This window comes from Oryctolagus cuniculus, chromosome 6, assembly GCF_051225735.1.
Source record: "Oryctolagus cuniculus isolate XC-2025 breed Fujian yellow rabbit chromosome 6, ASM5122573v1, whole genome shotgun sequence".
In the NCBI taxonomy this organism is placed as follows: Eukaryota; Metazoa; Chordata; class Mammalia; order Lagomorpha; family Leporidae; genus Oryctolagus; species Oryctolagus cuniculus.
Genome location: NC_142872.1, coordinates 60,450,679 through 60,521,432, shown reverse-complemented (window position 1 = coordinate 60,521,432; position 70,754 = coordinate 60,450,679). Strand labels below are relative to the sequence as shown.

The 70,754-nt window shown below is 53.4% G+C and overlaps 2 long non-coding RNA genes across 2 annotated transcripts; both read right to left on the bottom strand.

Moving 5' to 3' along the window:
* Positions 1 to 11,148: 11,148 nt before the first annotated feature.
* On the bottom strand, positions 11,149 to 22,370 carry LOC149126152 (uncharacterized). Its single transcript, XR_016235520.1, has 2 exons — positions 14,375 to 22,370; positions 11,149 to 11,328 (listed from the first exon to the last, which is right to left on the bottom strand). It is a non-coding gene; the product is annotated as an uncharacterized LOC149126152 (long non-coding RNA).
* Positions 22,371 to 51,679: 29,309 nt separating this feature from the next.
* LOC127490552 (uncharacterized) lies at positions 51,680 to 53,844 on the bottom strand. Its single transcript, XR_011389434.2, has 3 exons — positions 53,499 to 53,844; positions 52,734 to 52,908; positions 51,680 to 51,930 (listed from the first exon to the last, which is right to left on the bottom strand). It is a non-coding gene; the product is annotated as an uncharacterized LOC127490552 (long non-coding RNA).
* Positions 53,845 to 70,754: the final 16,910 nt, after the last annotated feature.

Here is a 70,754-nt window from a genome sequence, read left to right as displayed (position 1 = left end):
GGGAGGCGGGCGAGGAGCCCCTGCGGAGGGCCCTAGCGTTAGGGAGGATGGAGCAATTGGAGCCGCAACCAGCAAGAAGACAGCAGCCAGGCCCCGATGAAGCAATTGGCTGGGCCACCGCCAGGCCCAAACCCGCCCTGTGGGAGAGGCCTGGGGTCCCTGAGGAAGCTACACACGCCCCCCTCCCCAGCCCGCTCAGCAAGAAGGCCCTGGTGAGGCCATGAGAATGGGTTGACGAAGGCCCAAGAGCTAACCTGGCTCACGTTCAAGGCAGAGGTCAGCAGTGACTTTGGAACCTGGCAGAACGTCCTTGGCTGGAGGACTCCGGGCAGTAGACCGCCTCTCTGAGCCTTGCCGCTCCCATCTGCAAAGTGGGGTGGCTCAGACCTCCTTCGAAGAGTTGCTACACACTACACGGGAGGTCCAAGGCTGCCACTATGCACACATTGTACCACGTGATCCGGGCTAGTAAGGATCCGAGTTGTCAGCTGCCCATGAAGAAACTGAGGCTCAGAACAGCAAGTCCACAGGCCAGAGTCATAAGCCGGTCGCTGCGGTCTGTCCAAGAGTGTGGCAGGACTCCGCCCCCTGGCCCACACACTATGCACTTTCCCTATACACTTCCACGCTGGCAGCTTCTGGTTGGATCCTGCATTTGTCCTGCAGGGCATCAGTTCTGCAAGTGTTGGCTGTGTTCGCTTCCTGGTATGCTGTGAAGTCTTGGGAATTCAAATATACTTGTGAAACCCAAACAGCTGCAGTTATTAACGGTCCACAATGGGGCAGAGCCTCTTAGCTGCACAAACAGACAATCCACGGCCTTCCTCAGGCCCAGAGGAGACAAAAGGCTCTGTCTAGCTTCCAGAGCCAGGCGGGTGGCAGCTCAGCCCTCGGGGGAGAAGGCAGACGTTGTTGGGGGGCAGCTGCAGCTCTCCATCTGTTCCAGACACGGGATCCGGATGCAGAAGTCAGCCTATCTTGCCCAGGTATAAGGGCTTCAGGGGGCCAGCAGGTGCAGCAGGTGCAGCAGCCTTAGAGTAAGCAAGGCCCGGAAAATGAAGGGACGAGGGGACAAAGAGGAGGGAGGCTGGGGCACTGACACCCTGTCCCAAAGGCAGTGTGGTCAGCTCCAAAGAGCAGAGCCCCTCACCTCCCGTGGGTAAGGGGCTGTGCACCTGCTCCTAGAAGGGTCGGCAGAAATGGAGCTGACTTGGGCTCGGCTCAGTTTCCTCACAGTGATCACTTTTTAGGGCGCCTATAGCAAAAGGTTCAGTGATATCAGGCCTTGAGCAAGTTCAAGGCTCCCTGGCCACACAACTTCTATTCCCCCACCTGGTGGTTCCTAGCAAATGCTCCCAGCCTGGCTCCCTTTGGAAGGGGCATTGTGCCCCTTCAAAAGCAATGGCACCCACCTTCCCAGGCCACAGGCGATGGGGAGGGGTGGGATTTAGCTGGCCAGGTTCCAGCTTAAGCCTTTAAACTGCCCTGGTGCCCCTGCAGACCTGGGCTCAAATCCCAGGCCCTCCTTCCTGTGATCTTGGACAGCTCACTTCCTCTGCGATCCCTGACCTCTAGAATGGGGACGAGGGTTGGGCATTAGGCATGATACTAAGACTTGCTGCCTGGACACTGCATGCCATATGGGAGTGCCTGGTTCAAGTCCCAGCTCCTCCACCCCTGCTCCAGTTTCCTGCTAATGCTCAAGTACTTGGGTCTCTACCACCCATGTAGGAGATCCAGATTGAGGTTTGGACTCCTGGCTTCAACCTGGCTCACAAGAACACTAGGCACGGAGCAGTGTCCTTCAGGCCGCGTTAAAGGACACCCTTTTCCCAGGCGGGCAGCCAGGACGTGGGGCGAAGACCTGCCCATTTCTATCACCAGTCGACCTCTCCCAGGAAGTGGGCTCACGTGTTCAGTGGTCTCCTGGATGTCCCCACTTGGTCATTTAATAAGCAATGCATGCTTGATACATACAAGGCTGCATTCTTGATTTCTCCCCCACCCCCTCCAAACCTGCTTCTCCTGCACCCATCCCCATCTCCGCAAATGGATCCTGCACTCGGCCCATCCCTCTGGCCACAGATGTTGAAGGCCATCTTTGATTTTCTGTCTTGCCCTTATCTGATGCACCTTGGCTCTACCTTGAGAACATACCCAGAATCCAACCAGTTATCTCCACTTTTCACATCCACCTCCCTAAGTCTTTCGGGGTTGGGGAGGGGCTCCTGGACTGAATGAGCCTCCTGATGCCTTTCTGCCTCCTCCTGAGACCCCCGTGTCACTTATTCTCTGCAAAGGCACTGGAGGGTTCTGTGTGAGTTTGCTGTGGCTGCTGTAACAAGTCACCATGAACTTGATGTCCTATTAAAGGAATAAAAATTCGTTGGGTTGCAGCACTGGAGACCTGAAGGTGGGAATCGGTTTCCAGAACTAAAGGTAAGACGCCCAGGGGACCAGCTCCTCTGAGGCTCCCCAGGGTCCCATCCTAGCCTCTCCTAGCTCCTGGGGCCACCTGCATTCCTTGCTCACCCCCTCCAGCCTCTACTTTTGTTGACGCGTCTCCTCCTCCCTGTCCCAGCCTCTTCTGCTCCCCTCATACAAGGCAGCTGTGATGACATCAGTGAGCCCACCTGAATAATCTGGGACACTCTCCCATCTCAAAGATCTTGCCCTTAATCACAATCTGCAAAGCTTTCCCATCATTCAAAGCGACTTAGGAGAGTACTTTATAAAGGTCATAGAAAAGAGAATTGAAAGATAAATTTATTTGGATACAAAAGCAATTGAAATCCATGTACAGTGTCCTCAGAATACACATTTTTATTAATTCTGGAGATGCGATGTGAACGTATTTGGAGACCGTTTTTCAGCCTACCCCGGGGACCTTCAAGATCCAAATCGAGAGGGTAGGCATTTGGCCTGGTGGCAAAGAGGCCGGTTACAACACCCACATCCGGTGCCTGGATTCAGTTCCCGGCTCCAGCGCCTCACTCCAGCTTCCTGTCAGTGCAGACCCTGGGAGGCAGTGCCGATGGCTCAAGTAGTTGAATCCCTGCCCACCCATGTGAGAGACTTAGACTGAGCTCCCAGTTCCAGCCCCAGAAGTCCCAGCTGTTGTGGGCTCTTGGGGTGTGAACTAGCAGAAGGAAACTCTCTCCCTCTCTCTCTCTCTCTCTCTCTCTCTCTGCCTCGTGAATAAACCAATAAATAGGACAATCTTAGACTGCGAGTTGCATCAGATCTCTCCTCTCCCACTCCACACACTCTCCATCTCAGAGTTCAAGCTATGCCCTCACAGCAGCCCCCGCGGTCCTGCAATCCGGATCCCACACCTCTCTGACTTCAAGTCTGCTCTCCTCCCCCTCTCTCACTCTTGGGTCATATTGGTCTCCTTGTACCTCCTGAACCCCCCATCCTCTCTGCCCCTTCACTCTGCTTCATTTTTGTTCTTCGCCCTCATCGCCATCTGAGATTGCTATCTGTTTCCCTGACGTTTTTTAAAAGCAGGAATTTCGCTCACTGCTGCATTCCCAGTGCTATAGTCAGTGCCTAGCACACAGTAGGTGTGTTCATGAATGCTTTTTTTTAAGCTTTATTTATTTGAAAGAAAGTTACAGAGAGAGGCAGAGACAGAGAGAGAAAGAGATCTTCTATCTGCTGGTTCACTCCCCAAATGCCTGCAACAGCCAGGGCTGAGCCAGGTGGAAGCCAGGAGCCAGGAATTCCATAACCAAGCCTCCCACATGGATGGCAGGGACCCAAGCACTTGGGCCATCCTCTGCTGCTTTCCCAGGCCATTAGCAGGGAGCTGGATCAGAAAGAGGACTCAAACCGGCACTCGGATGTGGGATGCTGGCATCACAAGTGGCTACACACAGCTTCCAGCCCTTGCCCATAAGTTCCTGTGAGAGGGCCACTCCCATCTGACCCAGTGCTTTCCGATTCAGATGAAAACACAGCAAGCAATGGCCCCGCTAGATCCACTGCTGGGTCCTGGATGGGCCCGGCCCTCTGCTCCTTGTGTGGCACTCGCCTCCTGCTTCTGCATCAGACAACGTGTGGAACTAAGCCCGTGGAGGGCCCCACATGCCAGGACTGTCTACACCCCATATACGGCTTAGCTCACGCACCCCCAGCACAGCTCTGGGAGGCAGGTGTGTGTGCAGTCATCCTATTTTATGGATAAAGAAACAGAGGCATGGGAAGTCCCATTGTGTGCTCGTGGTCTGTACGTGGTACTGCGCTTTCCCCGGGGCAGAGCCCAAGCCTGGTTCATCCCCAGATCCCCTCCAGGAAGCTTAGGAGTGGGCAGAGGGTGGCTGTTTCCAAGCTCAGAACAGGCCAGCCAAAACGCACGTAAGGGCCCATGGAGCCCATGGCCTACCCCGGGCTCAAGGCTGCACTGTGACCGCTCGGAGGTCCCAGAGTGGGGGTTGAGGGTGGGAGGCTGGGGGCCTGGGGTGCTGATCTCCTAGGAGATTGAGGAAGCCCTGTGGGTGTAATGAGACAGGGCACTCAGCCCACTGGGGCACTGCCTGGAAGGGCTGGAAGGGACTCTTTAAGGAGCTGGCCTAGTAGTTGGAGGTCACACTGGGCTCACCCCTCCCAAACCACAGCAGGGAAGCTGGGGTTACAGTCCAGGAGAGGAGGCTGCAGCAGCCCCACCGAGGGGCCTGGCCTTCTTCTTTGGTGCAAGGAGCACACACTGCTCAATGAATGAAGAATATATGTAAAGGGTTGGGGTCAAGGGCAGATCCTCCCCCACCCCGGCACACACCTGCTGGCCCTGCATTCATGGCGGGTGCAGTCACCCCATCTGGCCACTGGCATCCTCCTCTGAGCCTCCCCGTGCCAAGCAAGGGCTGTACTGCGGGAGCTGAGTGGGCTCCGTCCGCCTGCAGCCACGGGGCAGCCAGCTGCCCTCATCCAACTGCTCAGCCCCTGTCTGACCCCAGCCCTATCCCTGAGAACAGCTGTGTGACAAAACAGGTGAGCAAGGTCCTGGCTGACTTGGGTGGCTCTGGGGGCTGGGGGCCTAAATCTGAAAACTTCAGTGCAAGCATGAGGCATGGGTGAATGAAAGGCACCGGAGGAGAGCATCGCATATCAACCCCACAGCAGGCTGATCCTCCCGAATCACTCCTCTCCATGGCTAAGATCTTCCAACATCTGACCTCATGGATTAGCTTTTCTTAACTCGAAGCCTCCACATCCATGGGCAGTGAGCTCCCCGTTCACCGGTAATAACAACAAACAGCTCCGGTTTTCACGCCCCGCCTTCTCCCGCCTGTGACCAGAATCCTTCCGTGGGAGGGCCGGCTCCTCCCACTTCACAGACAAGATAGCAGAGGCAACAGCACTTGCCCAAGGACATACAGCTTGTAAGCGGCAGCCTCAGGATACGAGTGTCACAGCTCCAACTGGGAGCCGCTCCACTAGGCCACCATGCACTCCTGTGCTTGGTAACAGTCTGCACACATGTGCTCATGTACACGTGTGTGCGCACACACACACCACACATGCTGAGGAACACAGTCCCTGGTGGCAAGGGCTCAGCAAGGCTCACTCCCGTGATGCCACTCAAACAGGGGCTGGTTGTGGACGGAATGTCCGTGCCCCACCCCCAAATCCACATGTTGAAGCCCTGACCCCGCCCCAAGGTGCCAGATGTGGAGAAGGACCTTTGTGGCAGTAATGGAGGTGAAATGAGGCCAGAGGACGTGGTCCTCAGCCCGACCCACCAATGTCCTTACGAGAAGTGACAGCAGCTCGCAGGCTCCACGCACGCACAGAGCCTGAGTGAGGACGCAGGGAGAAGGCGGCTGTCACAGCCATAAGAGGGTCCTCACCAGAGACCCGCACTGCCGGGCTGGCCGGGACACCTCCAGCTATGTCATCATAAACGCCTGTGTTAAGCTACCTGGTTAATTTGCTGCAACAGGCGAGCTGACCACACAGCGCTCAGTCGGTTTTGTTTGTGGACTTCAAACCTGGTTCATGGCACTGGTCTTGAAAAGAGGATGTTTGATGTCCCCACGCCCCCTCCCCCACTCAGCCCCCCTCGTTTTCCTGCCCAGCCCCCAGGGGCCCTTATGTGTGGTTCTTCTCTGAGCAGGTCCCAAGGGTCACACGAGGCCCGAGGCTAGGTCGGATCCCGTTGCTTGGCTCCCAGAGCCCTCCCAGGTGGGAGCCCCGGGTGAGTGCCTGGGGGCCTTGCCTACCTTGCAGGCGCTCGCAGCTCCCAGCCTTCAGCTCACTCCTCAGCGACAGGGTCTCGCCACCCTCACGTGGCCTCTGCGGACAGGTCCTCTGCAAACCTGCCCTCTGCATGGTGGCCCTGGACGGGGCCCCCAGCTCCACGGGGAAGCCCTGTGCGCTCCTCACAGTTTCCTAAAGCCCACCCGGTGAGCAGCACGGCCAGCGATGAAATCTAAGAGGGTAACTGGAGTGGCTGCCAATGCCCAGGGGAGAGGCCGCCCCCCGCCCCCCGGCCCTCGGAGCCCAGCTGCCGCGCTCACTGTCCTGCCACAGAGCAGGCTGCCCAGGCGCCGGCAGCAGGGTGGCCTCTGAGGCTGTGGGGGCGGCTGGGGGATGGAGTCCTGTGCCTGGACCGTGGCCAGACACCTTCCCATCAGGGCACAGTTGCTTTGTCCCTCCCTAAAGCGGGGACAGCAGGCCCTTGGCACCTGATCCGAGTCCAGACAGACAACAAACGTGGCGGCAAGATGAGGGTGATGGAGGGACTGGGGTTGGGTGGGTTTGGGAGTGTTCCCTGTCCTGGAGGCTTGGGCCCCAGCATGGTGCTACTGAGCACCTGTGACGAGCCTTTAAGAGGCGGGACTTCCACCAGGTAAGCAGGTCCCTGGGAACCCCACTCACGTGAGTGGTTAGTGCCCGTCTCACCAGCTGAGTTGGGTTCTTGCAGGAGCGAGTTAGTGCCTGCAAGAACAGTTGTTACACAAGACTGAGCCTGTCCCCCCACCCCGTCCCCTTGCTCTGGCCTCCTGTCCCATCACATGATCTCTCTCACACATGCTGCCACCATCACAATGCCCTCACCACAGCCCAGAAGGTGCTGTGTGCTAAACAAATTGTCTTCTATACAAAGTCTCCAACACGGAACAGACTAAAACCAGCACCCACCATGCGCCGGTGTTTGCGCTCTCCCAGGCGGCACCAGCTGAGCACTTGCTGAGGGCCAGGATCCGTGGTGGATGCTGCATACATTATCAGTGTCTTCTATCACCTCACTGGACTCTCACCAAATATCTAGATATTTCCATCCTTGTCTGATGAACAAGGAAAATGAGACCCAGAGAAGTCATTTGACAGCCCCAAGGGCCCACAGCGGAGGAGACGCAGAGCTGGGATCCTCGGCCGGGTTCCCAAACACTGTTCCCCATTTCCTATTGCCCAGCAGACAGTAATAATAAAAGCTCAGGTTTATGGGATACATCCTGTGTGTCAGGCATGCTCAAGCAGTTGCATTTATGAGCCCATGTAGCTCTTCCAGACACATGTTTTGATTCTGCCCATTTTCACAGATGAGGAAAGTGAGGTTCAGAGAGATTACATGCTATGCCTGAGATGATCCAGCAGCCAGTACTCGGTACCAGCAGGTGAATAGCCAGGCAGTCTGACTTGGAACCCTCAACCAGAAGGCCACACTGGCTCACAGGGAGCCCCAGTGGGAAGCCTTGGGCCGGTGTTTCTTCACTATAACAAAATATCCAGGATAGGCTAACTTTATAAAGAAAAGGGGTGTGTTTTGCCCATGGTTTTGAAGGCTGGAAGTCCAAATTGGGTGGCTGCATCAATTTGACCTCTGGCAAGGGCCTTGTGACACCTAACATCATGGCAGGAGCAACCCCTCTACCACTGCAGGCACTGTGGGAGTGAGCCAGTGGATGAGAGGGGTCTCTCTCTACCCCTTCCTCCTCATCTCTCTGCCTCTGGAAGGAAGGAAGGAAGGAAGGAAGGAAGGAAGGGAGAGAGGGAAGGAGGGAGGGTAAGAAAGGGAGAGAGGGAGGGCTAAATAAGGGGATATACTATGTTCATGGATTAGAAGACCCAATATAGTTGAGGGATGCTATTTCTTTTTAAGTAAATCCATAGAGCCAATATAATATTCACTAAAACTCAAGCAGGATTTTTAGATAAATTGAGAAATTAAGATTTGTACAAAAGGCAAAGGAACTAGAATATCTCAAATAATTATGAAAAGAACAAAATTGGAGGACTTATGACACCTGATTCTGTGACATCTTATAAAGCTAAAGCAATTAAAACAGTATGGTGCTTGTGTAAGGACAGACTCACTGACCAGTGGAGCAGAGGGAGTCCAGAAGTGGATTTGTCACAGGTGTACGGCCAGCTGGTTTTTGGCAAAGGTATACAGAAATACCAGTCTTCTCAATAAATGTTGAAACAACAGGACTTCAAATGCAAAAAAGTAGAACAAGCCAGAAAACCTGTGCCCTGTCTCACATTATAAGTAAAAAAGTCACTTGAAACTGTTCATAGACCTTAACATATGACACCTAAAACTGTGAAACTACTAGGAGAGAACACTGGAAAACAATTTTTGCAGCTTTGGCTTAGGCAAAGATATTTTGGGACACAAAAAGCACAAACTACAAAGAGAAAAGAACTGAGAACATGGACTTTATCCAATTTTAAATTTCTGACCTTCAGAAGACATTATTAAGGGAATGAAAAGTCATAGACTGGAGAAAATATTCTCAAAACATAGATTTGAAAAAAGACTTGTTTCCCAAATATATAAACAACCCAATCTTAAAAGGGCTGAACACCCACTTCCCTGCAGGAGAGACACGAATAAGGACTTGGAAAACTACTCGGCATCATTAAGCCCCAGCTAACTGCACACTGGACTACAGGGATGGCAGCACGCATGTCAAGTGCTGCCGAGGACTGGGCCGACGGGAGCCCTCCCTGCTTTGGAAGACACTGTGGCAGTGCAGGGTCTCATGGTGGCCCGTATGCTACCATAGGACCCACTCATGCCGTGAACACACACCCAGCCAAAACCCACATGCGTATGCTCAAAGCAGTCTTATTCATAACAGTCAACAACTGAAAACAGCCCGGCATCCATTGAAACACAATGGACTGTGACTCGGCCATAATGGGGAAGCTTTGTGAATATCTTCGGCAAAATGCATGAGTCACGAGAGCATTGCGCAAGGGAAAGAGGGCAGACACAAGAGGCTACATTCCGAACGATGCCATTGATTCACTGTTCTGATAAAGGCAGAGCTATCGGGACAGAAATCAGTCAGCCACCGCCAGGGGCTGGGAATCAGGGTGGCGTGGAGGGGGCAACAAAAGGGCAGGGGGAACGTTTTGTGGAGGAAACACATGCTATCTTGGTGGTGGTGGCAATTAAAAAGCATGGATCCTACTTTTAGTAAAGGGCACATCAAATGCTACTTTACAAAAGGTGCACGAGGGCCACCAAACAAAGCATTCGCTTGACCACAAGAAGATATGCAGTGTTGGTTATGCACCGTCAACCACACGACCTGGGGTCTTGGTCCCATGGAGCGGTGTCCCTCCATGGTGCGTGTGCACCTGTGCGGCTCATGGGTGGAAGTCCCTCGAATCTGTGCTTCTGTTTGCTCGCTGACCTCTCTAGATGTTTGTTTACAAGTTTGGGGCAGAGTTTGCCATTGCTGCTGGTTGGAGGGTTCGTCGGATACAAGCCCCTCCAGCAAGAGCAGACCCAGGCCTGCAGCGAGACGAGAAGGCTGATGCTGAGAAAGCCATGACGATTTTGCAGATGCCACAAAAAGCTCCAGTGACGGGAATGCAGTCGTGGGCCATGGAAGGACGTCTTGGTTCATAATAGACTGCACGTGCTTGGCAGTTTCGTGAGAGGATGTGGAGCTGAAAAGCTCCCGTTGCCTCGTGATGTCAGCGCCATTGTTACGTCACAAGCAACACGACTCCAGTGTGTGTGGCGGTGCTGCTGCAAAGCAGCCATGGCCCTGCCAGCCGTGAAAGAGAGCAGCATGTACAGTCACGTACAGCACATGGTTCTAGATAACGGCAAGGAGCAACTGTGTCCCTGGTGTGCGCATTTACCATGCTATTGTTTGTCAGCATTTTAGGGTTAACTCCTTCTACTTAGAATTTTTAAAGTTTATTCCTGGGGTGGCACCGAGGCAAAGCAGGTAAAGCCGTGGCAACAGCACTGGCATCCCACATGGGCACCAGTTCAAGTCCTGGCTGCTCTGCTTCTGATCCAGCTCCCTGCTAATGCACCTGGGAGAGCAGCAGAAGAGGGTCCAAGTGCTTGGGCCCCTGCACGCATGTGGGAGACCCTGAGAAGCTCCTGGATCCTGGTTTCAGCTTGGTGCAGTCCTGGCCATTGTAGCCATTTGGGGAGTGAACCAGAAGATGGAATCTCTCTCTCTCTCTCTGTAACTCTGAATTTCAAATAAATAAATTTAAAAAAAAAAAAAGTTTACTGGGGCCAGCACCATGGCGCACTAAGTTAATCCTCTACCTGCAGTGCTGGCATCCCATATGGGCACCGGTTCTAGTCCTGGCTGCCCCTCTTCCAGTCCAGCTCTCTGCTATGGCCTGGGAAAGCAGTAGAAGATGGCCTGAGTCCTTGGACCCCTGTACCTGCGTGGGAGACCCGGAGGAAGCTCCTGGCTCCTGGCTTCAGATCAGCGCAGCTCTGGCCATCACAGCTATTTAGGGAGTGAACCAACAGAAGGAAGACCTTTCTCGCTCTCCCTCTCACTGTCTGTAACTCTACCTCTCAAATAAATAAATAAAATCTTTAAAAAAAAAAAAAAAAAGCTTACTGTCAGCCTCTATCTGTGTAGCCAACAGCAGGCTCACACATCTCACGTCTACCGCATCTTGGTGGCGCCAGGGGACCACAGGAGAGAGGGACCACAGGAGAGAGGGACCACAGGAGAGCATCTAGGTTTGCACAGTGCTGATGCCGTCTAAGGGAGCGTATCTCCCAGCATGTGCCTGTCGCTGAAGGATGCAGGACTGTGTATAATTCCAGAGTGCTTTTATTGTTCAGATATTCTGATATTTCATAACACGCCTGCAATCTTGATAGCATACCGGGTTGCCAGGAAATAAAAAATAATGATCGTGTTCCATATTTTAATAAAAATATTTATTCTTTCATTCAACAAACATCAGCTGGAGCAGCGCCAGTGGAAGATGCACATTGAGACTCCTCGTTCGACAAGCAGGAGAGCACTGCTCGAGGCCCACGGAAAGCTCTTCCTTCTGCAGCAGTACGACGCTTTTCCTTTGCTGTTGGAGGCCCTTCTGAGGCAAGACACATTTAAAATTGTCACTACCAGTATGAACCGACTGTTCATCTTCATGCCATTGCTGTTCTCAATGCAAATGCCAGAGCATTTATCTCAAAAGCAAAATCACTGACGCTAAACAATTCGTCTTCTGTGGCTCATTCCAGTGCCTCAAGTGACCCCAAGAGACAAATAAGCCATTGGAAGGTTGAAATGAGGCAGAGACACATGTACGCACTCACACGCAGAGTCAGCGGTTAGAGCGCTCCTGGACACAGGGATACACAGGCATGGCGGATATTAGGAGGAAGACACACAGGTTCCCAGGTGCCCAGGGGCCTCACCCTACAACATAGAACACAGAGCACACGTGCTGTTTTGCATCCGAGGGCTACCGGTTTGCTCCCTGCCAGTTACTGGACCGATACCACCCGCCCTGGACAGAGCTGGGTCTGGGCAGCTGAGTCAGGCCTGCTCCCCTTCCCACTGCCGCTGCCCAAATCCACAGTGGAGTGTGTGTGTGTGTTGGTGGGGGGGAATCCCTAAGGATCTTTCACCTCTGAGCCAACAAGTGCTGGGGAGCTGGACCTGGAGGTGTGAAAGCCTAGACCTTGTGGGGTAGGAGGAACACTGGGAGCTTCTCCCTGGCTGAAGACCATGGCCCCTGCCAGACACTTGGCCCTCCCACTGCCAGGGGCTGCTAGGCAGGGTGCGGGAGTGAGGTTCTGAGCATGCATCTTGGGAGGCAGGGTGTGGGCTGAGGCCCCACGTTCTCAGTGTGTGTGCCATGGTCCCGCCAGACCTCACTTACAAAACACAAATGCAAAGATAAAATTGATCCAAATTTCAAGGCACAGTGACTAAGCAGAAGACCGTTCCTCCTGAGTATATGGCCTTGACACAAGGCATTGGTCACAAGCCCAGGACACCAGCCTTAAGCCATGGATCAGACACAATCCCTGCCATCCCTTTGCTCTTGCATTCAGGCAACAAGCATGGGTCAGGCACAGTGGGAGGACTGGGGACAGAGGAGACCACCAGGGAAGGTGTCCCCACTGACATCTGCTAATTAGGTGGGAACTATCAGTGACCAAGGGCACGGACCAGGAGCCCAGCCTCGGGCATGCACCGTAGGGCAGCAAGGAAAGGCACACAGTACTGACGCTGAGTCCTGGGCAGCAAGGGGCTGGAGGAGAGCACACAAGGCAAAGACTGGGTGTGCCAAAGCCCGAGGCTGGAGTAAGCCTGGCATGGCGGACAGACCGAAAGAACACATCATCATTCAGAGCCATGGGCACTGTGCCACCCCACGGAACAGCCTAGACTGGATTTGTGCTGCAGGCGCGGGCTCCTATTACTGTGACAGTCGCCCAATGACCCACCTGGGACATTCTGCGTCTGTGAGCTTGTGGTGGGCGGTTATTAGCAAAAGTACAAGCAGTCCCTGATTCTCCCAGTTTCATTTAGATAGCCTGGCTCTCCCCCACAAATGGCTCTGCCTGCCAGCTTCATCAAGGGGCACTGCTAGCCACCAGAAGGCTAAGTCAGGGCCTGGGATCCCGCTCCACCCCTGTCCTCCACTCCCCCACACTTCCCATCAGATGATTTATTCCCCCACCCCACCCCCAGGTCTGCAGCTCCCACCTCTGTGGCCTGAGCCACTACTGTGCCCCATGCTCATCTCCTCCTCAGTGACAGGAGCCATGCAGGGCTACAAAGGCCTCTGTGCAGCACCATCTGCAGCCCTGAATGTAGGGGGTGAGTGGCCGTGTGGCTGGCCCAAAAGCCCAGGCTCTCCCTGGAACTCACGTCTTGTGTGCCATTTAGCTCTGACCTGGCACTGGAAAATGGATTCAGGTTTTGTGTGTGACAACTGTACAGTGCAAACAAAATAAAGCAAATGCATGCAAACCACAAAGAACAGAAGAGGAAAAGGAAAGTGCCAGAACTCATTCTGATGGCACTAGCTTGGGTCCCAGGACCATCTCTGAACCAATCACTACAACCAGCGGGTGTCGGTGTATCGCCGGGCAGGTGTGGAGGGGGGTCGGGTGGGTGCTCCTCAAAGTCAGGGGTGGGGAATGCTCCAAAAAAGGAGATGGATGGGGCAGCCAAAGCCAAAACACCTTCAGCATTGCACTCTGCCTGCCCTTCCCCACTGAGCTGCTGGTGTTAACTTCCAACCATGTGTTTGGGGTCCTGGAGAGAATACCTTTTGGAAAGGAAACTAGTCCTGGCTTCTCTCCTGTACTCCTTGAGCCTAGATCTCTCCTTTATTAAGATGCCGAAAATACAGAGCAAGCCATGAGCTTAAGCACACAGAGAGGGCTGAGCACCCACCAAGCCTGATTAGCAGCTACACAAACAGCACCTTGCACCCATACAACCACACACAGCCTGAAAATGCTGATTCACTTTTCCAGAAGGATCTTCTGTCTCCCGTGGGCACATCCTCTCAAACCCCACCTGCATGGCTGCCTCCTCCATGAGCCCTTCACAGCAAAGTGGTCAAGGGCATGCATCTGGAGTCAGAACAGCCTGAGTTCAAATCCACCCAACCTCTCTGAGCTCCTAGTTCTTCATTTGTAAAGTGGGCATCATGGCACCCATCTCATGAGGTTTTCAGAAGAATTAAATGGGGTCATTTGGGCAAGGTGTCTAGTTCACACATGCTCACTGAAGATGGACTCATCCGTTACTACGTGCACCCCATTCTGTTGCAATTGTCTTTTGGGGGCCAGCCTCTTACATTAGAAGTTGAGCTTCTCGACTCCAGGGGCCCTGCTGAACTCACTTTCATTTTACTTTACCCTAGGACCCTACCCAAACACTCGGCCAGAGCCAGGTACCTAATAGTTGCCCAAGAAAAGCCTACGGGATGCTTGGATGAAGCCAATGCCTGCCGTGGCAAAGCTTCCTACTTTCTAGGAAGAGGTGAAGTAGCCCACTGCCCCTCTTCTCACCCACTCTCTTTCTTAGCTGCTATGCCTCTCTGTTTTGAGGTTGGAGGAAGATGGAAGGGGAGCAGAGGAAAAATAAGGAGCAGGAACTCTTTCACTTACTGGGTCTGCTTAAGATGTCCTCCACTCTTACGTCCAAAGCTGACTCTTGTGGGCGTCTCTGTGTCCCCCAGTGTGGACGATGTCCTTTTGAGGCTCATGCTTCCTCCATCTGTAGCACTTGGGAATCAGCTCTCCCTTCCAGCTTCCAGACGCTAAGAGCCGACCAGCTTCCAGGTGGTTCTCTGGTGCAGAGAACCTGTTTGCCCAGGTGGTCCTCATCCAGCATGGGAAACATCCTTCTCCAAGAAATTCCAGAAATTTGGCCAATCCCAGTGCAGCATCAGCCTCTCCTGTCATGTCTGCTGTTGGAATACTCAGCTAGATCTTATCTCATAATTTTCTGAGTGAGAGCTAGACACTTCCCGTGACTATATCCTCTCACCCCAGCTGTCAGAGATAAGAGATAACACTTTCAAGCCTTCTGAGTGATCTAATCAATCTCTCTCTTGACTTGCAGTAAAAGAGAAACCACGCTTGAGTGTGGTGGGGCTCCCAGCCCCAGCTCTTCTCCCACTCCTGATTCCCTCACCACTTACACTCTCAGTGAGAGCGAGGGGTTTAAGGGATAGGTAGCCAGAGGTTGCATAGGTCCTCTTAAGTGCCCAAGGTGACCATTTCACCAAGTAGGTTGGATTCTGACATTTACTGTGCCATGGAAGCTCATCAGAAGTCTCCAAATTCATTTCCTATGACCTGATTTAGTAAATGACTCAAGATTCATTTTGAGGGTTTATAGGCTGAATATTTTGCCGACAACAAAGAAGTCTGTGTCTCACTGCTAGTAAATTAAAGAGCCCTAAAGGAGGGGCCAGCACTCTGACGCAGTAGGTTAAGCTACTGCCTGCAATGCCGGCATCCCAGATGGCACCAGTTGGAGTCCTGGCTGCTCCACTTCCTGTCCAGATCCCTGCTAATGAGCTAAGGAAAACGGAGGAAGATGACCCAAGTGCTTGAGCCCCTGCACTCACTTAGAAGACCCAGAAGAAGCTCCTGACTCCTGGCTCTGGCCTGGCCCAGCCTTGACTGTTGAGGCCATTTGGGAGTGAACCAGAGGGTGGAAGAACTCTCTCTCTCTCTCTCTCTCTCTCTCTCTGCCTTTCAAATCAATCAATAAAAAATAAAATAAAGAAGTTCCTAAACCTACTCCCACCTACCCAGCTCTTAGTTAACCTGAGTTTAAAACAAGTCAACAGGCTCTGGAATCCAAAAGATCTATTCTTGATTTCTGGCTTCTCTGATTTTACGTAACTTATTTTACCACTCTATGCCTCAGTTTCTCCATCTGAAAAGCAAGAGTGATGGTAACAGCATGTGTTTGAAGTGTTTCATGAGGACTAGTAACTAAGGAATATGTGGGAGGTGTTCAAATGGTGGCAGAGAAGGGCTCAGCATTGGCTCTTGCTGCCATGGTGTTAGCTCAGCCCAGAGCCTGCCTGCACACACCAGGCTTCAGCCAGCACCAGGGAGCTCCAAAAAGCTCCCAGAAAATGGAAGGAAAGGGCAAGTTTCTTGGGTGCAAGAAAACTGTGAAACCCACGCCTACTTCCTTCATAGCACAAGTTTTCCCCTTACATGCAAAAATGTTTTGCACCAGAATGAACTTCTATTTTAATTCCTTTTTTTTTTCCAAGAACTTTTTGAAGTATTCATCTGCGCTCCTTCACCTCGGGATGTGGATTTGAAGGACTCGTGAGTGGGCGACTGTACCCTCCCCACTTTCCTGGGCATTCATTAGCTGGTTCCTACCTTTTTACATTCACTGAGTGTCTTGTCACCACCTTGTCCTTACAGTAAAAACGGCAGCACCAACTCTCATGTTTCCTTTGTGCTAAGTCTTTGTCGGTTGTGAGATGCTTCACCAAGTTGAACTTTGTCCTGAATATCCCCCCAAGAACTTCTTATATCTTATCCCTATAAAATCTACCCACAAGGGCACACAGCCTACTCTGAGTCAATCATAGCATTCCATTCCCCTGGCCACTGACTGATCCAGAAAAGGACAAGTGACCCAAAGCGGGCCAATCAGAGTTCTCTGGAACGTTTTGACAGAACTTGCTAGAAAAGGCTCCTTGCCTCTTGGGTCATGGAGCTGGAAGGCTGTGAGCCTGCAGACGCCAGAGCTGGAGAGAAGAGAACAGAGGATGGAATGGCACACGAGGCCTTGGGGCAGCTCCATCCCTGGTCTTTCCTCAGACTGTCTATGAGAAGCCACTAAGATTCCCCCTGTCGGATTAATCCCTGTTGAGTTTGGTTTCTTTCTTTCTTTCTTTCTTTTTCTTTTTTTTTTTTTTTTTTGGACAGGCAGAGTGGACAGTGAGAGAGACAGAGAGAAAGGTCTTCCTTTGCCGTTGGTTCACCCTCCAATGGCCGCCACAGCCGGTGCGCTGCAGCCAGCGCACCGCACTGATCCGATGGCAGGAGCCAGGTGCTTCTCCTGGTCTCCCATGGAGTGCAGGGCCCAAGCACTTGGGCCATCCTCCACTGCACTCCCTGGCCACAGCAGAGAGCTGGCCTGGAAGAGGGGCAACCGGGACAGAATCCGGCGCCCCGACCGGGACTAGAACCTGGTGTGCTGGCGCCGCAAGGCGGAGGATTAGCCTAGTGAGCCACGGCGCTGGCTGAGTTTGGTTTCTGTTGCTTGCAAACAGCCTTGCTTTGCATCCGTGACCCCCACTGGTACACAGGCAAAGACACATTCATGGGAAAGAGAAGGCTCCCGAGATGGCAAGACACTGGACAGAGAAGCCTTGACCAGGGCAGGGGAGAAGGGATGTCAGGCTTGGGCTTCGGAGAGACACTGCAGACATCTGTCTTGGTCCATTTGCAGCTGCTGTGATGGAGCACCACACACCAGGTAAGTTTTACAGAAGAGAACTTTAGCTCTTATGGTTCTGGGAGCCAGGGAGTCCAATATCCAGGTGCCAGAACCAGGCAAGGGCCTCTTGCTGCATCATGACATGGTGCAGGGCATCCCTTGGCAACACAGCCCACAGCACTAGCTCAGGCCACTCCCCCTCTTTTTTTATTTATTTGAGAGGCAGAGGCAGAGAGAGAGAGAGAGAGAGCGAGAGCGAGAGAGAAAGTCTTCCATCCACTGGTTCATTCCCCTGATGGCCACAATGGCCAGAGCCAGGCCAGGTCAAAGCCAGGAGCCAGGGTCTCCCACATAGGTGCAGGGACCCAAGAACTTGGGTCATCTTCCACTGTTACACTGCTTTAGCATTAGCAGGGAGCTGGATCAGAAGTGGAGCAGCTGGGACTTGAACCGGTGCCCATGTGGGATGTTGGCACTGCAGGTGGTTAAGCCACCGCATTGACCCATGGAGGACACATGTAAGCCAGATCAGCACCCCCACAGGAGAGGGAAGCAGAGCAGACTGAAGACAAGCTGGGCAACTTCCCCCACACACTTTTGTTTGAGAGAGCCTCCAAGGCAGTCAGCAAGAAGCGATCTCCTCAGCTAAGAGCAACTCCTGCACCAGTGACGTGGACACACGGGCAGGGTCACTTGCCTCCTGCACATGAAACAGGCTTTAGCTGCAAATCTTTGCTCTTTGAACACCAGCCCTGGAGTCAGGACACTGGGGTCCTGCTTCCAGCTCAGCTGCGTGCCCAGGACCCGGCCACCTCCCCTCTTGAGGACTCATCTGGAAAACAGACGTCAAGACCACACACTTCCAGAGTTATCACCAAGGGAGAAGCAAAATAGCCCATCAGGAGCAGCACATCCAATGGGCTCCAACATGAGGAGACTTCGAAGAGTTGGTGCAAAAATGGAATTGAAAGATACTTTTGTATTGGTGCAAAACAATTTGGAAATTCTTGCATAGTTTTTTCATTATGTGAGTCTTCATGGTCCTTTTGAAGATCCCTCACATGCATGGCTTTCAAAACAAATTTTGCATCCTGACAAACGTTTTTTAATTCCATTTTAAAGAAACTCTTTTGGGGCTGGCGCTGTGGCGTAGTGGGTGAAGCCGCCGCCTCAGTGCCGGCATCCCATATGGGTACCAGTTCGAGTCCTGACTGCTCCACTTCCAATCCAGCTCTCTGCTATGGCCTGGGAAAACAGTAGAAGATGTCCCAGGTCCTTGGACCCCTGTACCTGCGTGGGAGACCTGGAAGAAGATCCTGGCTCCTGGCTTTGGATTGGTGCAGCTCCGGCTGTGGTGGCCAATTGGGGAGTGAACCAGCGAATGGAAGACCTCTCTCTCTCTGCCTTTCCTTCTCTCTGTGTGTAACTCTGACTTTCAAATAAATAAATAAATCTTTAAAAAAATAAATACACTTTTTGCTGTACCCTCATAGGTGGTAGCTATTTGGATGGAAGGGTTTCTCTCCAGAAAAACTATCCTGGACACACAACTGGCTCTTAGGAGGAGTCGGGGAAGCTCCAAACAAGAAAACCCAATACTATACTCCAAACCGTTCTGTCCATCTGACTTACTACAGTAGTCCACCCTTATTCACAGTTTCTCTTTCCACAGCTTTAGTTAGCTGTGGTCAGCCACAGGCTGAAAATATTAAATGGAACATTCCAGAAGTAAACAATATCTACATTTTAAATGGCTAGCCACTCTGAGTAGCCTGATGAAATCTGGCATGGTTCCACTCTGTCTGGCCAGAGATGTGACTCCTCCCTTGGCGCAGTGTATCCACACAGTAGGCACTGCCTGCCTGATAGGAGCCATCTTGGGTATCAGGTCTTCGGTTGTGGTATCCCAATACTTGTGTTCAAAGCAGATGATCCGCCTCTGATGCATCATCAGGTCAACAGCAGCCCGACGCTGTGTCACAATGCCTTCATCCTTCACCTCAGTTCATCTCATCACGTAAGCAGTGCAGCATCTTAGATCATCAGGAGAAGGAGCACTTGCTTTTGTTGCAGTATACTGTCATAATGTTCTAGTTTATTAGTAGTTATTGTTGCTAACCTCTTGCTTTGCCTAATCCATAAATTAAACTTTGTAATAGATATTTCTGGATAGAAAACATGCAGTCTATACAGTTTGGTGCTATCTGCTGTTCCAGGCATCAACTGGGGGTCATGGAACCTGTCCCTTTGAGCACACTGGGGAACAACCTTGTCACTTTAGAATTCCCTGGGATTAGGGAGCAGACCTGGAGACAGAATGAAGGGCCGGCAGCTGCAGGTTAAGGATGTAGACAGAAAAGGGAACACACCAGAGAGCAGAGAGAATGGCAGACCACGCCCAGCAGGACAGAGAGCCACGCGACAGGAGCAGCAGGCACACAGCAGGGAGCCCCAGCCTGGGCAGCAAGTTCCTCCCCATCTGCGCTGGCCTGGCCTGGCTGTGGAGTCCACAAGGAGAGGGGGCTGTGGGAGAGGAGACAGAACAGCCAAGCTCCAGAAGGGTTACATCCAATCCCAGAACTCAACTGCCAAAGACAGCTCTGCACATAGCTCCCAGCACACTGGCCTAGTCTCGGCTAGCGCTTACAAAACTTGCTTTTGTAGACAAAGACAATTGCAATATCCAGCGTCTGGGAGGTGACAGAGAGAAGGGCGCTCCTGTGGCCTGGTGCGTGCCTGCTCAAGTGGCAATCCAGCCTGGAGCAGCAGCAGCCGACAGGGCATGTTATGCTTTGGCTAGCAATTCCACTCTCAGAATTTATATAAAGGATTTACTCAGAAAAGTGCGCTAAGATGTATATACAAGGACATTCATCACAGTATTGTTTATAACAGGAACATACTGGAAATGATCTAACTATCCATCAATGAGTGCTTGTCTAAATAAAGTGTTACAACCCTACTATGGAATGCCACGCAGGCTTCTGAAAAGGATGTTGCAAATCTACATGTGTTGACAATGGAAAGATGCCCATGGTATGTTGTTGAGTGAAAGGAAAAAAATAATGGATTGCAACACAGTACATATAGCACAAGCGAATTTCTGTCAAATTACACACATCTATAAATCTACATATAAATGTGCAGACAGAGGAGTCTGGAGGGAGAGCATCAGAATGTGGCTGTCCCTGGACAGTGGACAGGGGAGACTGTAAGCCTATTTTGGTGCACAATTTTGACATCCATGCAGGTTTTTTTCATAATGCACGTTTTCCATGAACCTTCCAACACCCCTTGTATAGATCATTTTATCCAGTAGAATTCCCTGAGCAGGGTTTCTTAGCCTTGGCACTGGAAAACTCCTTGTTGACATAGAAAATTCTTTGTTGTGGGGGCCCGTCCTGTGCACTGTAGAACAGTTAGGGTCCTCTCTGATCCTGACCTGCAAATAGCGTTAGCACTCCCTTCTCTCCTCCCCCAACTCCTATTGTGCCAATCAAAACTTTCTCCAGACGTCGCCAAATGTCCCCTGGGTGACAAGATCATCCCTGGTTGAGACCCGCTGTTCCATAGGAGAGCGAGGCAGGCTGCCCAGTGGGGAAGACTTGGAAGGGGAGATGAGATGACACTGCCCAGCAGGGGCGGAGAGAAGAACCCTGGGTAGGGAATGGGTGATAGGCAGCAGTGGGCCAGATGGAACCCCAACCAAACTATTTTTTTTTTTGACAGGCAGAGTGGACAGTGAGAGAGAGAGACAGAGAGACGAGAGAAAGGTCTTCCTTTGCCGTTGGTTCACCCTCCAATGGCCGCCGCGGCCGGCACGCTGTGGCCAGCGCACCACGCTGATCTGATGGCAGGAGCCAGGTACTTATCCTGGTCTCCCATGGGGTGCAGGGCCCAAGCACTTGGGCCATCCTCCACTGCACTCCCTGGCCACAGCAGAGAGCTGGCCTGGAAGAGGGGCAACCGGGACAGAATCTGGTGCCCCGACCGGGACTAGAACCCAGTGTGCCGGTGCCGTAAGGCGGAGGATTAGCCTAGTGAGCCGCAGCGCCGGCCTCCCAACCAAACTATTATCCCTCCCTTCTTCTTTGCAGCTCCACGTCCTGAGCTAGACTAGAGGTACTACGGAAAAGCCAGATGAAGCCGGATCAAGGCGGCGGGCTCCGGCAAGGGACAGGCGCGGTGAGGACCAACAGGAAGCCAGTGAAGAGCTGGCTACCTCAAGGGCGGCATGAAGCTTCACCCAAGCTGTGAACATGAGATTCGGGGCTGCCGAGTCTGTGCAGCTCACTGAGGCCCTCAACAACTCCAAGTCACACCGCTGCTGGCTCATCACATGTGGTTGCTGTCTCCACCCAAAACAAGGCCGTCTGGGGTGACTCAGGACTCTGTGCCACAAATGGCCCCTGAAATACAAAAATCACTCACATGTATTAAAAGCATAACTGCATTCCAGGCCCTGTCAGAGACCATTCAAACATGCCCCTCCCTCAATCTGCACAGCAGCCCTGTGAGGTAAGTGTGACCATTCCTGTGTGACAGATGGGGAAACTGAGGCATGGAGCCATAAAAGAAGTTACCTTGGGGCCGGTGCCTTGGCGTGGTGGGTGAAGCTGCCACCTGCAATGCTGGCATCCCGTATGGGCACCAGTTCAAGTCCTGGCTGCTTCACTTCCGATCCAGCTCTCTGCTATGGCCTGGAAAAGCTGTAGAAGATGGCCCAAGTCATTGGGACCCTGTAACCACGTGGGAGACTTGGAGGAAGCTCCTGATTCCTGGCTTCAGATCAGCCCAGCTCCAGCCATTGCGGCCATTTGGGGAGTGAACCAGCGGATGGAAGACCTCTTTCTCTCTCTCTCTGCCTCTGCTTCTCTGTAACTCTGCCTTTCAAAATCAATCAATCAATCAATCAATCTTTCAAAAAAAAATAAGAAGTTGTCCAAGACCCCGCACTATTATGTGTCACGACTGGGTTTCAGGCAGTCTGTCCCCAGAGTCCTACCCAGCCTGCTCTTGTGCCTCTGGAATGGTGCGGGTGAGCAGGAGTGACAACACTGCCGACCACGGGGCTGAACTGCCTCTTGAATGCTAGCGTCTTCTGTCAGCCCCAGGCCCTGCACATGCCAAGACAAGAGAAGGTGCTTTACATACACTTTTTTCATCCCCCACCATGCTGCGTCATTTTACAGATGGACAAACTGAGGCCAGACCCACTGTCCTCTCCTTTGTGCCAACACCGCGCCCCTTTGATCCCTGTGTCGCAGGGGTGTATGCACTTGTCATCCCTCCTAAAGGCAGGGGCCGTGCCTGACTGTCCCTTCACCATCAGGGTCCAGCCCTGATTGTACCCCAGTGCAGTGCATTTCATCATGTTCCATCCACCCAAGTCTGCACCCACTTCCTGCACTTGGATAACGACTGCTGTAGGAGAACCGATAAGTCCCACCTCTCTCAACAGAAGCCAAAAGGGCCGGATGCATGACCCCTACAGTGTAGCCAGGCGATCTCACCTGGGACACAAGCCTGGATAAAGGCCAGGGAGAAGCAGAAGTGCCTCTATTCACTCCATCAGCAGGCTGGGGCATCTGGAACTTGGCGTGCTGGGTGGGAGCAGCATGGGGCTGAGAGCAGTGGTCAGCAGCCAGTGGCAGCCATAGCGGCCACTGTGTTCCCATCACGCCTGCAGCCAGCCCGCTTCTCCTGCAGTGCTTCTGCAAGCCACCAACCCTGTGTCCTCGCAATAACCCCTGGGCTACCCCAAGAAGTCAGTATGTCTTTCTGTTGTCTGCAATTTGTGTGGATTGGGAGTAGGCACAACAAGGAGGAGAGGGCAAGAGGGAAGCAAGCTACGCATCACCGTCACCTGCAAGAATCGCTAGCTATGTCCGCTCTTGCCACGTGAAGCCGCGGGGTGAGAGCCACAGGTGTCCTGGGTGCAAGTGCTCCCTTGTGCAAACTCCCTTGTCCAAAGGCAACTGCACCAGACCTGGGAGAGGGAGCTGGGGGACAGAGCCAAGTCGCTGCTGGAAAATCCCATTCCTACTGACACTCGTCCCAGCCGACCTAACTTGAGGTCTCTTCATCCTAATTGCTCCTGCAGTGCAGGTGTTGATGGGGACTCCCTTGTTCAGTGCACTTGGGCAAGTGCCCCAAATACCTGCAGTCCTGGGCCCTAGGATTCCAAGACCCCAAGCTTGCCAGCTGGGAGCAAGGATGATGCGGAACTAAGCACAGCCACTGTGGCCCGAAGGATGGTTCAGGATGGGCCCTGGAACTCGCATCATGGGACCAGAGTGCTCAGGCCAGTATTTGCTGTGTCCCAGGTGCTCCAGGGGAAACTGGATCATCAGAGTAGCCAGGACCCCAGCCTGTATTCTGACCTGGGATGCAGGCGTCCCAAGCGGTGGCCTAACCCACATGCCAGGATGCCCAGTCCTTAACTGCATTTTCCTACCACCTAACTCCTATAGTTACTGTACATTTTAATTCTAGATCTATTTAAGAGTCCCTGATACATGGTCAGTACTGTTTCATATTGTTGGTGTTCAACCACATTTATCTCTTTCTTTGCTAGTTATTTCTTCTTTGTTTTGAAAGTGTTGAGTTATTACGTTAATTTTTTTTTTTAAAGAATTGTATATGTGATGCAGCTCACTAGCTTGAAGAAGACAATTCGATGAATTCCCTCACTGCAGGTAAGCATGTTCCCAGGCTTACCTCCCGCCTGGGTACCTTCCTTGATGCGGGATGTGTTCAGGACTTTGGCCCACTGTTTAATCAGGTTATTTTGTAGTTGTTGAATTTTAAGAGTTCTTTATGCATTTTGCATTAATCCCTTGTTAGATGTCTTTTGCAAATGTTTTCTTCCAGTCTGTGCCTCCTTGTCTTCTCATTCTTTTCCTTCTCTCTCTCTTTTTTTAAGATTTATTTATTTATTTATTTGAAAGGCAGAGTTACAGAGAGAGAGAGAGAGAGAGAGAGAGAGATCTTCCATTTGCTGATTCATTCTCCAAATGGCCACAATGGCCGGGGCTGGCCCAGACCAAAGCCAGGAGCCAGGAGTTTCTTCTGGGTCTCCCACATGGGTGCAGGGACCCAAGGACTTGAGCCATCTTCCACTATTTTCCCAGGCACATTAGCAGAGAGCTGGATTGGAAGTGGAGCAGCCAGGACTCAAACCGGTGCCCAAATGGGGATGCCAGCACTGTAGAAGGCGGCTTAACCTACTATGCAACAGCGCTGGCCCCCTTCTCTTTCTCTTGACAGTGTCTTTTGTGTAGCAGAAGTTTTTAATTTAATGAAGTCCAACTTGTCAATTATTCCTTGTTATAGGTTAGACAGTTCCTCCGTAGGTCCTGGTTCCCAGGCAGGCTCTGCTCCCAGCTTTCTGTTCCTCCAGTGGGGATTCTCTGGGTTTTTCTGTCTCTCCAACTTCAGAGACCAGATTCACACTGTGCCCCAGTCCTCAGATGTGGGTAATTCTTCAGTTTTACCTGTTGTGAAGACAGAGTGGGGACGTCTAAGCCCCTTTCATGGTGGCCTGGAAACTCGAATCCCCTGCCTTCCTTGCGACAGCCGACTAACACCCCGTTGTAGAGATACGCCACGTTAGCCGTGCGCTGATGCCTGGCATCTTGTCTCTCAATGCTGCTGTCAACGTTCGTGCGCAGGCGTTCATGCGGACAAACCTTTTCATTTCTTGAAATGAAGAGTGGCATTGCTAGATCACATGGTCCCTGTTTAATCACTTGCAGAGCCGCCAGGTTTCTTCCCAGCGTCTGCACCCTTTGCCATCCCCACTGGCAGTGTGTGGAGGAGGGGATTTCTCCACATCCTCACCGACACTTGCTCTCACCTGGTTTATTCTCGCCATTCTCATGGGTGTGAAGCGTCTCAGGGGCTTTGCTTTGGATCTCCCTGATGACTAATCACGTCGTGCATGTTTTCACACGCTTATTGGCATTTGTATGTCTTCTTTGGTCTGCTCAGATCATCTGCCCATTTGTAATTGTTATTTCTCTTGTAGTTGTAAGAGTGTTTTCATAGATTCTAGATACAGATTCCTTTTATGTATCATATATGCAAAATATAAGATTTGAGAATATTTTTCTCCCATTCTGTGGGTTATCATTTCGGGGTTTTTTTATGTTTTTGATGCACCATGTTTTTCATTTTTATGAGATCCAACTTATCTATTTTCCCTATTTATTTATTTACAGTCTTTTTTCTGGAACCATTTCCTTCTGAAGGCTACCCTTAGTGAATTGTCTGCTGGTGACCAAGTATCGGATTTTGTTTGTCAAAATTCACATTTTGGCTGGCGCCGTGGCTCACTAGGCTAATCCTCTGCCTGCAGCCCGGCACCCGAGGTTCTAGTCCCAGTTGGAGAGCCAGATTCTGTCCCAGTTGCTCCTCTTCCAGTCCAGCTCTCTGCTGTGGCCCAAGAGGGCAGTGGAGGATGGCCCAGGCCCTGCACCCACATGGGAGACCAGGAGGAAGCACCTGGCTCCTGGCTTCAGATGGGTGCAGCGCCGGCCGCAGCGGCCACTGGGGGATGAACCAATGGAAAAAAGGAAGACCTTTCTCTCTGTCTCTCTCTCTCTCACTGTCTAACTCTGCCTGTCAAAAAAAAAAAAAAAAATTTAGGGGCTGGCGCCGCGGCTCACTTGGCTAATCCTCCGCCTGCAGTGCCGGAATCCCATATGGGCCCTGGGTTCTAGTCCCGGTTGCTCCTCTTCCACTCTAGCTCTCTGCTGTGGCCTGGGAAGGCAGTGGAGGATGGCCCAAGTGCTTGAGCCCTGCACCCGCATGGGAGACCAGGAAGAAGCACCTGGCTCCTGGCTTCAGAACAGCACAGCACGCTGGCCGTAGCGGCCATTTGGGGGGTGAACCAACAGAAGGAAGACCTTTCTCTCTGTCTCTCTCTCTCACTAGCTGTAACTCTACCTGTCAAATAGATAAAACAAAAAACCTTTGAAAAAACTTCTCATTTTATTTCCATCCTTGGAGGCCATTTCCCCGAGTAGAGAAACCTCACTCCTGGCTGCTTCCGTTCAGCACATTCGCCACACTGCTTTGCTGCGCTCTGGCCCCCAGCATTGTTGTGGAAGAGCCAGCTTCCCTTCTTCACTCCTTCACAATTCATCCCCCTTTTCTCTTGCTCTGCCTTGCTGCGGCTAGCTTCAGAGTCACTGCGATACCTCTGGGTAGTTTCACTTCTAATATTTTACTTGGACTTTTTGAGCTCATGAATATGAGAGTTGGTATCTTTCAAGAGACCTGAAAAGTGTCAGTCATTAGCTCTGTGTATCCTTTTTGTCTTGAACTCTGCTCCAATTAGATATACATTAAATGTTCTAACTGTATTCACTTATTCTTTCTTCAATATTTTTGTCTCTGGATACTTTCTTTCAAGCTGTCTTCTGGTTCATTAATTTTCTCTCCACCTGCATCTCATATACCATTAAACTGAGTCTTTAAATTTTTAATTTTCCAATTCTCAAACTTTATTTTTTTCTAAAATTTAAAATGCTGCCTTTTATAGTTTCTTGCCCCCTGGTATTTCTTAAAGCATTGTAAACATTTTAACTTGTCATTTGTGTCTGGCACTTCTAATGACTAAAAACTTTGTATATTCCTGATGTCTGAGGTTACTGTTGCTTCTCACTCACATTTCTTATTTCCTGGAGCGACTGTTTTTCACCATGTACTGGGCGTTTTAGTTGAAGGTTTATTTTTAAGGATGACTTGTCACCTGAGATGGTGCCCCTTTTTTGTTCCTGTTGGGAGTCTGAGAACTTCGCCAGCCTGGAACCACCCTAAGCAGGCTCAGGGCTTGAGGCGTCTTGGATAATCAGAAAAACAGAACATGAAATCAATAGAAAAATGGTTTACTTATGACTCATTGTAACTTTCAAGTGAGCTCATTTTTTTTTTTAAGATTTATTTATTTATTTGAAAGGCAGAGAGAGAGAGGTCTTCCACATGCTGGTTCACTCCCTAGATGGCCACAGTGGTTGGAACTGGGCTGATCAGAAGCCAGGAGCCAAGAGCTTCTTCCGGGTCTCTCACATGGGTGCAGGGGCCCAAGGACTTGGACTATCTTCTACTGCTTTCCCAGGCCATAGCAGAGAGCTGGATTGGAAGAGGAACAGCAGGGACTCAAACCGGTGCCCATGTGGGATGCTGGCACTGCAAGTGGCGGCTCTACCCACTAAGCCATGGCGCCAGCCCCGTGAGCTTGCCTTAAAGTGAGAAGGAAGGAGCATTTATTACAGCCACTGCTTTTAATTGGCACTGGGCCTTCAGTTTTTGTCCTAAGATCATCAAAACCACAACAGTTTCTTCTGGTTGGTAAAATGCAGTTTTAGGTGCTAGGCTTACTTCTCTGGATTCTCTTTTTTATTACACTTTGGTCAACTAATTCTTTATTCTCTTATTGGCTCTTCTGTGTTTTCCAGATGTGTCTATATTCCATAAAGCTCCTCTGTGCTCTGGGGAGGACGTGGGTCTCAGGAGCTCTTCCCCCATTCAGAGCCTCACACCAGCTTCACAGAAATTCTGTGTGTGCCTACAATGATCTTGTTGCGGTGGAAACTGAGGCCCGGAGTGAGGAAGCGACTTGCCTCGATCACACAGAGGAAGTGGCAGGGCGCAGGCCGTACCACAAGAAGCCGAATCTTCTTTGTCCCACCCTCATCACAAAACAGGTGACAGCTCTACCTGAGAGAGAGGGACGATGCATTTCTACACCACGGACCTGGGTAGAGCCGCTGAGATGGCACTTAGGAAAGGGCCTTCCAGTGTGGCAAACTGCCTGCATGCTGCAGAGACGATTACAAGGGAATGTTCCTCACCAGTGACAGCGGCTTTTCTCAGAAGTGACTTCAAGACTCCCTGGCACCTGAGTCTTTGATTCTAGGAGATGAGCTCAGGTTTAGAATTGCCTCTTCTTTCATTGCCTTTGTCCTTTAGTGTTCAGCTCACAGCTACTCCAGGCAGGTGTGTGGGCAGAGCTCTCTTGTCCTGGGGAAAGGATCTGGGGAGAACGGTGTGCCATGGTGTGACTGGCCCCTGCATGGCTGCAAGGAGTATCGGGTAGAGATGATGATAAATTAAACAACTCCTGTTTATTAGACAGTCACCACATGCCAGGCATTCACAGCTCTGAGATGAACTCACACAGCAGGGCCTAGGGCTTAGGACCTGAATGTCCTTTTTAAAGATTTATTTATTTGAAAGTTAGAGTTACACAGAGAGAGAAGGAGAGGCAGAGGGAGAGAGGTCTTCCATCCGCTGGTTCACTCCCCAGTGGGCCGCAACAGCCAGAGCTGTACCGATCCGAAGCCAGGAGCCAGGAGCTTCTTCCGGGTCTCCCACGTGCGGGTGCAGGGGCCCAAGGACGTGGGCCATCTTCTACTGCTTTCCCAGGACATAGCAGAGAGCTGGATCAGAAGAGGAGCAGCCGGGACTTGAACCAGCGCCCATATAGGATGCCGGCACTGCAGGCAGTGCCTTTAGTGCTACACCACAGCGCCGGCCCCAAGACCTGAATGTCTTTAAGGTCATTCGCTACCTCCTCTCTCAATATAGATCTAAGTATAGGTTGCAAAGGTGCTCAAAAAGTTCATTAAATGTGTATTTATGAAAAAATCATACATAGATTTTATTTTTGCACCAAAATAAACATATATTAATATATTTTTTGAAAGGCAGAGAGAGCAAGCTTCCATCTGCTGGTTTACTCCCCCAACGCCCACAGTGGTTGCATCTGGGCCAGGCTGAAGCTAGGAGACTGGCACTCCATCCAGGTCTCCCCCAAGGGTGGCAGGGACTTGATAACCTAAGGCATCACCTGCTGCCTCCCAACGTGTATATTAGCTGGAAGCTGGAAATGACAGCAGAGCCAGGACTCAACCAGGCACTCCATTATGGGACACGAGTATCCCAGGCAGCACCTTAACTGCTGTACCAGGTACCCCCTCCTGAACTTAGCTTTTCATTCCATTTTCCACGAACTTTCTGAAGTATTGTGTGTGTGTGTGTGTGTGTGTGTGTGACCTTCAAAAGAGGTAGAGGGAGGTATACTGGTCACTTCCCAACTATGAGACTCCTTGGCAGGTTATTTTACACCTAATACATGAGGCTAAAGGTAAACCCTACCTCCCGTGTTGGTCGAAAGGAAAGACCTTGATAAACCAGCCACCGCTCACCAGCCCTCTTGTCAGATGCGGACACTGAAGCTCAGAGACTTCAGCCCTTCGACAGATCCTGCAGTTGGTAAGCAAGCAGGCATTACTGAGCACCCACTGTGCGAGCCAGCTCTGCAGCGGGGAGCTGGGTGTGTTTCCACATTCATTCAGACACTGTCCCCTTTCTCAGCCTACACAGCCCAGCCTCTGGCCCCAAAGCTCTGACTTTACCATTGGTGTGGGCAACCTAACACAGGGAGCTGGCACGCGGCTGCCCTCACAGAGCACAAAGAGTGGTAGACCAGATGGAAAAGCTGAGTGGGGCTGTTTAGGCAGAAGGAACAATGTGTACAGCAAATCAGGACTTGGGCCTTTCTCTTCCATGCACTATGCGGGTAGAAACACATCCTTCACCTGTGTTTTCCACCCAAGCAATGACATGGCATCCTTATCACAAGGAAGTAGGTCACATTTCCAGTGCCTCAAAAGGAAACCACTGCCTCCGTTGTCACACGGTGTGAAACCACCCCGTCCCCTGCCCCGCGCGGCTTGTCCCACGAGCCTCCCTGTGGCACCAGCTCCCTGAGCTCTGCTCTTCCCAGAGCAGTTTTCTCTCCCTCCCGGCTGAGTGAGCCATGCAGTCAAGTTCATGTGCAGTCCCTGAGCTGGCCCTGATAGAGAAGGGGGTGCAGTGCGGAGAGGCGCAGGTTGGTGTGGGCACGCCGCCTGCCCCGGTTGATTCGTACCAACTGGGAGATGGCTGTCCCAGGAAAAGAAAGCCCACGTGGTGAACCTTGCCAAGATGTGTCACAAGCGCTACACGTGGCTCTGCTCACGCGAACCTCTGGAGCCTTCCTTAGGAGGGTTGCAGAGATCCTGGAGGTGGCTCCGGCTGAGAGCAAACCCAGGTCTGAGCACCGTGTCACACCAAGGACCTGCACCCATGGGCTCTGTGGTGCCTGCACCTGCTTCCTGAGCTGTCAAGGACATCACTGTGCCAGGGCAGCAGCATGCTGCCAAACACCAAATTCAGCCTAAGGACATCCCATATGGGCACCTGCAGTGCCAGAATCCCATTTGGGCACCCGTTCGAGACACAGCTGTTCCACTTCCAAGCCAGCTCTCTGCCATGTCCTGGGAAAGCAGTAGAAGATGGCCCAGGTCCTTGGGAGCCCTGGAAGAGGCTCCTGGCTCCAGATCGGCACAGTTCCAATCGTTGCAGCCATCTGGGGAGTGAACCAGTAGATGGAAGACTTCTCTCTCTCTCTCTCTCTCTCTCTCTCTCTCCTCTCTCTCTCTCTCCTCTCTCTCTCTGCCTCTGCCTTTCAAATAAATAAATCTTAAAAAAAAAAAAAAAGTAGTCATTCTTGCTTTCTCTTTCCATCTGTGGTGACAAAGGAATGAGACCCTGGGCAGGGGAAGTCCCATCTAGACAGTGCTCTGTACAACCAAGGTGCCTCCAGCTGTGGTTTTGACAAATGTTGTTGCCATATCGGTTTCCTGCGGCTGCCGTGACAGAGTAGCACGAAGCTGGGGGTTCAAAATGACAGAAATCTGTTGTCACAGCTCTGGGTTCACAAGTCCAAACCTGAGGTGTTAGCAGGGCCACGCTGGCTCCCGAGGCCATGGGAATTCACGCCGAGCCCTGCTCCCCGCATCTGGTGGCTGCCCACGGTCCTTGGCAACACTCCAGTGTCTGCCTCTGCCCTCCCATCACCCTCTCCTCTTTGGGTCTGCCTTCTCCTCCGCGAGTCTCTTATAAGGACACTTGTCTTTGGATATTTTTTTTAAGAATTGTTTATTTTATTTGAAAGAGTTACACAGAGAGAGGAGAGGCAGAGAGAGAGAGAGAGAGAGAGAGGTCTTCCATCTGCTGGTTCACTCCCTAATTGGCCAAAACAGCCTGAGCTGTGCCGATCTGAAGCCAGGAGCCAGGAGCTTCTTTCGGGTCTCCCACGCACTCCAAACCCTGGAGTAAGGGAAAGAGTTTATTGGGGAAAACTCAGCAGGCTGGAGGGAAGGGGCGAAGAAGGCAAAGAGAAAGAAGGAGAGTATAAGAGAGAAACAGAGAGGAGAGGAGCTAGCAAGGAGAGAAGAGAGAGACGAGAGGAGAGGAGCCAAGAGAGCAGGAGAGAAGAGCCAAGAGCGCGTGTTCAGGAGCAGGTCCTTTTAAAACTTTGCCCGAGGGCAGGCAGGGAAGCAGGAGCATCGAATCCCATTAGGATGGGGGTGGAGCTTGACAACAGTGGTTGGGCCATGTGGCCACCTGGCTTCCAGCAATGGCGGCGGGGGATAGAGCTTAGGATGTAAATCAGGGTGTAGATCCCGCCATAGAGAAAACTGCGCCATTTTCCTAACACATGCAAGTGCAGGGGCCTAAGGACTTGGGCCATCTTCTACTGCTTTCCCAGGCCATAGCAGAGAGCTGGACCGGAAGTGGAGCAGCCGCATCTCGAACTGGCACCCATATGGGAGGTCAGCACTAAAGGCGGCGGCTCCACCCGCTTTGCCACAGTGCCAGCCCCTATCTTTGGATTTAGAGTTCACTCAAACAATCCACGAAGATGTCATCTCGAGATCCTCAGTTATATCAGCAATAATGCTTTGACCAATTAAGATCACAGTCACAGACTTCACGGGGCCAGCACCATGGCACAGTAGGTTAATCCTCTGCCTGTGCCGCCAGCATCCCATATGGGCGCTGGTTCTAGCCCTGGCTGCTCCTCTTCCAGTCCAGCTCTCTGCTGTGGCCCAGGAGGGCAGTGGAGGATGGCCCAGGTCCTTGGGCCCCTGTACCCGCATGAGACACTAGGAAGAAGCACCTGGCTCCTGGTTTCGGATTGGCGCAGCTCTAGCCGTTGTGGCGATTTGGGGAGTGAACCAGAGAATGGAAGACCTTTCTCTCTGTCTCTCCCTCTTACTGTCTGTAACTCTACCTCTCAAATAAATAAATAAAATCTTTAAAAAAAAATCAGTCACAGACTTCAGGGATTCCAACATGGGCATATCTTTTGGGGGCCTCCATTCAGCCCACTCTAACCCCCTTCCGATGTCTCCAGCAGATCTAAGGGGGCTTATTCAAGATCCAAGATACATTGTGAAGGTGGAGCCATGGATAGGTTGGGCCTGCAAGCTGAGGGCCAGGCAATCGTCAAGATCTTCCAGCTGAGTGGAGGCCCTTTCCCACGAGGGGAAGGGCTGGGGGTCGGTGGGCAGTTTGGGGAAATGTCAAGAACGTGCCGTGGACTTGGAGCCCATCGCCGTGCAAGCGGACGAGCCAGCCAGGGAGTCCACAGAGGGCAGAGAAGAGGCAGTGGGGCCTGCAGGATCACAGAGCTTCTTGAGAGAAGAAAGGGAGATTCATCTGGAGTCCCAGGGTGAGCGATTTACTGCAATCAATTAATTTACTGCATTAATTAAGTGCTTCCTGTATACCAGGCCCCGTGCAGGGCATTTTAGACGCATTGTCTTTTCCTCTTACGATAACTTTGTGAGCTGTGCATTGTTCTCTCCATCTAAAGCATGGTGCAGCTAGGGCTCAGGGAGGTGAAGTGACTTCTCCAAGGTCCCACGGCCAGCAAGCAGCAGAACTGGCGCTCAAACTCCATCGCGGCTTGCTACAGAACTTGCCCGGAGTTCCTGTTTTGCATCTCATCCTGTCCCGCTTCCCCCCGCCAGGGACCGTGGCCTCACCTCTTTGAAGGAAAGCCTCGCAGCTGTTTCTTCCTGACAGCTGTGAGGCTACTTCTCACAGCCGATCCAGCCCCTTCCAGGAAAGGGCCCCTGAATTACAGGATTCCACCCACCCTCATTCCTCTGACATCAAAATCAGACCTGGCCACTCCCACACAAAGCCCTCAGCTCCCGCATTCCCCGCTTCTGTGCAGACAGCTCCTGCGAGGGTGGGGCTCGGCGTCCCGGGCCCTGCTCCTCTCCCTGGCCAGGGCCCCCGTTTGTGCTCCCCGTGTTGTCCTTGTTGTTGACGGAGATCGCTGGCACTGGCTCTGAGTCGCCGAGGACCCACGGACTACCAGGCTCTCTCCGGATAGCAAGGCTGATTTCCCCAGCGCCATCTTCCCATCCTCATTTTCAACCTTGGGAGCCTGAGACTCATGGCGAGAAGGAGCCTGTCCAAGGTCATGATGCTGGGAAGAGGCTGAGCAAGGGCCCGGCCAAGACCAGGCTCAGTGCTGCCTTGCCCGTGCTTGGTAATGACCTTTTGAGTGGACTCAAGTCCACCAGAGGTTCTGCCCACAAAGCTTCCTCCTGCCTCGGAGCTGCGGGGTCAGGAACACTGGCCAAGGTGAAAGGTACAAAAAATTTTGTGCTCAACCCTGGCCCTTGCCTCTGCCTTCTTCAGGCTCTGGGTTGCCAACACCCATCCCACTGCTAGTTCTGTCTGTTCCAGCACAGCCTCACCCAGCCACACCCAGCCCAGCCCTGCCTGAGCCAGGACACAGCCTGGAAAATACTCCGGTCCTCATCCCACAGCTGCTTTCTCCTCCAGGCAGCCCAGGTCTGGAAGGAGGAAGTGGAAGGCAGAGGCCAGTAAGGTGGGCGGGTGGGTGCCGCTGGCTGGGCCAGAGGAGCAAAGAGAACAGCAGGCTCTGCATTTTGCTACTTTGAGCCCAGACACGTTCCTGTGCACACTGCACGGCCTGCACAGTCCAGTTGCAACCACACAGACAGGCACTGAGTGTCCTCTGGGTTAATCAGGGCTGGCCCCTGCCCCTCATCTTGGTGGCTTAGCACAGTAAAGACTGTCTGGATTTTTGTTTTGTTTGTCTTTGTATGCAATGTCTTGGAATTACTTTAATAAAACAATCCGGCAAACAACTTAAAAAGTGGAATGGACGTGACTAGTGACCAGGGAATGTTGATAGTTTTTCAGAGCTGAATGGTGGGGGGCTTGCATGGGCTGCTATGCCGTGCTCTCTCCCTCTTCTGCGTATCATGTGTGCCTCCTGGCCTGGCTGGCCTTCCTCTGGTGGTGGCTCTGGGACGCGGGCCACTCTTATCCGGAGACTCCCCAGTACCTAACACCTCCATCAGACCGTGCCCAGCATTCCTCCCGCTCATGCTGCATTGGTAAGAACGGGTCACGTGATCAGGAGGGGTGCTGGGAACTGTGGTTCTTCCCCGCACCTTCACCGTAGGCTGCAAGGAGAACTTGAGCCTTGTTGGTGAGCTGACGGTCACAGCGGCACCCACTGAGTGTTGGGTGTGGCTATATCGAGGGTAAGGCCCAAAGGGATGGCCTGGTTTTCCTGGGAGAAGGTAGCAAAAGGGTTAGTATGGGTGAACTTGTGAGTTGCTTGCTACAAGGTTTTCCAAATGTATTCCAGGACACACCTGGACAATGGTCTTGGCTCATGGAAGCAGACTCTGGATCACCCAGGATCTATGGGCATCTGTTCTTCAACACACTGGCGCCCCCGTCCCAAGACAAGGGAACTGCAAAATGCTACCCTTGGAAGAAAATGGTCACAACATAAAAGAGGTCGCTCTGATTTCTTACTGTTATGTGCAAACCGACAATTACCTCGGTATAAAAGAGGGCAGAGGCCAAGAAGAGACCCTGGGAGACAAGGCACTGGAGGACGCCCCAGAGGAAGCCAGAGCCCTCTCTCCAGTCCCCGTCCCACTTCTCCGGGCCCTCAGGGCGACTGTCCTGAAGTCCAGATCCGCCTGGCCCCTCCACTGCGGCCTACGGCATCTTGTCCAGTCCTTGCCACAAGCAGACCTCGTCCCACACCACTTCCCCATCCTGGTCTTCTGCCCCGACACCTGCACCCTACACACACCTCCGTCTCGCCGAGCCCGTGGCTATGAGGCAGACACCACCACCACCACCCCGCCCCAGGCTTTCCTCCCCTCGACCCTTCCCACACGCTGCCCCCTGTGTCCTGCTCCACACCCGGAAATTCCTACAAGTACCCAAGAGCCCTGCTATGGTTTGGGTGCGATCTGGGTGAGCCCAAGACCTCATGTGTTGAAGGCTGGGTCCCCCAGGGTGTGCTGTTGAGGGGTCACTGGGGGAGTACCCACGGAAGGCCGTTCTCAAGGGATCCCTGGATGGTGGCCTTGAGGGGGTTGTTATGAAAGAGCCGGCCTGGCCCCTCCCTCTCCCTCCACATCCTGTGCAGGCGCTCTGTGTCTACCATTCGCCACTGAAACCAGTGGATGCCAAGGCCAAGCAGACTGCCTGGGTTTCATTCCTGGCCCTGCCACTGAGTATGTATGGCTCTGGCATGAGAGGTAACTTCTCTGAGCCTCCACTTTTCCATCTGTGAAATGGGGATGACAGTGGTATTAGGGTTCTCCAGAGAAACAGAGCCAACAGGAGGTAGGAGGAGCCTGTAGAGAGATACTTCCTTCAAGGAGCTGGCTCACTTGATTGTGGGGCTGGTGGGTCTGAGACCTGTAGGGCAGGCCAGCAGGCAGGAACCCCGGGCAGGCTTTCTGCACAGCAGTTGAGACAGAGTTCCTCCTCCTTCAGAATGCCCCGGTCCTGTCTCAAGGCCAATGACTAATTGGACGAGGCTCTCCCACGTTGTTGCGGAAACTCTGCTTTATTTAAAATCTCGTTATTTTTTTAAATAATTTCAAACTTACAAAAAGTTAGACTATACTTCTCTACAATATCAACCAAACTCTCCAACAGGCAAAGCAGAAGGGGAGGAGAATGAATCTCTTTTCTCCTAAACCATGTGGTTAAATAGACTCCTTAAAAATGCAGAGGAGGCCAGCACTGTGGCATAGTGGGTAAAGCCTCTGCCTTCAGTGCCAGCATCCAGAATGGGCACAGGTTCGAGTCCCGGCTGTTCCACTTCTGATCCAGCTCTCTGCTATGGCCTGGGAAAGTAGAAGACGGCCCAAGTCCTTGGGCCCCTGCACCTGCGCGGGAGACCTGGAAGAAGCTCCAGGCTCCTGGCTTCGGATCAGTGCAGCTCTGGCTGTTGTGGCCCTCTGGGGAGTGAACCAGTGGATGGAAGACACCTCTCTCTCTCTCTCTCTCTCTCTCTCTCTCTCTCTCTAAGATTTTTTTTTAAATCTTTAAAAAATGCAAAGATAGTGGTGGCTCTGGAACACCCACTTCCCTTTGCAGAGTGTCTGGAATCAAGTCCCGCCTCCACTCCTGACTCCAGCTTCCTGCCGATGCTCACCATCCGGGTCAGCAGGTGATGGCTCAATTACCTGCCCAGGAGCTGCTACTCTCGGCCTGACCCAGTTCTGCCTGTCGCAGGCACTGGGAAGTAAACCAAAGGTTGGAAGATCTCTGTCTCTGTCTCTCTCTGTCTCTCTGCCTTTCAAAGAAAATGAAACTAAACAAGTAAATAATTTTAATGGAAAGAGAATTGTAGCCCTTAAGTATATCAACAAAAAAGATACATTCACAGGAACTCTAAATCAAATGAAAATGGGTTTTATTTACACATTGTACTGCTTTGGAAAGTTTGCTCCCCAAAGACAGTCTCTTCTCAGTAAGTCTACACACTGGCCATCCTCACCCAGCCTTGCAAGAAGTCTGCAAAGTCAGAGATACACCAAGAGTTGATGGCCCAAGCATCTTGATTATAATTTTCAAATGTAGGCCTCACTATACTAAAGCTATTTATTTAGCATTTATTTGAGGGGGAGAGAAGAGAGAGAGAGAGAGAGAGAGAGAGAGAGAGAGAGAGAGAATCTTCCACCTGCTGGTTCACTCCTCAAATGCCAGCAATGGCCGTGACTGGGAGAGGCCAAAGCCAGGAGCTGGGAACTCGAGCCAGGTCTCCCGCACTGCAGGAACCCAATTACTTGAGCCATCACCATTGCTTTCCAGGGTCTACATTCACAAGAAACTCGAGTCAAGAACCAGAGCCAGAGGCTGGAGCTGTGGCTTAGCCAGTAACACCATGGCCTGCAGTGCCAGCATCCCATATGGGCACGGGTTTGAGTCCCACCTACTCTGCTCCCAATCCAGCTCCCTGCTCATGCGCCTGGGGAAAGCAGCAGAAGAGGGTCCAAGTGGGGTGCACCTGTTGCATGTGAGGTAGCAGGGACAACCCCATGGAGCACTAGAGCTGGGAATGCCAAGGAGGAGAAATCAGCCATGTTCCCAGCAGCGGACGCCAAGCACGCATCAGGTTCAGTCCTCCCCTGGGCCCTGTCAGAGGCCTTTACCGTGTTTATTTCAGGGCAGGAGACTGAGTGTACCAGCCAGGCCAGCCCAAGCTGAAGGCAGAGACACCCGAGCCAGTCGCACGCTCCCGTCCCCCAGGCAGCATCAGGGCTGTGTGAGAGCCAGAGTGACTTGGGAAATGGATAACAGGGTGGGAATTAACAGCTTCTGCTCTATGGAGGCTCAGAGAGGTCAAGACATTGGCCCAACAAGACACAGCTGATAAACGACGGCTGGGATTTGAACCCTCTCCAATGTCCAGTGCACAGCCTGCCCCCAGCCTCTGCTGCCTCCCAGGAAGCCACCTCCACTCCTTGGCATGGCTCTGAGTCCTCCATTCTCTCACACTTCCTCACTCATTCATTCCTTCACCCCCGCCCCAGCATCTGGCTCCCAGCACCCGGTCCCCATCATGGCTCCCTTGATCCCAGTGTATGTTTCCTGCCTTGGGCTGGGGTCCCCAGTTGCCCCCTTTCCAGCTCCTCTGCCCTCCAGCCCTTCAGCCCCCTCCCCCTCTCCCCTGAGGCATCCCAAGCCCCCAAGCAGACCTCGGGGAAGGAGCCGCATCACGGGCACTGGAGACGTGACCGGGCCCACAGCTCAGGCTGTGAGTGGTGGCACTGAGTTTTCCCAAAGAAAAGTGCCCTCCCTGCCGCCCCAGCCCGCTGCTGTGGGGGTTCCGAACAAAGACACCCCAGCCCCCTCCCCACGGACAGGCATCCCTCATGCAGGCCCGGCCCACGCGGAAGGGTTGAGAACAGCATCCTGGGAGCGGGGCCCCCCTGGCGCCCAGCCCCTCCTCCGTGCCCCCATGTGACACCAGGCAAGGGGCTTCCCGGCTCCGGGGTTCCATGGTCTCCTTCGCCAGCTAGAAAGGACAGGTGTCCTCTCACTGGCCCAGCTGACACAGGGTGGCTCCCATGTCAAGAGGCATAGCCAGGTCAGTACATGGAGGTGCCAGGGCCTGGGTTAGAACCCCTGGGCTCAGGAGAACGCCAGAGAGAACTATGGAAGCCCAGGAGTCGGGGTGCAGGGGTGCTGGGGCAAGCTGTCGGGGAATGCCCAGGCTCCATCCCTGGCTTGGGAACTCAGCCTTTGCAGCTGCAAAATGGGGGTGACAGGCCCTGCTCCCGCGCTGTCGTTGCACACCCCAGGAGATGACGCCCCCACCACCACCACCGTGCGACAGGCCAGTGCACTGCACCCCTCCATTCCCCTGCAGGATTCACCAATGGCTTTAAATGAATCCTGATTTAGTATTCAAGTCTGTTTATTCGAATTTGATTGAAACGAACCTCCCATCGTTACCATAAAAAGAAAAGCAGGCTGCTTGACTATAAACAGAGGATCATGTGAAAATAAACACAGTGAAGCCCAACGAACTGCGGGGCTCTGTGGCCGCCGGGGAGGGCTGGAGAGGGGCTCAGGCCCATGGGGCCCCGACCGGCCCCAGGTTCTCCTCCCACTGCTCCCGGCTCCCAGCTGCTGCTTGGAAATAAGACCGTGAACTCCCCTCTCCCACCCCACTCCATCCAGCAACACCCTCTCCCCGGAAAATACTGCCCTGCCTCCTGCACAGGGCAAAGCCACCTGGGCAGCAACCTCTACCTGCCCTACCCCAATGGCTGAGTTCACTGCAGACCCCAATTCAACATGGCCCAGGCGATGGCAGGCCATGTGCACTGTGCCTGGCCACATCTTGAATTTTCTTTTCATACTGTTTTGTTTTTTTGTTTTTTTGTTTTTTTTTACAGGCAGAGTGGACAGTGAGAGAGAGAGACAGAAAGGTCTTCCTTTTGCTGTTGGTTCACCCTCCAATGGCTGCCGCCGGCGCGCTGCGGCCGGCGCACCGCGCTGATCCGATGGCAGGAGCCAGGTACTTATCCTGGTCTCCCATGTGGGTGCAGGGCCCAAGCACTTGGGCCATCCTCCACTGCACTCCCTGGCCACAGCAGAGAGCTGGCCTGGAAGAGGGGCAACCGGGACAGAATCCGGCACCCCGACCAGAACTAGAACCCGGTATGCCGGCGCCAAAAGGTGCAGGATTAGCCTAGTGAGCCACGGTGCCAGCCACATCTTGAATTTTCTAACAGTGGCGCTAAATCCCTGCTGAGAGGTCCGACACCTGCTGCGCTCTAAGACCTCTGTGGCTCCCTACTGCCCAGAGGAGACCATCCACCTGCACCTCAGCTCTCCAGACAAGCTCTCCTCTCCTTGAGGTGTATTCTTGGCCACCTTCCCCTAAATCCAGCGCTCCTTCGACTGTCCTACAGTCTGGCGCCCTTGGTGGAAGCACTCAAGTTCTCCGAGCCACACCCCCACCCAGCTCACCCGAGAGCCCTAGCAAGGGAAGCCCATAGTCGGGGTGACCCCACTCCCTAGCATGCCCCTGGGGAGGCTGGGCACCCGCTGCCAGTCACAATGCATACTTCTCCAGTCTGCACCAGCTTTTCTGGATGACCTGGATGGGCCACTCAGCACTGGTGACAGTGGCTGTCATCTCGTCCCTTGGGACAGGGCCCCTACGTAGCTCCCCCCCCACCCCCACCCCCACCCCCACCCCCACCCCGCCCAGCTCTGTAGCTCTCCCTGTGCTTTCTGGCTGGAGCAGCCTGGAGCCATCCCAGAGCCACCCCGTATTCTCCCACTACCTTCCACAGTGCTGCTGCCGGACAGTGGGACTTCGCTGCTTGCACGCAGGAGCCACTGTCCCGCCCTGCTTCTCCCACACTGACTTCATCCCAGATTCGGGAGGCCAGGACCTAGCCTAGCCCTCCTGCAACTCCCCTTGTGCCCAGCGTGGGGTCACATGCCTGGGAGCTGTACTGGGGTGTCTGCGAGGTGCAAGCCTCAGCCATTCTTGATGTCGCCCTTACATTTTGTGCTAATTTCCACATTTCCTACAACAAATTTTTTGTGCTTAAATTTTTTTCAAAATAAATGCAGTCGGGGCTGGTGTTGCGGCCCAGCAGGTTAAGCCATCGCTTGCAGCACAAGCATCCCATATCAGAGCGCCAATTCGAGTCCAGTCTGCTCCATTTCCAAGCCAGCTCCCTGGGCAGGCAGCAGATTATGATGGCCCAAGTGCTTGGGCCCCTGCCACCCATGTGAGAGATCCGGTGGAGTTCCTGGTTCTTGGCTTCAGCCCAGCCCGGCCCTGGCTGTTGCAGGCATTTGGGGAGTGAACCAGCAGCTGAAGGATCTCTCTCCCTCTCTCTCTCTGTCATTCTACCTTTCAAATAAATGAAACTTTTAAAACAAACAAACAAAACCAAAATAAGCTAAAGAGTCCTCACAAAGTATCATGAAGTCATTGCATCCCAAATCCTGTCTGGAATGGGGCAATGGGGGGGGGGGGTCACAGGCCACCCTCCCTCTCTGAGTCACTAGCTGCCCATTCTCCAGAGAGCCCCAGCAGCAAACGAAGCCCCTGGATCAGGACAAGCCCCTTGTACCCTCCCCAGGGGACAACCCACCAGCTGCAGTGGGAAAAACTGACTTTGCAGGCCTGGGTTTCCGGAGGCGCCTTCTCCCCAGGCTGTCTGCGTCCACGCCTCCCCGGTGAGCTGTCACTGCTCAGAGCGGGCTCCAGGCAGCCGTCTGAGACGTCCCCTGGCCCAACGCCAAGAAGCAGAACCACTGGTGGGCAAAGGATAAGAAAACATCGCGAGACTTCGGACACACGCTCTTCGGTGGCTCCAGACTCCCGCTCACAGGGCAGCAGTCCCTGCTGCGTTCCCACGCTGCCCTGCCAGCACCGGGTCAAGCAGGCGAGCGCTGGAATTTCTCACCAGAAACCCCCCGGGCCTGCAGGGCTCAGGGTCCCTATCAGCCACTGATAGGGCTGATGGCAGCACAGGCCGTCTGGGCTCCCTGGGGGAAGCGAGGGGGCGGCCAGGGATCAAGTGCCCCTCAGCCCCCACAGAGCACGCACTCGGTCCTCCAGGAGCCGCCCTGGGGTTAAGAGCGTCTTTTCCCGTGATGGGTGCCACTTCCACCGCACGACCCGCAGGGCGCTGACCCTGGCTGAGCCCCCGCTTTCTCCCCGTGCCATCGGGATGACAGGACTGCTGGCCTCGCAGGGTGAACACTGAGATCCAGGGCGGATTTCCCAGGCCTGGGGCAGGGCAGCCGTGTTGAGCGGGCGGGAGGGCTCGGCGGGTGTGTGGAGGCGGATTGTGAACTGCAAAAGCTTTTCCTCTGCACCCAGGGGGCCCTGCTTCCTCCTTGGCTCTCCAAAGGAAAGGCATGGGAGCAAACCTTAGCATGCATGGACAAGGTCTGCCCCTGCAGGGACAGCAGCCCCTCCCATTCCTCCATAAGGATCTTGCCTTCCCTGTCCCCCAAGGCCCGCCGTGTTCTGGCCCCTAGCACCCCTCTAGCCGCAGCGCCTAGCACTCCACACCTCTGATCCCACAGCAGCCTCCATACAGCGCTCAGCACACACCAAGTACCGCCTCCCCCGCCCCCACAGCCTCAGGACCTTTGCGCTCCTCTTCTCCCCTCCAGGGATGCTCTTTCTGGACCACTGCAGGGGTCATCCAGCCTCAGCTCAAATCTCACCTCCCCAGAGAGGCCGCCCTGGTCACTGCACCTCACACGGCACCCTGACCTGCACGCCATTCCATCTTTTCCTAGTCTCTGCTCCTCACCTCTTTGTTTTTCTTCACAACACTAAAAATTATTTCATGCTGGCTTTATCTATTTGCTAATTCATTGTCTATCACCTCCCAAATAAGACCTAAGGCCCGAGAGGGCAGAGCCTCTGCTCCACGCACTGCCGTGCCCCCAGTACCCAGAGCAGTGCCCAGCACGTAACAGCTGCCCAGCCAACACTGACTCCCTGGAGCTTCTTAGCACCATGACCTCAGGAAAATCACTCCTCCCAGCCCCTGGCGATCTCATCCACACAGTGGGGCTACCAGCGTGGTATACCTGACTGACTGTTGTGGAGAGCCTGGGGCCGTGCAGACCTGCCAGGCCGAATCCCCTAGCAAGGGGGCAACACATGCCACCTCACACCGCTGTAGCCTAGCCTGTCCCGGTTTCAGGAAGGGAGCCAGCCAGGGAGGTGCCATGGGGTGAGGGTGAGGCACCTCTGCTGCTTATCCCACACTGACTCCCCCCCAGCTGGGCTCCTTCAGCCGGAGAATAACTGGTGATGTGCCGGTCCCTTCCAGAGTGGCTCATCACCTCTGGGAGGGAAAAGAGCCTTTGTCTGCTTTGTTCCCGGACGCGCCCTCCCTCTCTGCAGACAAGTCACGTGCCTCCATGCACGTGGATCTCAGCCAGTGGCCCTGGGGGCCTGGCCTTGGAGCCCAGAGGAGGGTCCTGGATAGAGAGCAAAGTGGAGATCTCCCAAGAGTGTAGGCGGCCAGCGGGCAAAGGGTGGAGGGAACGGCACACACCAGGCTGGCCCGAATCAGTCCAGGAGCCAACTCCAGCTCAGGTGTAGACACAGGCCTAATCCATCTCCACCCCACCCCCCCAGGAACTCTTAGACGCAGGCCTAAGACTGAGACCTGGAGCCGTCCTGAGAGCAGCCACGAGTCTGGTATTGGGCTGTCTCTCCACCAGGAGCCGATCGGGGCCAGGCACCGGGCCAGGCACACTTCACTCATCCTCCCATTCCTCCCTCACAGCCCCCTAGACAGGCAGGGTAAGCTCTCTTTTCACACAGCCCAGAAGGTAACAGAGAGGTGAGGTAACTTGCCCAAGATCACACAGCTAGCAAGTGGCAGGTCTGTCCAGTCCTGTGTCCAAGTTCAATCTGTAACACCAAAGAGACAAGCCCAGGGATTGAGGGAGAGTGTCTGGGATTGCTCACCCCCTCAGGCCAAGGCCAAGAGCACATCCCACTACAGGAGGCTCAGTGTGCCCCTCCCCCTCCCCCCTCCTCCACTGGCTCACCGGGACGTAGGAGAGCCGTAGCGGGGTAATCCTCAGGCACACACTCCACACACCTCCACCCAGCAGATTTAGTCACCCTCCCCATGGCCGTGACCTTGGTGCCATCAATCATATACCCAAATGGCCAGTCCCCGGGCTGGGCACTCCCCTAGGAATGGGAAATCCACCACTGAGCTCCTCCTTGATCAGGGCAAGCCACGGCTTTCCTGTTTCCCCATTGAAAACACAGTGGACCCGGTCGTCTCTCGGGGAACCCGAGTTCTAGAAGCTACGATCCCCGCCGGGTGGCTTTTAAAGCACTGCGGATGTTGCATCTCTTCCTACAGAGTGTGCAGCCCAGCTAGAGTCAGCGGCTGCTGGAGCCTCCATCCCTGCCTCCGTTCTACTGAGATCCACTTCCTCTTCCTATGTCACGGCGCAGAGCGCAAGCCCATGCTCCTGTAGCCTCAAGGGTACAGCGCTTGCTGCCCACCCTTCTCCCCAGCTCTTAGGCCATGCAGTGGTCAGGGAAGCTGAGGGACTCCACTCCAGGGTTCATCTGGGACCAGCCTGGCCACTTCGAGCACACACAGCCAAGACAGGCAGTTGGTACAGCAAGTGGTTAAGATGTCACTTGGGACACCTGCTCATACCACAGTGTCTGGGTTTGAATTCCAGCCTCACTCCCAATTCCAGCTCCCTGCTAATGCACCCTGGGAGGCAGCAGGTGATGGCCCAAGTACTTGGGTCTCTGCCATCTAAGTGGGAGACCCAGACTGAGTTCCAGGCTCCTGGCGTCGGCTTGGCCCATCCTCACCTGTTTCAGGCATCTGAGAAGTGAACAAGCAGACAGGAGATACCACAGAGGGAAGGGCCACCCTACTGCAGAGGCCTCGCCAAAGGAGCCGACCCCTAGAGCAGACGGAGGAAACCAGGTCGTGGATGAAGCCACTTTCACACTGCTCAGTTACACGAGCTGTCATCTGTCGCTTGGAAGTGAAGAATCCTAACTGGTGCTGGCACACAGCAGACGATCAGGCAGCAGGGATCAAGTCCAAGGTTATTCCAGAGCTCAGCACCAAGTCTGACATGGGAGGGCCATGGTTTAAGGTGCAGACGACCTGGAGCTGGCTGAGAGGGAGCTGCTCACCATGTGCCTGGGGCAGGGCTTGGTGCTGTTATGAGGACTAGGGAATTCCAGGAGTGGCTAGCCCGTGAATGCAAGGCGGGATGTGGCCACATGATCTGATCACGAATTCTACACATCCAAGGGCAAAATCACAGCACCTTAATTCAAAGAGCTTCATCGGCCTAGTTTTTATTCTAGAATCAGGCAACTCTTCATTCCATAAAACAGAGTAACTTTCTGAGGGGCTGTGCAGAAGAGATTGGTTTTAGAGAGAAGGGCTTTGAAAAGAAAGTAGAGGCCAGCGCCACGGCTCACTAGGCTAATCCTCCGCCTTGCGGCGCTGGCACACCGGGTTCTAGTCCCGGTTGGGGCGCCGGATTCTGTCCCGGTTGCCCCTCTTCCAGGCCAGCTCTCTGCTGTGGCCAGGGAGTGCAGTGGAGGATGGCCCAAGTCCTTGGGCCCTGCACCCCACGGGAGACCAGGATAAGTACCTGGCTCCTGGCTTCGGATCAGCGCGGTGCACCGGCCGCAGCGCGCCGGCGGCAGCCATTGGAGGGTGAACCAACGGCAAAGGAAGACCCTTCTCTCTGTATCTCTCTCTCTCACTGTCCACTCTGCCTGTCAAAATAAATAAATAAATAAATATAAAAGAAAAGAAAGTAGAAGCAAAGAGCAAAAGGGGCGGGGTCCTTTCAAACTGGCTTTCCTTGTAGGGTGGGGACAGCGCTACAGGACAGTAGGGAAACAGGTGTCCGGTTAGCACCAGCACCAGCTCACTTCCAGTTACCCTTCTGTGTAAGGGCTGGTGGAGGGAACCCCACCGTGGCGCCCTTGAAACTGGCCCATTTGGCAAATCTGGCTTTTCTCTCTCTCCCAATTTTTCAGAAGGTGCTTGGTGACATGCATCTTTAGCCTGAGTCACTCCATTTTGGTTTTTGGTCTGATCTGTTGCACCCAGTGTAGGAGCTTAGTCGCAAACAACAGCGGCCTTCTGTCATGTTCACAGGACACAGAGAGGGAAGATAAGTGGGTTTCCTATTTCCTTTGGCCAAGAGGCCCCTCCTTATTTATTTTTTAAAGATTTATTTATTTATTATTTGAAAGTCAGAGTTACACAGAGAGAGGAAAGGCAGAGAGAGAGAGAGGTCTTCCGTCTGATGGTTCACTCCCCAGATGGTTGCAATGGCCAGAGCTGCGCCGATCCGAAGCCAGGATCCAGAAGCTTCTTCCAGGTCTCCCACGCAGGTGCAGGGGCCCAAGGACTTGGACCATCTTCCACTGCTTTCCCAGGCCATAGCAGAGAGTTGGACTGGAAAAGGAGCAGCCGGGACTAGAACCGGCCCCCATTTGGGATGCCGGTGCTTCAGGCCAGGGCATTAATCTGCTGCGCCACAGCGCGGGCCCCGCCCCTTCCTATTGAAAGGTGGTGTCTCCCCTTCCCAGAAGCTACCACCAGACACAGCTTCTCATCATAGCTGGGACATCCACAGGCCTCCTGCTTGGGGAGCCCCTGAAGAGGCCACTCCACCAAGGACCCCTGTGTCAGCACTTGCCACTTCTTCCCCAGGACACTCAGGAGTCCCAGTCATCCCCTCTCCCCTCCACTCTGTTCCCCTCTTCTCTCTTGTCTCTCTCCACCCCACAAGGCTCGAACCTCCTGGGCTGCCCCCACCCACTTTGAGGCACCCATAGGAACAGAGGCAGTATTGGGGCGTCTGATGTGCAACCACACCAGACCAGTGCTGGTCAAGTGTTGGTGCCCGGACAGGAAGCCAGGCAGTCAGAGCGAGGCCCTCGTGAAGGCAGCCACCCCCGGGGGTTGCTGGGCTCAGCCCCATCACACTGCGGTCACCCATGGTACAGCAGCCTGCAGCTCAACAAGACGATACTGTTTAGGAGTACACACAATTCCATTTACAGTTGGTCCGTATCCATGGATACAACCCACTGCAGATCAAAAATATTCCCAAAATGTTGCAGTTCTGCAGAACATATAGACTTATTTTTCTTATCGTCATTCCCTAAACAATACAGCGTAACAGATACTCACACGGCATCCACACTGTCACTCATCTGGAGACCACTGAAAGTCCAGTCCTGCCTGCCTTGATATGGGTGACCAATGTGTCCCTAGGTGGCTTTGCCATTGTGTGAACACGATGAGGCGCACTTGCCCAAACACAGCCACTCACAGACCCATCACTCTCCATGCGTCCCTCACTGACCACATGCCGCTATGCAGGGCGTGGCTGCAGACAGGAGCAACCGTGTAGGTTATATGCGGATCCCAAATCATCTTATGTAAGACACCAGAGGACCTGGGGTCAGCATTGTGCTATAGCAGGTTAAACCGCCACCACCATGCCAGCAACCCATAGCTGAGCACCTGCTCCAGTCCTGGCTGCTCTGCTTTCTGATCCAGCTCCTTGCTAACGTGCACCCCACCTCCCTCCCTCCGTCTCTGTGTCACTCTGCCTTTCAAATAAATAAGCACCATCTGGGTGGGGTGGGGTGGGGTGGAGGCACCAACTCCCTTCGGATGACAGATACCAGGGAGGACTGCAAATGCCTCGGGGTCAGTAAGGTTCTTCCTCCGCTGACTGCACCTGCCTTTGGGGATGGGGTGGGGCTGTTCAATGGACTGTGGCCCCACTTGCAGGGTCCCCCTTTTCTTCCTCGTCCCCCAGGAGAATGCTCCTATAAATTGATTCTGAAAAAAATAGCAAATCCATTATCACCGCGAAACAGTGACGCTGTGCGTGCTCGCGAGAAGGGCTGTGCTCAAGGTGGAGAGCAGGGGACAGAAGAAGCGGACAGACAGGTGCAAACTCTACAGAAGCACAGGGCCCCCGCTGCTCCTGACCACCTGTGTGCCCCCCACAGGCCTTGCCCCCAGGCCTGGGGGATTTCCTGAGACAAAGGGAGCTGGGTGGGCGTCTTGTCAGCCACATTTCCATCTTTTTTCCGTACTTGACAAATCCAGTGCACGGTGCGGGCTGGGGGCGGTGGGGGGCTGCCGAGAGGAGAGGCCAGGCTTTCCTGGAGTGTGAGACCCAGGAGATGAAGGCTTTCGGGACAAATCTAAGCCCACAGGCAAACCAGCCTTTTAACAGTGATTCTTTTTTAAAATGTGACGTGCTCTGTTTTAATGACATCAGTAACGCATGGAGATTCTCTTATCAATTCAAACAGTCCTGATAAAGTTGGGGTCCCCCTGCCTATGCTGTCCCTCTCCCAGCCCCGCTGGAAGGTGACTCTCCAGCTCTAATTGCCAAACATCCTTCCAGAACTTTCTCCAGGCCTTGATCTACTCACTGAAATAGGAAATCTTGGCTTGCTTTTGTTTTTTAACAAGTACGATCTGTGCACATTCGTCAGCAACTTTGTTTTCTCTCAACAAGACTTAGAACAGCCAAGTTGGTCCCACAGTTCTTTTGTGTCCTTTCGAAACTCTACGGAGACCACAGCATGGATGGGCCATACCTCACTTAACCACCTGATCCAGTGATTCCTGGAAACAAGCGGAAACAGAAAATGTTTGCGATGGCTCCGCCCCCGCCGCCTCCCCGCCTGCTTTGTCACCTGTACCAGGAGCCTGGGCTGAATGGGCTCCTACACATTCCCTCGCCCCCTACAGAGGCCCATGCAGGGGATCCCGGACTGCCTCCCTGACCCCGGCTTCCCTGGTCCCTCTGTGGGTCCACTAGGGGCCCCCGTGCTCCCGTCCAGCCCCACAGGCTGCCCGACTTCCCAGACTTGTGGCCCGGAACAGCCTCGGCTTCCTCAGTGCTCCGCAGAGGCCTTAAAATAGCGCTTTGTCTCCGCGCTCCGCTGAAGCAGCCACGCTTGGCTTTGTCTGGAAGTGGAGCAGACCGTCACTCACTGCTGGAACCTGCCAGGGACAAATCCTTCCCCGTCAGCGTGGACCAGCGGGGGCTGGGCAGAAGAGAGGGCTCCCAGGGGAGGAACTGCTGCGCCCACGCCGTTGTCCTCACTGCCCGCAGGCTGGCTGTGCCCCTGGACACCTGTGCTCCCCGCATTCCCAGCACTTGACCCCACCGAGTCCATTTAGCGACTGCAGACCCCGCGGCCCGATCTGTTCTCGGCTGTAGAACAAGATTCCCAAGACTGGGTCATTTATAAGGGCTACAGGTGCATGTGGCTCACAGATCCAGAGTGTGGGAACCCTGGATTTCAGGGCTGGCACCTGATGAGGGCTTCCAGCTGCATCACAGAGAGCATCCCATAGTGAGACAGAGCCAGCTGCTCGCTGGGTCCCTCTTCCTCTCCTTACACCCACGAACGCCACCATCGGGGCCCCATCCCCATGACCTCCCAAAACCCCCGCTGCTACTACCACTAACACATGGGTCTGGGCGGAAAGTCTGCAACACAAGAACTTTTAGCAGACACATTCAAACCAGAACTTGAGGGAGGCTCTGTCATCCCCATTTGTCAGGTGAGGAGACTGAGGCAAATACCTCTGGCAAACAGCTGTTTCATGGCAAAGCCCAGCCTGGGCAGCCTGCACTCAAGCCACTGTATTCCACAGTCCTTTAGAAGGAACAGGAAGAACTTCTCACACTGAGGGTGGTGGTGATAAGACGACTTACCCTAGAGAGCTGCGGTATAATGAAAGCTATCTATGGAGCCAGGGAGGCACGGGCTCCCATGGCAAGCTTTGTCTCACCCCAGGACCTTTGTATATACTCCTTCCTGTGCCTGGAACCTTTTTCCCATCCTGCGCGCCCTCCCTTTGTCTAATTCTTCCCGTGGCTGACCTCCTTTTGCATTTGATGTGAGGACTGAGTGCATCACTCATCTTATTCATTCATTCATTCACTCACCCACAAAATATGCACCCTGCCCCTCCCACGTGTCCAGCATTGCCCTTGACAAGAAAGATGCAGCTCCTGCGCTTCCGGGGTTTACTGACCAGAGCTGGGCAGAAAATGCTTAGCCAAGAGACAGGCACATAGTAGGTCTTCAGCAAACAAAAGGCAGACTTGGAGGAGTTGCGGCTTATGACCTAGAAGTGGGGGCGGCTTTGTACCCAGGAGGGCACTGGGCAGCCCTGGCACCGCCCACCTCCCCCACTGGCCCTCATGCTTCTGCCCCCTCTTTCTGAGGCTGCCAGAGCAGAAACTGCTCCCCCCTCCCCAAGTCATTTCTAGAACCACGGCGAAACCTCCCAGCCCTAAGTGGCCTGGGCTGTTCTGAGCGCTCCAGGCTGCAGTTGCCATGGCAACCATGGATCCTTCCCCGCCCCGGCATCCTGTTCACTGCATGGATCCCTTCCCAATTCTCCGTGCCGAGCCCTGTGCCGCACTCTGGAAATACTGAGGCAATAAGACGCTCTCTGGAGGCTGGGGAGAGCCCAGCAGATCGGTGAACACACACACACATGCACACGTGCACACACATCGCAAGCATACATAAACACACATGCACGCGTGTGCATGCTCACACGCTTGAGACCCCTGTGCTTAAGCAAGTGGAAAACCAAGGCCCTCGCAAGCCTGTAGAGGGAACAGACAAGGACATGATGCTCTGACAGCGATTCTGGGGCCGTGGGGGTGCACCATGGCAGCCACTGCTGCTTGCCAGCTGTGCTAAGTCAGCCACTGCCACATAAAAATTACCCCAAAGGAGGGCTGGTGCTGCCGGGCAGCCGGCTAAGCCGCAGCCTGGGATGCCGGCATCTATATGTGAACACTGGTTCAAGTACTGACTGTTGCACTTCCGATCCAGCTCCCTACCAATGAGGACAAGAAGTCAGAGATGGCCCAGGTGCTTGGGCCCCTGCCACCCATGTCTGAGACCTGGATGGAGTTCCAGGCTCATGTCTTCGGCCATTGTGGCCATTTGGGAAGTGAACAAGCAGATGGAAGACATCTTCAACCTTGCTCTCTTTCCTCCCTGTCTGTAACTTTGCCTTTCAAATAAATGTTAAAAAAAGAAAGGAAAGAATATCATCCCAAACTTAGCAGCCTATGACAACAGGTGCCTATTGGCTCAGCAGTTCCTAAGATCAGGAACCCAGAAGCAACTGAGCAGGGCTGTTCTAGCTTGCTCTGAAGGGACTGGCAGGAAAGATTACAACTTCTTCTCTGGCTGTCATTGGCAGCTGTGCCTGGAGCTCTGGCAACCCTTTTGTAACCATGAGGGGAATCATCCCTGACAACTGAGATGGCAAGGGAAGACTTGGTTGTGCCTGAACCAATGAATCCGAGAACTGCCCAGCCTCCAGACTTCTTGTAAAATGAAAGGAGAAATTTCTCATGGCTTTCACTACTTTTGGTTGAGTGCAAAAATACCTCCAAGAGTACACCAATATAAAAGGCGCCTTGCCAAGCATTGGGAAATCGGGACAGACTCCCAGAAGAACTGCCTTCAAGTTGGACCTTGATGAATGATTAGGAGTTCACCAGGTCAGCCAGAGAGAGAAAGCACTCCAGACAGGAGGCGGAGGCCCGGAGGGCTGGAAGAACAGGGCGCCTTGGCTCCCGGTGCACGAGACGTCTGAGACTGGGCGGCAGGGTCAGGGTCAGAAGTGAGCTGGAGGAGTCAGCAGGACCGGGTCACGGGAGCCTGGGCAGTCACCTAAAGGGACCACCCTTTATCCAGGAGGTGAAGGAGCCATGAGCAGGATGTGGGTTCGGGTCATAGCTCAGCTGTTGGCTTCTCAAAGACCGGGGCCCCTGCTGCCCCACCCAAAGCAGGGCCCTGCACCCCTTGTTACCCCCCCCCCATTTACAGCTCTCTGGCGTTTGGTAGCACCTTGCGGAGTTCCTCATTTGCTATTGCCTACGTGTCAACCCGGGTGGCCGTGTGCGCATCTCCCCGCCCGCGTCTGTTTACTGCTGAATCCCCAGATCCCAGCCCTGCTCCTGACATGACGCAGCCACACCCACAGCCTTGTCTCCCTATGGACTCTGAGGCCCCCAGACACGTGAGAAATCCCCCTCCTCCGCAGCAGGGTGCCCTGCATTCTCCCTCACTGTTGCGCTTGAGTCTGAGCCGACCCCTGGCAGACTTGGGGCAGAAACCAGGTCTTTTATAGCCCACAGGGTCTGCATTCAGTCCTATGTACAGAATTCAACAAACACCTGCTGAAGGGTCAAACCAATGATGGTGGTGATTGATGGTGATGATGGTGACGATGAGATGATGGTGATGATGATGGTTATATGATGATGGTGAGATGATGGTGAGATGATGGTGAAGGTGATGGTGATGATATGATGGTGATGCTGGTGATATGACGACAGGTGCTGATGTGATGATGACAAGCCTTGTAGGTGCACCATGACCCAGACAATCCAGGAGAGTCTATCACTCTGATGATCATCAAACAGCTGGGGACTGTGGAGACACAGAACTCCAAGGTGGGCCCCTTACCTTGAAGGGCCCATCATCTAAACAGAGAATCCAAAGACAACAGCACTGGACAGGAAAGGCGGGGCTGTGGGGTCACACGGGCTTTAGCACCGTACTCCAGCCCGACTGCTTGCTGCGGTGTGACCTGGGAAAACCCTTAGCCCCTCTGTGCCCCCCTTCTTTGCCTTGAACCATCACCTGCTGCCTCCCAGGGTGTGCATTAGCAGGCAGCTGGAAATGGGAGCGGAGCTGGGAGTTGAACTCAGGCACTTCAATATGGGATGCGGGCACCCCCAGGAGCATCTTAACTGCTGTGCCAAAGCCCACCCCCACACCCAGAAATCTCATTTAACATTCCTCACCACAGAGGACAGGCATCACAAGCCTGCCCAAATTGAAGTTTAAAAGAGAACACTAGGGGCTGGCACTGTGGCACAGTGGGTTGATACTCTGCCTGTGGCGCCGGCATCCCATGTGGGCACCAGTTCAAGTCCTGGTTGCTGTACTTCCAATCCAGCTCTCTGCTATGGCCTGGGAAAGCAGTAGAAGATGGCCCAAGTCCTTGGGCCCCTGCACCCACATGGGAGACCCGGAAGAAGCTCCTGGCTCCTGGCTTTGGATCGGCGCAGCACTGGCCATTGCAGCCATTCGGGGAGTGAACCAGCGGATAAGACCTTTCTCTCTCTCTCTCTGCCTCTCTGTGTCTGTGACTCTGCTTCTCAAATAAAATCCTTAAAAGAGAGAGAGAGGGAGAGGAGAGAAAATGCTAGTTGCTTAGGGATACGTACAGTAACACTCACAAATCAGGTGACGTGGTGAGGGGATCGGCTTCCCCATAACCCAGGGTGAAGACGGCCGTGTGAGCGAATGAACTGCCGGCACAAGCAGCTCGAGATGAAGACCCAGCCGCAGATGAGTGCACGGGACTCCAAATTGTACTGTTCTCCGTGTTCTTATTTGCCTCTGAAAATTTCCATAACGAAAGGTACATTTTAAAAACTTTCCGAAGAATTTTGTGAGAAGGACGCTCTAACATCCCTGCTCCCCGCAGGAAGATGACACTCAGGGAGGGCCCGTTAACTGGTCCAAGGTCACACAGCTCACTCCCAACGCAGCGAGAAGCAAGCCCAGGCCTGTGGGACGCCAGCACCTGGGCTCTGTCCCGGGCGCCTATCATGGGAAAAAGACCCCAAGACGACCCAACACCTGTGCAATAGTCACAGAAAGACAACGGGGGGTGGGGGGCAGTTTTATGATGCCCAAGCTGAGACAGAAACAGGAATTTGGGAGGAAAGTGTAAGTTTTGGGGGAAAAAAGGAGCTATTCTCTCTGGAGCTCTCCCTACGGAGAGCCGCTGCCCAGGGACACTGCACAAAGGCTACCTGTCAGTGCCCCGCTGGCTCCGGGGTGGCAGGGAGCTGTCTGCCTTCCCTGGAGCCCGGCAGCCTGGGTTCAAGTCCAGCTCGCTCCTCCCTAGCTGTGTGACCTTGGGGAAGGCACTCAGGCCCTGGTCTTGAAGGGCCCTTAGCCCCCCCTCTAAGCACGTGACTCACCCACTCTCGCCTGCCTCCTCCCTCGGGCTGGCATCATCCAGCTCTGCAGGGTAAGAGCATTCCTCGAGCGCTCCGGGTAAAATCGCGTAAATTGTGAATGAGTGAAAACTGCCTTCCGGAGGCAGCCGCTGAATCACCCGCGGCACCTGCGGCGTCCGCGGGGGCTCCCAGAGCAGAAGGCGGATGAATGGGCAGGGCGGGCGGCGCGGGGTGCAGGACGCGAGGCGGCTCGCCGGGGCCTCGGGCCTTGAGCTCTGGGAGTCTGGAGCCCGGGCTCCGAGAGCCCCAGGCAGAGGGGACCTGGCGAGATCGGCGCGAGGATCCCTCCTTTCCCAAATTACGATCTGCCTTGCATCCGCGCCCGGGTACATTTTCGAGGGCGGTGACAAAGCCCCCTGGTGGCGAGTCGGCCACTTCTGAGGGACGCCCGCTCTGAGCCCGCGAGGAATAAGCAAGTGGCGACTGCCCCCGCCTGGCGGGAGGTGGGAACACAGGGCGCGAGATTCCGGAGACCTGATGGGGCCAACAGCCCTGAGCCTGCACGGTAGCTTTAACGATGCCTACTATGCGCCTGGCTTTTTTCATAAGCCATTTCGTTTCACCCTCACAATCGCCCTACAAGGGCCCATTCTACACAAGAGGATACTGACCCCTAAAGGTTTTCTGCTCCAAGCAAGCTCACCCAGTCAGGGCTGGCATTGTGGCAGAGTGGGTTAAGCCACCACTGGGGATGCCCATATCCCATATCAGAGTGCCTGTTCATATCCCAGCTGCTCCACTTCTGATCCGTCTTCTGCCAAAGTGCTTGGGAAAGCAGCGGAGGGCCACCCAAGTACTCAGGCCCCGCCATCCAAGGATGGAATTGCAGGCTCCTGACTTCCCCCTGGCCCAGCCTTGGCCACTGGGTCATTTAGAGAGTGAACCAGCAGATAAAAGATCTGTGTGTGTGTGTGTGTGTGTTTTCATGTGTGTATCACTCTGCCTTTCAAATAAAAAAAAGTCAATTTTTTTTAAAAAATGTCACTCCATTACTCAGCATCAGAACCAGGATCAAAGCCAGAGTCGCAAAGCCCAGGCTCTTGGCCAGATGGGAAGGAGAGAAGGTGAGGATGACAGTGACACTGAGTATCGTCTGTGTGCCTCTCCCAGAACCCATCAGTGAGGACCAAGCCTCCAGTGTCACGGCATTTGGAGACATATGATCAGGGTTGGATGAAGTCTTCAGTGTGGGGCCTTGTGTTGGCGACAGTACTTTCATAAGAAGAGACGCTGCCATGTGAGGATGCGGTGAGAGGTGGCCACCTACAGCCAGGAAGAGGGCTTCCCTGGGAACAGAGCGGGCAGCACCTCACTCTTGAATTTGCAGCATATAAGAATGGGGTGGGCATTGTGGGGCAGTGGGTTAAACCACCACTTGGGACGCCCTCATGCCTTACTGTAGCTCCTGGTTCCAGTTCCAACTACTCTGCCTCCAATGCAGCTTCCTGCTGACGCAATCCCAGGAAGCAGTGGATGATGGCTCAAGTGCTTGGGTTTCTGCCACCTACAAGGGACACCTGGATGGAGTTCCTGGCTCCCGGCTTCAGCCTGGCTCAGCACTGCTAGCTATTGTGGGCATTTGGGGAGTGAACCAACCAGTGGATTGACGGTATCTCTGTCTCTCTTTCTCTCTCTCTCTCTGCATTTCAAGTAGATAGAAATAAAATAAACACTTTAAAAAAAAGAATTCTGAGGACCACTGGCTGCTGTGAGCCACCACTCTGGAGCATCCTGTTCCTGTAGCGCCAGCCGGCTGGGATGCCAGGTCACGTGAGTCTCAGGATCAGAGCAGCAGATCCCCACTGAGTGCCGCCCCCTGCCCAGCGCCCACTGCCTGCTTGCATCAATCCTCACAACAATCCCTTGGAGCACTGCTCATCTCGCTGGCTTGCAGTGAGGCCCAGGGGACACAAGCAGCTCCTCCAGGTGGACCTCTCTCTGCACGGTGTGGCCTCTCAGATGAGCTCTCCATGTCTGTCCCCAACCCCAGAGTCAGGACGCCTTCCCACCTGTGGCTCGCGGTGCCTCCACCCCCCCGCCCCCACGTCCAGCCTGCTAATGCCTCTCGAAAGCAGTTCGTTTCAGAAGGTGTCAGTGGAAGCTGCTGCGTGCAGGGCACCGCAGGCAACAGGATGGAGCAGGTCCAGATCTCAAGCCTCTCTCGTCCTCCATCCTCGCAGGCCTGAACAACCACATTCCTGCCCCTAGTGCCCCTGCTCACCTGGCCCCTTCTCCACCCCACCCCGAGAGACTCAGCTCAAATGATGCCACTCTGAGCTCTCCAGGGGCCCCACGTCCTCAGGATAAAGCCCTGGGCCCTTGCGAGGCCTTGCAAGGCTGCTCACTTCCTCAGCTTCCAGTCTCAGCCTCCCCCTGCCCTCACAGCCCCTCTCCTCATCACCGGGCTGCCTTCCAGCCAGGATGGCACTGTGGTGAAGGATGGAAGTTCCAAGCCAGAGCGCCTAGGTTCAAATCCCAGCTCTGCCTCTCACCCGAAGCAGGACCTTGGCCCCATCCCTGAAGTGCTCTAGGCTCTATTTCCCTCATCTTCATGCTGGGGATAGTAACAGTACTTCTTTGAGATAATATGCTATAAAGTACTTAGTATCATATCTCACTCAGAGGAAGTGGAATAAAGTATTAGTGTAGTATCTTGCTCAGAGGAAGTGGTCAATGGATGTTGGTTATAATATTTTAAAGATTTATTTAGAGATAGAGTTATAGACAGAGAGGGAGGGAGGGAGAGAGAGAGAGGTCTTCCCATCTGCTGGTTCACTCCCCAAATGGCTGCAAAGCACAGAACAGTGCCAATCCGAAGCCAGGAGCCAGGAGCTTCTTCTGGGTCTCTCATGTGGGTGCAGGGCCATCTTCCACTGCTTTCTTGGGCCATGGCAGAGAGCTGGATCAGAAGAGGAGCAGGCAGGACACAAACCAGCATCCATATGGGATGCAGGAGCCACAGGTGGAGGCTTAGCCTACTATGCAACAGTGCCGGCCCCAATCAGTTATAGTTCTGTTTGGTTTTTGGTTTTTGGTTTTTTGTTTGTTTGTTTTTGACAGGCAGAGTTAGATAGTGAGAGAGAGAGACAGAGAGAAAGGTCTTCCTTCCATTGGCTCACCCCCCAAATGGCCACCATGGCCGGCGTGCTACACTGATCCGAAGCCAGGAGCCAGGTGCTTCCTCCTGGTCTCCCATGCGGGTGCAGGGCCCAAGCACTTGGGCCATCCTCCACTCCCTTCCCGGGCCACAGCAGAGAGCTGGACTGGAAGAGGGGCAACCGGGACAGAACCGGAGCCCCAATTGGGACTAGAACCTGGGGTACCAGCGCCGCAGGCGGAGGATTAGCCTAGTGAGCCGCGGCGCCAGCCCAATCAGTTATAGTTTTTAATAAATGCCAGCCCTCCACAATTGCCCCCACAAAGGCAGTGTCTCTCATCAAACATTCCACACGTTCTCCTATATTTCACAGCCCCCTTGCGGAGAGGCAGGGTGGCGTGGCCACTTCCGGCCAGTACCGCAAGAGTGGAAGTATCATTAGAACCCTGGACTGAGCTGTGGGAGACGCACAGGTGCTTCTGAAGTTGCTCCGTTCCCCACCTTGGTTGCCACCGAGAGGCTTGTTTCGGGATTCGTGCTTCAAAACCGCAAGATCGACTTTCCCAGGCTCAGCGGTCCACCACATGGAGAAAAGTGGCCCTGCGGAGCTGCGGGCTGCACAGCGGGAGCGGGATCCTGCGGCCCTGGGGCGTGGAGCTGCTCGGCACGGCCACGCGGCTGCCCCCATTCTGTGCCGGCTGTCGAACGGCGAGCGAGCTGAAGAAGCTCTCTAAGCAGCTGGCCTCTCTGGAGGAGGGGAATTGTGCTCTGTTGGGGATGAAAAGATGAAGCCACCAAAACCTGGGAAACCAGAACAACTTCCCTCGTGGCTCTGGGGCCGGAAGTCCAGGCTGAAATCAGAATGCTGCAGGGCCACACTCCCCTGCGGCGCCCAGCTCCCTGCGGCTACCGGCACTCCCAGGCTAGCGGCTACATCACTCCTGTCTCTGCCTCTGGTCACGTGGCCTTCCGCGCTGTGTGTAGGGGGTCTCCCTGGACCTCCGTTTATGGTGATATGTCTATATGACAACATTTCAGTCCAGCTGGATGACCCAAGATACTCTTACCACATCTCAAGGGCCTCCCTCTCATCATATCCAAAAACAGCCTTTTTCCAAATAAGGTAGCATTTACAGGTTCTGGGGATTCGGACCTGCTGTTTGGGCAGCTACCACGAGAATGAGAGCCGGATCTAGGTCCTGCAGATTAAGTGAGATAACAGGTAATCGCTGCAGATATTGGCTCAAACCTGAAGAGAGCAAGGCATTAGACAGCTCAGAGCGACTGCCTCTTTTGTTTTCTTTTAAGAGACAGAGACAGACGGAGCTCCCACCACGTGTGGGTTGTCTTCCCAAATACCTGGTGCACACCAAAGCCAGGAGGCAGCAACTCCACCCGGGTCTCCCGCCTGGGTGTCAGGAGCCCCGTTACTTCAGCCGTCCACACGGTGCCTCCCCGGGTGCACAGCAGCAGGAAGCTGGAGTCGGCACTCAAACCCAGGCACTCTCATCTGGGACACCAGCATATTAACTGCTTGGCCAGGCACCCAACATGTGAGTGCCCTTTTATGTGAAAAGAAATTATACACTGTCTGATGAATATGTCATGTGTGTATGCACATGTGTGTACATGTGTACATGCACGATCCACATATTTCTATGTGTTCATATTCTCTATATGTTTAGTGTTTCTATGTTTATGTGTAAATTTATGCATGTAAATATCTAAATATAAAACCAATATGAAATACAGATACAAAATAGATAGATAGGTAGAGAGACAGACATTTCTCGAAGAGTACACAGGAGCTGTTGCCTCCAGAGAACAGTGTGTTCCAGGACAGGTAGAGAGGATGCTAACTTCTCACCACGCAGTTATATGCCAATTGAATTTTGTACCGTGGATTGTCTGTGTGAGAAAAGTGCACTTTTTAAAGGCAAGGCATGCATCTACATTATCAGAATTTCAAGAGGACCATTGACTTACATGCCGATTGTGGACATGGATTCCTGTGGACAATTGTGGACAAATTCGTAGGTCACAGCCCTGTACCCCAACTGATGGGATTTGGAGACGGGCCCTTGAAGGAAGTCATAAAAGTCAGTCCTGATCCTGTAAAATTAGAGTCCTTTTAAGAGAAGACACCAGGGACACCTATCTACTATGCTCTCCCCACCCCACGCACCCATAAGAAAGGCAGGAAGGAGGCAGCCAGAAGTGGCCGTTTACGAGCCAGGGAGAGAGGCCTCACCAGACACGGCCTTGAGAACAGCCTGACCTGGAGCTTCCAACGCACAGCACCGTGAGGAACCAACGTCTACGTGTACGCTGCAGTCTGCGATACGCTGCGGCGGCAGCCAGAGCAGACTACGCAGTGACCTCCCTGCCAAGACACCAAAAAAAAGGGGGCAGGGGGGGATGGAGCAAGGAAGGAAGAGGAAAATGTACAAAAGAGATTTGCCCAGCCCTGAAGTGACATCGGCTGACAAAGGCCTCGGTGACAGTGGGAGCCTCGCCAGGGACCCAACTATTTGAGCCACCACCACTGCCTCCCTGGATACGCGTTAGCAGGAAGCCAGGATTGGCAGAGGAGCCGGGACCTGCACCCTGGCACTTTGAGGTGGGGTATGTGTGTCCCAAGCAGCATTTTAACTGCGGCACCAAACATCTGCCCCCTGTTACGAGGATCAAATAGGCTAAGCTCTTCAGAACTCGGATCAGAGCGCCACAGGTGTCAGGAAAGCACTGTCGTTGCGATGATCGGCGCGCCAGGCACACAGTGTCAGCGCTGGCTGCCCAACAGATGCTACAGCCGTTCCTGCGAGCTGGATTTTATTTTGGCACCTGTTACTAAAATCTTCACATCAACCAGGGTTTTCCCGTAACGCTCTGGAAAATGCAAGGTGCTCAGTGGCTCTGCCCCACATGGCTATGTCGCGAAGGTAGCACAGCCTTTTTCACTCCAGCCATTTCTGCACCCTTGCCAAGCACCACTCCTCTCTACCACAATCCCATCTTAGCCCGCCTCCTGCAGGGCCCCTTGCCCCCGCCCACCTACTCGGACCTGAGTTACACACGCATCTCAAACGCCTCCCTCACCTGTTTCCCTTCACTTTCAGTCAAGCAACTCACAAAACAAATTTACTGAATCTTTCTCCCGGTCACATCTTCTGACTGCATGAGGACCTAAGGAGAAAGGCCCTGCCCCTCCCCCCGGGACTCACGATCTTGCAACTCACAGCCATCCGTCTTCAAATCTTCATCCCATTTGTTCCAGCACCTTCCCGCGCTGGCTTGCTTTTAGATACAGCCTAACTCTTCATCCTTCCGTAACTGAACTGTTCCTACTCTCTAGCACATTAATTCTACCCACCCATCCCCCGCTTTCCATATTATTGCTACCTGCTTTTCCATCTCTATCGTGATGTCCTAAGCCTAATTCTACTCTGAGCTTCTGACCTGTTCAATTCAAAGCACCAAAGATTGACCGTCATTTCCCAGTTCTCCCCTGGTCCCTTTAATGCATCCATTCATAAAGCCCCTATCTTTCTGAATCCATTTTCCTAGGAATCACTTCCCAGTCAGGGCCCATTGCCATAGTCAAAGCCCACGTGGATCCTGGCTCCACTCCCAGACAGCTCTTCTGCCTGGCCTCTGCCTCACCTCCCCCTGCACGCCTTGGGGCCTGCAGGAAATCGCCAAGTCTGCCTTTAACTCTGCTGAGAAAAGATGCCCCAGGGTGGCCAGACACCGGTAAACCAGAGAAACCAGGAGACAGAACACAGAAACCGTGAGACAGAATGCAGACAGCCTCTTAATCACAGGAAGAGTGTCCTCCTGGGTCTAAACTCTGTTTTTTCTTTCTTTCCATTTCTAAGTAATGTGTAGAATGTTTTTAAAGATTTGTTTATTTATTTGAAAGGCATAGTTACAGAGAGATAGGGAGAGACCGGGAGAGAGATCTTCCAGCCACTGGTTCACTCCCCAAATGGCCATAAATGCTGGAGCTGGGCTTATCCAAAACCAGGAGCCAGGAGCTTCCTCTGGGTCTCCCACGGGGGTGCAGGGGCCCAAGCACCTAGGCTTCCACTGCTTCCCCAGGCCATTGGCAGGGAACTGGATCAGAAGTGGGGCGGCCAGGACCAGAACCGGTGCCCATGTGGAGTGCTGGTGCCGCAGGCAGCAGCTCTACCCGCAACACCACAGCATCAGCCCCCGATGTGTCTTCCTTTTAATTTAAACTTGTCTTCTTCATGTTTTGATTTCATTGCATTAGGATTAGCAGCCATGGACTTTTGGTTAGCGATTCATCTATCCGTTGTCTCCAGATACGTTTTGTACGTGGCCCCTGGGCACCAGGAAGGAGACTTATTCTTTACCTGAGAAGCACCGTGGAGTGTGTCATTCACCCGCCTCCGCAGGTCTAATGGTGAAACCGGAAGACACGCCATCACCGCTGTAGGGCTTCCTTGCCTTGGGCCTGGCTCCAGGCTGAGCCTGTCTGAATTTCTGCATTGAGTCCCCCTGCGCCCAGGGCGAGAACTTGCTCCAGATCCTCCAGGTCTTGTGACTCACCGAAGGTCCCGCAAGTGGTGGCGTGGAGCTGGGATTTCAGCTGAGGTCTGGTCCCTAAGCTCAGGCTGGTTGGTGGGTAAAGTCCTCCAAGAGGAACTCATCACTGGGGATTCACAGAGCTCCCGGGGATGCAGCCAGGGGCCGGCTACGTGCAAAACAGCGACGAGGCTGCGATGCACACTGCGCGTGGGGCAGGGGCACGGGCCAGGGACGGGGAGGGGCACATTGAGCGCCTCGGCTTCTCGAGAACGGCCAGGAACTGTGTCGCTCGCTCTCTTTGTCTATTCAGCCCATGGACGATTGAGGCGAGGTGTGGGCGCGGCCCCACCCCTCCTGGCCTCATTCCTGCTTCTCTCTTCTGCTTGGGCTCTGTGGTTAGACCATTTGCCAGCACATCCAGGACTCACGGCAGCAGTACAAACCATATTTTTGTCACCATCAGGTGACTCTCTAGAAGGAAATCAGCAGGTTTTGGAATCGAGGCTTGCCCCCTGCTGACCGCATTCCGTGGGCCATGCACGTCCCTCCTCTGTTCTCTTTTTTTTTTATTTATTTATTTTTTTTTTTTTTGACAGGCAGAGTGGACAGTAAGAGAGAGAGACAGAGAGAGAAAGGTCTTCCTTTGCCGTTGGATCACCCTCCAATGGCCGCCGCTGCAGCCGGCGCACCGCGCTGATCCGATGGCAGGAGCCAGGAGCCAGGTGCTTTTCCTGGTCTCCCATGGGGTGCAGGGCCCAAGCACCTGGGCCATCCTCCACTGCACTCCCTGGCCACAGCAGAGAGCTGGCCTGGAAGAGGGGCAACCGGGACAGAATCCGGCGCCCCAACCGGGACTAGAACCCGGTGTGCCAGCGCCGCAAGGTGGAGGATTAGCCTAGTGAGCCACGGCGCCGGCTCCTCCTCTGTTCTCTGAACCTCGGTTCTCTAAAGCGAGGAGAAAGCTGTAGAAGCTGCCCATCTGTTAGTCTTCTCCGTCATCAGGTCAGGGGTCGTATTTTGGTGCTTGTGTTCAAATAACATTTATGTTACTTGATAATGGCCCCAAAGCCCAACAGCAGTGTTGCTGACAAGTGGGATTCGGCAGAGTGAGGCTGTGAGGTGCTTCCAACCGTCGGCGCTGCCAGCGCTCCGTGATCCAGGACCCCAGCCTCCTGACCAGCCATCGGAAGGCAGCAGTGGCCAAGCACGACATCACAGAGCTGGCGCCATGCACTCACTCCTCTCATCCCGCGGGCACCGTGCCCCTCATGTCTTGCGAGAAGCAGAAGCGAGGGAGGGGTCCAGTACCCTAAGATGTTTTAAGAGAGCAAGAAACCATGTTCACATGTTGGTGCAGTCTGTCATTATCCCTGTCCTGTTTCATCGTCAGTTATTGCTATTCATTGCTTGCTTGCCTGACTGATATGCATGTGCATAGGAAAACCCATGGTATATCAGCATAGAGGTTCAGGACTCTCCCAGGGCCAGGCTTCTCTGGGGCTCTTGGAACAGGTCCTGTGTAGCTGGGCGCAGGCAGGGGATGCTGGACACTGGGTTACAAGGGAAAGCCAAAGGAACACTGGGGCATCCTTAGGTAACCCCGGGACAGAGGTGCAGTCCGGTTCCAGAAGGACCTGAACGCAGACTTGAGGTGGAGTTAGCACTCCCCTGCCATGCCGATGTCCCTCTGTCTGCCTCTCTTCCTTCTCTCCTGCACCCCACATGTCCCACCACTCAGTACTCCTAAGAAAAGATGCCATCTCACAGCTGCCGAATCAACACCTCTGTCCCAGCCTGGGTCCTAGGAACGCAGAACCTGAGCCCCAGGCAAGCACGTCGCTGGGGGCCGGGACTCAGAGCAAGGGGCAGGAGCGAGGGGCATCGCTGAAGCGTCCGGGGCTTGGGTTGCTCGGTCTTTCAGGCCTGACTGAAGAGCATCTTCCGTGGGGGTGGGGGCGCTGCCCCTGCCCCTATCGAGTCGCACATGGGTGAGCTCCTGGAATGTTCCAAGCACTGCCCCCTCCCCTGGGGAGGGGGGAAGCCCTGGGGCAGGAAGGGAGAGCAGGAGCCTGACCCAAAGCACTCTCAGCTGCTGCTGTGGGACCTGGTCAGAGACAGGTGGGGCCCAGGGAGCCAAGAGCTCAGGCGCAGGAGGTGCCAGTGCCAACCCTTTTGTTCAAGCAATCGACCCAGGTGACTCTTAGTCTCTGTTCTAGATTTCCAGGAGAGAGGACCCGTCAGAACCGGGTTTGGGCTCAGATTCCCATCTCCTGCCATCAGCAGTGGACCTGGGGACAGGATCGCAGAACACAAGCGGGCAGCCACAGACTCACCTCGCGGGTTCGTGTATTAGTTGTCCGCTGCCGCATAGCTCCGAACGGTTTAAAGCAGCAAGTGTGTGTTGTCTTGTCACTTTGTGGGTCAGAAAATGGAGCAGAGAGGAGCCAGGTTGGTGGCTCAAGAAGCCAGTTTGGGGGCCGCTGTTTGGCACAGCAGTTAAGGTGCCGCTTAGGATGCCCGCATCCCACATGGCAAAGCCGGGACTCAATCCCCGGCTCCATCTCCTGACTCCGGATTCCCGCTGATGCAGACGCACGGAGGCAGCAATCAGTGGCTCCAGGTCTGGGTCCCAGCCATTCACATGGGAGAACTAGACAGGGTTCCTGACTCTGGCTCCTGGCTTCAGCTTGCCCAGCCCCAGCCCTGGCAGGCACTCGGAAAGTGAACCAGGAGACGGGATAGCTCCCTCTCTCAGATAAGCAAGTTCTCCAAGAGCAGGATGTCTGGGCTCGGTCTCTTCTGAAGGCTCAGCCCGGAGAGGATTGACAGATAAGCTCAGCCACGCGGGTGGTGACAGACAGGTGACTTCCGGGGTCACGGGACTCCAAGCAAGAGTCCTGAGCCTGCAGGCTGTCAGGGCTCTCCCCCCAGTTTCTTGCCGTTTGGGCCTCCATGGCAAGCTAACAGCATGCAGCTGAAGTCACTTGGCGGGCACTTTAGAGGGCAAAGAGGACAGAAGGCAGAACCCGATCTGCAAAATGACTTCCTGGGGAGACTCACAGGCGAGAAGGCCACGCAGCAGCAGGGGCCTCAGGACTCACGCAGGGGTGAGTTCCCTGCTTGTAGGTGGTCGTTTCTTTCATTAGCTCCTCTGGATCAGCCGGATTCCAGAGGAGCCAGCCACGAAGACACGCCAGTGAACAGACCAAAAAAGCCCCGTGCTAACTCTCCAGCCAGAAGACCAGGAAAGGGGCTGCTTGGCAAGTCTCAGCAATTTCAGATAATAACGGCTGTGCCCCAGACACACGCCACAGAGAACGCGTCCCACGGCAGCCAAGGCCCTGGGCGAGAGCCTGGGCACACCCTGGTCAAGCTGGAGCAACCTCCCTGTTCTCACCACAGGGTGGCGTCAGTGAGCCCCTGGAAGAGAGAGGCCTCTGCTGGGGTGTGTCAGAGACTCTGGGAGCCTGGCTGCCAGCCCCAGCCCATGGGAACAGGTGCCCTCAACACCCCCCCCACCACCAACACACACACACACACACACACACACAGTGGCAGCGGGAGCCACGCAGGAAGTGGAAAACTTGGACTCCCACCCCTACTGGGCAACACAGCGAGAGAATCCCCTTCTCTGCCCCCAGACAGTGTCAGACATCAATATGAGCAAAGACTTCCAGTCCCGTGGTCAGGATGTCCAAGTTTCCCAGCCGGCATTGTGGCCTAGCAGGTAAAGCCCCTGCCTGTGACCCCGGCATCCCATATGGGAGCTCATTCTTGTCCCAGCTGCTCCACGTCCAGTCCATCTCCCTGCTAATGTCCTGGGAAAAGCAGTGGAGGATGGCCCAAGGGCAGGGGCCCAAGCACTCGGGCCATCCTCTGCCGCTTTTGCCAGGCTATTAGCAGGGAGTTGGATTGGAAGTGGGACAGGCAGGACTCGAACCCGCGCCCATATGGGATGCTGGCACTGCAGGTGGAGGGTTTACCCGCTGTGCCACAGTGCTGGCCCCTTTCGCACGTTCTTTCAGGCTGGATCTTCCGCTGACATCCCCTAAGTGTTCTTTCACCTGCAAACGTCTTGATTTCTCCTTCAGCCCTGAAGGATATTTTTTGCTGGATGCATAATTCTGGGTTGACAGTTTTATTTCAGTGCCTGAAAAATGTGCCACTTCCTTTTGGTCTCCGTGGCTTTGAAGATAAATCTGCTGTCATTTGAGTAGTTTTTCCCCAGTTGGTCCTGGATTGGTTCTCTCTGGCTGCTTTCAAGATTTTGTTTTTAGTTTTGTCTTCTCCTGGATTTCTCTCTCTCTCTCTCTCTCTCTTTTTTTTTTTTTTTTTTTTTTTGAAGTTTGCTCAATTGCTTAAACATGTAAACTTAGAATAATTTTCTTTTACCAAATTCGGAAAAATTTCCAATGATTTTCCACTACCATCTTCCCTTCTTTTCCTTGCACTCCCTTCTCTCTCTGGGCTCCGCCAAGCACGCCAGTGCCTGAAATGTTGGCTCTTGTGTTACTGTTACACATATACCTGGGATTCTCTTCATTTTTTTCTCAATCTATTTCCTCTCTGTTGTTAAGATTGGATAGTTGGGGCCTGCACTGTGGCGTAACAGCTAAAGCCGCCGCCTGCAGTGCCAGCATCCCATATGGGCGCCTGTTCAAGTCCCAGCTGCTCCACTTCTAATCCAGCTCTCTGCTGTGGCCTGGAAAGCAGTGGAGGATGGCCCAAGTGCTTGGGCCCCTGCACCCGTGTGGGAGACCTGGAAGAAGCTCCTGGCTCCTGGCTTTGGATTGGCGCAGCTCCAGCCGTTGTGACCATCTGGGGAGAGAACCAGCGGAGGAGGGAAGATCTTTCTCTCTCTCTCTGCCTCTTCCTATCTGTAACTCTGCCTTTCAAATAAATAAATAAATAAATCTCCTTTTTTAAGAGTAGTATGTTCAATTTTTTAACGACTTATTTATGTATTTGAAAGTCATAGTGGCCGGCACCGTGGCTCAGTAGGCTAATCCTCCGCCTTGCGGCACCAGCACCCCAGGTTCTAGTCCTGGTTGGGGCACCGGATTCTGTCCCAGTTGCCCCTCTTCCAGGCCAGCTCTCTGCTGTGGCCTGGGAGTGCAGTGGAGGATGGCCCAAGTGCTTGGGCCCTGCACCCCATGGGAGACCAGGAAAAGCACCTGGCTCCTGGCTCCTGGCTCCTGCCATCGGATCAGCGCGATGCGCCGGCCGCAGTGCACCGCCGCAGCGGCCATTGGAGGGTGAACCAACGGCAAAAAGGAAGACATTTCTCTCTGTCTCTCTCTCTCACTGTCCACTCTGCCTGTCAGAAAGAAAGAAAGAAAGAAAGAAAGAAAGAAAGAAAGAAAGAAAGAAAGAAAGAAAGAAAGAAAGTCATAGTTATACAGACAGAGAAGGAGACAGAGAGAGAGGCCTTCCACCCTCTGGTTCACCTCCAAATGGCAGCAACAGCCGGAGCTGCACTGATGCTAAGCCAGGAGCCAGGAGTTTCTTCTGGGTCTCCCACGCCGATGCAGGGGCCCAAGCACTTGGGCCATCTTCTCCTGCTTTCCCAGGCCACAGCAGAGAGCTGGATCAGAAGTGGAGCAGCCAGGACTCGAACTGGCCCCATATGGGATGCTGGCACTGCAGACAGTAGCTTTACCTGCTATGCCACAGCACCAGCCGCAATAAATGAATCTTAAAAAAAATTGGATAATTTCTTTTGTTGCAACTTCAAGTTAAATGAATCTTAAAAAAAATTGGATAATTTCTTTTGTTGCAACTTCAAGTTCATAACTCCTTTCCACTCCATTGAGTTTTAAGTTTCAATGATTGTATTTTTTTTAGTTCCCAATTTTACATTTTCTCCTCCTCCTCCTTCATTTGAGAGGCAGAGAGACAGAGAGAAACAGCTCCCATCTGCTGGTTCACTCCCCAACCCCCAGCAACAGGCAGAGTGGGCCAGGCTGAAGGTTGAGCCAGGAACTCCGTCAGATCTTCTGTGTGAGTGGCAGAGACTCAAGTACTTGAGCCGTCACTGCTGCCAGGGTGTGCACCTGCAGGAGGCTGAGTCATGGTTTGAACCCAGGTACTCCAGTGCACGTGGGCATCTTAACTGCTAGGCCAAGTGCCCACCTCTTTGCTTCGATTTCTATTTTATCATGTGTTCCCATGTGTTCAGAATTGTTTGTTGAAGGATTTTTATGATATCTGCTTTAAAATCCCCATTAGAGAATTCTGCTGTGTCAATCTCAGTGTTGGTGAGTGCTGACTTTATTTTCATTTTGCAAATAAATCATTCATTCATTCATTCATGCATGCATGCAAAAGGCAGAGCCATACTGAGGGAGAGAATGAGAGAGAGAGGTCTTCTCTCTACTGGTTCATTCCCCTAATGGTCACAGCAGCCAGGGCTGGGCCAGGATGAAGCCAGGAGCCTGGAACTCCATCCTGGTCTCCCACCCAGATGCCGAGGACACAGCACTTGGCCATCTTCTGCTGCCCTCCCAGGCATCTTAACAGAAAACAGAATAAGAAGCAGAGCAGCCAGGACTCATCAGCACTTTCTTTTCTTTTTTTAAAATATTTATTTATAGCCAGCGCCACGGCTCAATAGGCTAATCCTCCACCTAGCGGCGCCGGCACACCGGGTTCTAGTCCCGGTCGGGGCGCAGGATTCTTTCCCGGTTGCCCCTCTTCCAGGCCAGCTCTCTGCTGTGGCCCGGGAGTGCAGTGGAGGATGGCCCAAGTGCTTGGGCCCTGCACCCCATGGGAGACCAGGATAAGTACCTGGCTCCTGCCTTCAGATCGGCACAGAGCGCCGGCCGCAGTGCGCCAGCCATGGCAGCCATTGGAGGGTGAACCAACGGCAAAAGGAAGACCTTTCTCTCTGTCTCTCTCTCTCACTGTCCACTCTGCTTATCAAAATAATAATAATAAAATAAAATATTTATTTATTTATTTATTTGCAAGTCAGAGTTAGGCAGAGAGAGAGAGAGAGAGAGAGAGACGTCCTCCATCCAATGGTTCACTTCCCAATTGGCCACAGTGGCCGGAGCTGCACCGATCCAAAGCCAGGAACCAGGAACTTCTTCCAGGTCTCCCACGCAGGTGCAGGGGCCCAAGAACTTGGGCCATCTTCTACTGCTTTCCCAGGCCAACCAAACCAGCATTTTCATAGAGGATGCTGGCATTTCAGGCAGTGGCTTAACCCACTGTGCCACCACACTGGCTTAAAACATTGTGTTTTAGGGCCGGCGCTGTGGCGCAGCAGGTTAAAGCCCTGGCCTGAAGAACCAGCATCCCATATGGGGGCCAGTTCTAGTCCCGGCTGCTCCTCTTCCAATCCAGCTCTCTGCTATGGCCTGGGATAGCAGCAGAAGATGGTCTAAGTCCTTAGGCCGGCTGTTGTGGCAATCTGAGGAGTGAACCAGCGGATGGAAGACCTCTCTCTCTGTCTCTACCTCTCTCTGTAACTCTTTCAAATAAATAAAATAAATCTTTAAAAAAAACACTTGGGTTTTAAATAACTGTGCATGGGTTTCAAAAATTTTTTGCACTTAAATAAATTTATCTTTTGATTCCCTTTTTCCACAAATTTTTTGAAGTACCCTTGTATGAAGAGGAAATGTTTAAGGGCATTATAAAAGGGACTATGAACTTGTAAAATGCTGACACCAGCAGGCTTTGATAAGTTCTGTATATACGAGGGTATTTGAAAACTTTGTGCAAAAATGGAATTAAAAGGTAAGTTTATTTTGGTGCAAAAATGTTTTAAATCCATGCATACTTTTTCCATAACATGTATGTTCCATGAACTTTTTGAAGACCTCTCATAGAATTTAGGGCAAATACTAAAATTAGCTGTAGAAAGAGATACACTTAAAAACACTATAGGTCATATTTTCAGCAAATGATATTGGAAAAACCTGATAATCACACAGGAAAGAATGAAATTGTACTCTCACCTCACACACTACACAAAAATGAACTCAAAATAGATCAAAGCCCTAAGTGAAAGAAATAAAATCGTTAAGACATTTAGAAGAAAACAGAAGGATGAAGCTTCACGACCTTGGATTTGGCAATGAATCCTCAGGTAAGACACTAAAGGCTTAAAAAAAAAATAGGCTGGAAAACTCTGGGCTTCACAGGACACGGCAAGGAAGGTGAGAGGACCACCCACCACCATCCGATAAGAGATGGGGTCTAGAATAGACACAAAAGTCCCGCACTTGACAACTAAAAGACAAAAAACTCAGTCCAAAAATGAGCAAAAGCATCTGAATAAATATTTCTCCAAAGAACTGGCCAAACAAGCACAAGAAAAGATGCTCACCATAATTAGCTGTTAGGGAAATACAAATTCAATCCTCAGTGAGGTACCACTTCATACCCATCAGGATGGCTTTTTCCATTGTTGCTGTTTAAAGATTTTTTTATTTATTTGAAAGGCAGAGTTACAGAGAGAGAGAGAGAGAGAGAGCAAGAGCGAGAGAGATCGTCCATCCACTACTTCAGTTCCCAGATGGCCCAGCCCTGGCCAAAGCCAGAAGCCCAGAGCTCCGTCCAGGTCTCCCACATAGGTGGCAGGGGCCCAAGCACTTGGGCCACCCTTCATTGCTTTCCCAAGTTCATTAGCAGGGAGCTGGATCAGAAGTGGAACAACCGGGACTCAAACCGGTGCTCACACGGGATGCTGGCATTGAAGGCAGCAGCTTAACCCACTATGCCACAACACCAGCCCTAGATTGTAATTTTTTATTATTTTATTTTTTAAAGATTTGTTAAAAGAATTACAGAGAGCAAAGGAGAGAGAGAGAGAGGGGGAGGGAGATTGTCCACCCATTGGTTCACTCTTCAGATGGCTGTAACAGCCAGGGCTGGGCTAGGCTGACACCAGGAGCCAGGAACTGGATCGGAACTGGAGCAGCCCGGACTCAAGCCGGTGCAAGCTGGGATGCCGGTATGTCAAGTGATGGCTTAACCCACTGTGCCACAACGCTGGCTGCAGACCGTCATTTTTTAAAAAGGGAAATATCAAGCGTTAGCAAGGATATGGAGGAGCTGAAAGTCTTGTACATTGCCGGTGGAACCATGAAACAGTACAGCCCCTGTGGGAAACAGCTTGATGTCCCCTCAATAAGTTGATCATATAAGTACCACATGAGCCAGCAACTGCACTCCTAAAGAATGGAAAACAGAGGTGGGCACTGGACTTGGTGGTGAAAACAGCACTGAGACACTTGTCACCTGTGTCCCATTTCAGGATGCCTGGGTTCAAATCCTGGCTCTACTCGTGAGTCCAGCTTCCTGCTAACCCACATCAGGAAGCAGCAGCTCATGACCCGGTAACTGGGTCCCTGCCACCCACGTGAGATCTAGTTTGAGCTTGTGGTCTCCAGGTTTGGCCTGGTCCAACCCATGTGATGTGGCCATCTGGGAGAGTGAATCAGGAGCCAGGAGATTCTCTCTCTCTCTCTTTCTGTGCTTCAAATAAATATGATTTTCTAAAAATCCTTGAACTAGGGGCTGGCATTGTGGCATAGTGGCTTCCTGAAGCACTAGCA